This window comes from Trachypithecus francoisi, unplaced genomic scaffold (assembly GCF_009764315.1).
Source record: "Trachypithecus francoisi isolate TF-2019V2 unplaced genomic scaffold, Tfra_2.0 Lachesis_group2, whole genome shotgun sequence".
Taxonomy (NCBI): Eukaryota; Metazoa; Chordata; class Mammalia; order Primates; family Cercopithecidae; genus Trachypithecus; species Trachypithecus francoisi.
The window spans coordinates 165157486-165229574 of NW_022681465.1; the positions used below are offsets into that span (position 1 = coordinate 165157486).

At 40.5% G+C, this 72089-nt stretch overlaps 2 pseudogenes; both read left to right on the forward strand.

The window, feature by feature from the left end:
• LOC117065936 overlaps positions 1–1301 on the forward strand; it is a 2567-nt pseudogene extending 1266 nt beyond the window's left edge.
• Positions 1302–27630: 26329 nt separating this feature from the next.
• LOC117065937 lies at positions 27631–29035 on the forward strand (annotated as a pseudogene).
• The last annotated feature ends 43054 nt before the right edge of the window (positions 29036–72089 follow it).

A 72089-nucleotide genomic window follows, 5' to 3' on the forward strand; every position in this document is an offset into this window, starting at 1 on the left:
ACATTGTTACCAGCAGCAGTATATGCAGCCTCTGCCCTTGACTCATTATGAGCTGATGACAGATGCTTTTGGACATTAGTCCCTCGACCCTTTGAGGGGTGCTTAGGATAGGACACTACCCTTATTATATAGAGATTGTGATAGAGACCTTTATCCTGACTCCAATTGGGTGCCACCTCCAACCCCAATTGGAGAAGGCAGCACAGGGACTGCAGCTACTGCTGTGCCTGCTTACGAGCCACTGGATAGCCTGGATCACAGGCGGGATGGTTGGTCGTTGGACAAGGACAGAGGTGATTAAGATCTGCCCAGCAGCAGAAACCAGCCTGGTAAGCGAAAGCTGCCTGGGGAGAGCAGAGGATGGCACCTGGCTAGGTATCCTGAGAGTGACTGCCCACGAAAACATCACTGCGCTCCTTCTTACCACAGTCCAGAATTGAGCAGTAGCCAGGATCCTTACAACAGTGACAATGATCCATCTTCCCGTCTTCTCTTGGAAAGGTCCTCTCCAATCAGAGACAGATGAGGTAGTTTGGAGAAGAGCCAGAGTGACAAGTGAGACCATAAAAATTCTGCCTCAGCTGAATGGGGAGGAAGCACCATACAACTGCTCCCACTGATGGGAAAGCCCTCTGAAAAAAAGAAGACCACACTGATGGGAGTGCACCTAGCACCAACACTGCTTCCTGGAAGCTGAAGTCCCCTTTCCAGAAACAGGATGCAGGGACAGCCCCTGTGGCACAACCCATTCCAAACTCTGTTTGACCTGGGAGGGCATGCTTCTACTGAAGAACAGCAACTTTCCTTTCAACATTCCAACATGCAGCTGTTGCAGAGTGACCTCCAAGTGGCTAGCAGTCTTCTTGTGGAGGACCAAAGTGGCCCAGCTCAGGATCACTCAGTGTCTCCATGTGGACCAGCCCAAGTTAGATGAAGTAACTCGATGCATCAAAGTAGCAGGACCTAATGGTTTTGCCATTCTTCTGGTCGTGCCTGGAAGTTCTGACAGCCAATCCTTCTCTGCCTCAGACACTGCCACTTCTACTCAGAGACTGCTTAGGTGCCTTGTGTCCTATTTAAAGCAAAAGCAGGTACCCAGGGTGATCAGCCTTGGGAGGGGGGCACAACAAAGACAAGGAAAATACCAGGGTCCTTCATGCCTTCACACCTTGTGAGCTCTCCCAACAATTCCTGGATTCGCTGCCAAGGCACTGGCATCTGAAGAAGATTACCTGGTCATGATTATTGTCCATGCAAAACTAGTTGAACAGCAGATGAAGATGTGGAATTCAAAGCTCTAATGGACCTTTTTGAAGAGAAATTGTGGCTTATGTGGAATTTACGTGGGCCTCTGATGGAAAAAAGGTAATCTGTTTAGTATTTGTGCATTTTTTAAAAATGGCAGCTTAAAGTTTTGTATCATTGTGATGCCAATGCCAATGTTTGAAGTGGGGGGAACAATGACCTCTTTGCTTTGTGCTATGTACATAAGATTTCTAGAAGAGTAAAAAAAAAACCTTTTTTTATGGGTCACAGAGCTTAAGAGTAGCTGTCTCTCAAACATGTACTCACACTTGAGCTGCTTTTGTTTTATTCTAAATAAATAGTTTCTTTTGAAGAAAAAAAAAGTAGGCACATAGACCAATGGAACAGACTAGAGCACCCAAAATGAAGCCAAATACTCACAGCCAACTGATCTTTGACAAAGCAAACAAAAACATAAAGTGGGGAAAGGACACCCGATTCAACAAATGGTGCTGGGATAATTGACAAGCTACATGTAAGAGAATGAAACAGGTTCCTCATCTCTCACCTTATACAAAAATCAACTCAAGATGGATCAAGAACTTAAATCTGAGACCTGAAACCATAAAAATTCTAGACAATAACATCAGAAAAACACTTCTAAACGTTGGCTTAGGCAAAGATTTCATGACCAATAACCCAAAAGCAACTGCAACAAAAACAAAGATAAATAGGTGGGACTTAATCAAACTAAAGAGCTTTTGTATGGCAAAAGAAACAGTTAGCAGAATAAACAGACAACCTACAGAGTGGGAGAAAATCTTCACAATCTATACATCTGACAAAGGACTAATATCCAGAATCTACAAGGAACTCAAACAAATTAGCAAGAAAAAAACAATTCCATCAAAAAGTGGGCTAAGGACATGAATAGACAATTCTCAAAACAAGATATACAAATGGCCAACAAACATACGAAAAAGTGCTCAACGTCACTAATGATCAGTGAAATGCAAATCAAAACCACAATGCACTATCACCTTACTCCCACAAGAATGGCCATAATAAAAAAAATAACAGATGCTGGCGTGGATGCGGTGAAAAGGGAACACTTCTACACTGCTGGTGGGAATGTAAACTAGTACAACCACTATGGGAAACAGTGTGGAGAACAGTGTGGAGACCTTGTAGAACTACCTTTTGATCCAGCAATCCCACTACTGGTTATCTACCCAGAGGAAAAGAAGTCATTATTCGAAAAAGATACTTGCACACGCATGTTTAGAGCAGCACAATTCATAATTGCAAAAATATAGCCCAATGCGTATCAATCAACAAGTGGATAAAGAAACTGTGGTGTGTGTGTATGTGTATGTGTGTGTGTATATATATATATATAATGGAATACTACTCAGCCATAAAAAGGAATGAATTAATGGCATTCACAGCAACCTGGATGTGACTGGAGACTATTATTCTAAGTGAAGTAACTCAGGAATGGAAAAATCAAACATCATGTGTTCCCACTCGTAAGTGGGAGCTAAGCTATGAGGATGCAAAGGCATAAGAATAACACAATGGACTTTGGGGACTCAGGGGGAAAAGGGTGGGAAGGAGTGAGGGATAAAAGACTACAAATATGGTACAGTGTATACTGCTTGAATGATGAGTAATGGGTGCACCAAAATCTCAGAAATCACCACTAAATAACTTATTCATGTAACCAAACACTACTTGTTCCCCAAAAACATATTGAAATAAAAAATAAAGTATACTATTAACGTTTTTAATTGTATCATATTTGTAGCTGTTACATTGTGAATAGCACAAAAAAAATGGCAAATCATCTCCCAATATTTAAAAAGTATTATCCAATGCAGCAAGGAAGTCACATCATTGATAAACAAGTCAAGATTCAATGTCTTTGTCATTTTACTCTATCTGATATGTTAAATGAAAATATCAGTTGACATTCATGTGACAATTTATGTGACATTCATGTAACTTAATCAATTACAACCATAAATTGGTTATGGATAGAAAAGTTCAGCAAAAATCAAGCATTTTGTGAGAATATATGAATCATTTAGAATTTATAATAGAAAGAATTGTATATTTTATTATTATTTTTAAACTGCTTGCTAAACATCCTTTACATCAGTAAAATTTATACTATACATACATACGCACATATATGTATGCACATACATGTGTATTAAACATTTACCAAGCCAACGCCAGCTATACAACATCCCAATTCCACTTATTAAAAAACTTTATCACTCTAGTTTAAAGTGAACAACACAATAGAACGATTACCTAAGGTACCTGCTCAGAACTATAATGTAAGGAATAATATTTTAAGTTTGATCAGCTGAATTCCATTGATACATACTGTGCGGAATTTTTGCTAACTGTACTAATCTTTCTAAAGTAACCACAATCCTTCCTCTATTTTTGAAAATACTTATTTTTTAAAATGTATCTTTTCTTTACTGATTTGAGAAGCTGTCTTTATTGTATACTAAATTTCCAAGTGCACTTCTACCTTATTTCTCATTTTTCTATTTTTTGTCCCATTAGTCTGTCTGCCTATTTGTGTGTCAATACCAAATTATGTTAATTACAAAGGGTTTATGGTATATTTTAATTTTTGGTAAAAGAAACTCCTCCCACTTAGGCTGAGGCGGGCAGATCACGAGGTCAGGAGTTCAAGAGCATCCTGGCTAACACGGTGAAATCCCGTCTCTAGTAAAAATACAAAAACTTAGCCAGGCGTGGTGGCAGGCACCTGTAGTCCCAGCTATTTGGGAGGCTGAGGCAGGAGAATGGTATGAACCTGGGAGGCGGAGTATGCAGTGAGAGGAGATCATGCCACTGCACTCCAACCTGGGTGACAGAGCGAGACTCCGTTTCAAAACAAAAAAATTGATAAAATGATAGGATGAGTACTAGCTATAAATGAATACAATTATGATGAAAAGATTACAATGATGCTACGAATATTCTGTTAAAGCTTTCAATCAGATTCATTTACTTTATTTAGCAATGTTTTTAAACTTTTATTTTATATGTCTTTTATTTTTAAAGAGAATTGATTAGACATTTGGATGAAGAATAAACTCTCAAAATAATTGAAAAAAAAAAAAAGAAACTCCTCCCTCCTCCCACTCTCACTTGATTGCTCTTCTTTTTCAGAGTGTTTGATTATTCTTGCTTGATGTCCTTTCAGGTAAATTTTATAATCAACTTGTCTATTTGGGGGTTGTGGGGATGAAATCTGATTATCTTCTTATCGGGTATTTCACAAGTTTATAAATTAAAACAGGGAGAATGTTATTTTTTATGATGTTGAGTTTTTCTGTCCAAGAACAAGGTACATTTTTTCATTTGCGGCAATCAACTTTTGTAATTTTCAAGTGTATTTTTCTCATATAGGATTAGGATACTTATAATTGAGCTTATAACTTGGCACTTACTTTCTTTGTTATATCATAAATGAGAGGATCCTCTTCCATTATATTTTGTAATGGCTTTTGTTCATATTATGAAAGCAATTGATTTTTAAATGTTAATTTTGTAAGCTGCTACATTACTATTTGTTTTATTTGAGATAAGTTTTTATCAATTGTTTTGGATTTTCCAGATATTTAATCATGCCATCTGAAAATATCTCTTCACTTCCAATTACTGTATCCTCCAGTTGCGTTCTCTTATCTAATTACAATGGTCAATAGCTTCAAAATAATGTCATATAAGAGTAGAAATTGGTCCCTTTCTAGTACCTGACTTTAGTGGGAAAGTTTTCAGTGTCTCCTTATGCTAGGTTTGGGGCTGAATTATATTTATCATAGAGGAAGTGTAGTAGGCCAAATAATGGCCTCCAGTATCAGGTCCTATTTCCTAAAACCTGTAAATGTTACCTCATACGGCAAAGGCTTTGCAGACATGATTAAATTAAGGATTTTGAGATGGGAAGATTATCCTCGATTATGTGAAGGAGCCCAAAATGCAATCACATGAGAGGAAGACAGAGGGAGATTTTACATATGCAAAGAAGAAAAAGACAATGTGACCATGGTAGCATAGACTGGGTAGATGCAGCCACAAGCCAAGGAATGCCAAAAGGTGGAAGAGGCGAGAAACAGTTTCTGCCCTGGAGCCTCCAGAGGCAGTGCAGACTGGCCAACACCTTTGATTTGGCCCAATGAGACCCATTTTGAACTACTTTTTATTAAAAAAAAAAAAAAAAAAAAAAACCTCTGGTCTCCAAAACTATGAAAAACTAGATTTGTTATTTTAAACCACCAATTTTATGATAATTTGTTCCAGCAGCCTCAGGAAACTATGACAGGAAATATCCAATAGGTCTCTCTTTTTTTTTTTAAGTCTTTTTAACATAACTAACAACATTATTAAATGTCTCTTCTCCATCTATGGATACCATAGTAACTTTTTTCTCATCTTTATTAATATGATGAATTACATTGACTTATTTCCTTGGATTAAATCACCTTTATATTCCCCTAAGTAATGAGTAAGGTTTTTTTTAACATTCTGTTGGGTTTTCTTTGCTGATCTTTTAAGATGTTTGCATCAATGCCCATAAGTGAGATTTGTGTGGGATTTGGTTTTTGTGTTATTGGTGCAAACTGTCTCAAGTTTTGAGATCAATGTCATACTCAATTCATAAAGCAAATTCAGAAGTTTTATTTTCTATTCTCAGCAATAATGTAAGTAGTATTATGATGAGACGATTTTCCAGGTTTGACAGAATTCTCCTATGCAAACAACTGAGATTGGTGCTTTTTATTGTGGGGAAACTCATTAATTACTTTTTGATATTTATATTTCTTCTATGATATTGATCAGTATAGACTTTCTGTCTCTGTCAATTTTGAAAACATATTTATCTTTAAAAAGTATTCACTTCACTTTGATATTTATATAATATTTAATTTATATATAATACACAAAACATGCATTTACATATTATATATGTATTATTTTAGAGACAGGGTCTTGCTCTGTCACCCAGGCTAGAGTGCAGTGGCAAGGTCATAGCTCACTGTACCTTAAACCTTTAGGTTCAAGTGATCCTCCCATCTCTGCCTCCTTCGTAGCTAGGGCCACAGGCATGTGCCACCACACTCAGCTAATTTTTTTTTTTACTTTTTTTAGAAACAGGGTCTCGTTATGTTGCCCAGGTTGGTCTCAAACTCTTTCAAGTGGTTCTCCCACTTGGTGTTACACGCATGAGCCACTGTGCTCAGCCTAGTATTTGTCTTTGTTTTGCATAGATTTGGGCAAAATGGCCTTACTTCCCTTTTCATCCTTATTGCTCTCTCGTCATTTCTAATTTTATGTATTTGTCCTTTCTCTTTTTTTTCCTTCATTACATTAACTAATGAGTATCTACTCTGATTTTTTTAACAGCAACTTTGGGGTATTTGTTAATTCCACTGCTTTAATTTTATCTCATTAATTTCTGCTTTTGTCTTTATTAATTTTCCCGCTGCTTTATTTTGAAATACATTGTTCTTTTTCTAGCTGTTTGCATTTGGTATTTAACTCGTATTCTCATTTTTTAATTATTACTGCAATAGACACTTAATGCTATATTTTCCTGATAATTGCTTTAGTCATATCCCATAGCTCTAATATGTTTTCATTTTCATGATTTTCAAAACTTTGAATTTTATATTACATTTTCCTTTAAAACCCCAAATTCTTTAAGAACATGTTTTAAATTTTCAAATTTAAGAGCTCTTTTAATATGGTGTTATTAATTCATATTATATCAAGCTCAGAAAATGTGTTTTATTTCTTTTCTTTAGAATTTATTAAGTTTTTTTGTAATTTAAGATAAGGTCAATTTTTATGAATGTTTCACAAATACTTAAAGAGATTATGAAGTCTCTGCTTTCAGTGTTCAGGGTTCAATGCATCTATAGAATTATAGTCATGCACCACATGCATAACATTAGGTCCTAATGACATTTAGGTCAACAGTGGACAGCCTATTTGATAGTGGTCCCGTAAGATTATAATACTGTATTTTTATGGTGTCTTTTCTATGTTTACATACACAAATACTTACCATTATAATTGCCTACAGTATTCGGTACAATAACATGAACATGAACATGTTTGTAGCCTAGGAGCAATAGGCTATACCATATATCCTGAGTAAGTAGTAAGCTATACCATCTAGGTTTGTGTAAGTATACTCTATGATGCTTGCAACATGACAAAATTGCCTAACGATGTCTTTCTCAAGCTATATCCCTGTCATTAAATGGTGCATGGCTATGTATTATTTGTTGTTGTTTAGGTCTTCTATATTCTAATTTTTTTTCCGCTTGACTTCTCTTGTACGCTGATAGCACTTAGCAGCCTTTGCTTTTGATCAGTTTGCTTTTATTTGAAGTTCATGGCTCACCTTTTCCCCCATGAAATTATTACATTTATTATTCTCATATCTCCTGGCATAAAACATTACTATCATAAAGTCTGGTGACAATCTGGCTTTCCCCTTATTAATGACATTTTTTGGTCTTGGATGCCCAAAGAATTTATTTTCTCTCCTTTTAAAAATGAAGACCAGGCCGGGCGCGGTGGCTCAAGCCTGTAATCCCAGCACTTTGGGAGGCCGAGATGGGCGCATCACGAGGTCAGGAGATCGAGACCATCCTGGCTAACACGGTGAAACCCCATCTCTACTAAAAATACAAAAAACTAGCCGAGCGAGGTGGCGGGCGCCTGTAGTCCCAGCTACTCGGGAGGCTGAGGCAGGAGAATGGCGTGAACCCGGGAGGCGGAGCTTGCAGTGAGCTGAGATCTGGCCACTGCACTCCAGCCTGGGTGACAGAGCGAGACTCCGTCTCAAAAAAAAAAAAAAAAAAAAAAAGAAGACCAATCGTTTTACTAGACTATATCTTGGTTTTAACTGTTCTGAGTCACTTTTCCCAGGAACACAGTGGATCTTTTCAATATATGCTTTCAAATTGTTTTTTAGTTTGGAAAAGTTTTCTTCAATCATAGTGTTTAGTATATATTCTCTTTCATTGGCTTCTCCAGGGGCTCCTTTTGTTTGTATTTTGGATCTCCTTTGCCTACATTCTATGCTTATCTCTTTCTCTTATATCATTATTCTCTCCTTTTTCATGTCTTTTTTATTTACAAAAATTTCATCCTTTCTACCTTTTACTTAAGACATTATCAGTTGTATCCACTTGCCTTCTTTATTTCTATAATGATTTTTAAATGTTATTTCTAAGTCTTTACTGAGTCATCCCTCTTTTCAAGGCATTTTTTCTCAATGACCACATCTTTAGTGTCTCTCATTCTGCTTTATGTTGTTGTTTAAGTTTTGTAATTTTTTAAATTTCTGTATCTTCATTTTAAATATTAGGTAGAAATTTTAACTTATTTTCATCTTTATTGGCATTCTTTCACTGTCTGTAGAGAGGTTATTCTGCTCCTTATTCTTTTCTTTTTATAATTTTGTATAAGATGTGACTGTACCTCTAGCTAGCACTACCTTTGTGCTTTGTGCTCTAACTAGAATGAACTTTGTATCTTTGTGGCTACATGTTCTGAGATATACCTTCTTTGCTTTCTTCACTTTTATCTGGACCCTTTCTTTTTGTCCCTACTGTTTCTGTTCAGTTTGATTTACATTATACTTGCTTCAGTTTCTTCTAAGAGTGGAGTTTTGTTTTGAAAGGAAACTTCTATTTATTAATTTCTTTTTTCTTTTTTTTTTTTTTTGAGACAGAGTCTTGCTCTGTCACCCAGGCTGGAGTGCAGTGGCCGGATTTCAGCTCACTGCAAGCTCCACCTCCCGGGTTTATGCCATTCTCCTGCCTCAGCCTCCCGTGTAGCTGGGACTACAGGCGCCCGCCACCTCGCCCGGCTACTTTTTGTATTTTTTAGTAGAGACGGGGTTTCACCGTGTTCGCCAGGATGGTCTCGATCTCCTGACCTTGTGATCCACCCGTCTCGGCCTCCCAAAGTGCTGGGATTACAGGCTTGAGCCACCGCGCCCGGCCCTATTTATTAATTTCAAGAGTTTATAAACCCAGATAGCTCCAGAACAGTCAGACTTTATTGTAATTATAGCACGCTTGCATTTTCTTACAAACTGCACCTTGTAGAACATTACCCTCTCCTATCCCGTTTTAGCTTCTCTTCCCTTCTTGCCTCACTACACTTTCCAATGAGTACATCATGGCAATTTGAGGCTTTTCCTATTCATAGGACCATTAGAAACTCAGTTGCCTTTCCTCCACTTTGTCCTACTCAGATTCTGATACACAGGACTGGCATACGACAGTGATTTGTCCCCACTATTTAGAGGGTCATCACGATACCTTGTCATCTAGTTATATTTTAGATATCGCCATGAGTCCTTAGTTTAGATGTTACTGTTCCTCTGTCTATTTCTATGAGGCAATATGGAGAGAGTCAAAGTTATATGGCCATCTTCCCAGAATATCAACACAATTCTTACTGGAGAAACTTTAGGTGTATTCCTTTTAAGATTGGGAACACAACAGGCAAGTGCCTGGTTACCACTACTGCTTATTGTAACTCTAGAGGTCATGACCAATATATAAAGAAAATAAGTACAAAGTGTACAAATTGAAAGAAATAATACAAGATTTTGGGTAAACGTGATCATCTACCTATAAAAATCCACAAGAACGAATAAAATAATTACTATAACTATTCAGATAGTTCAGCATGGATGCCAGATAAACACTTAATGTAAAAATTTAAAACTTACAAAATCACAAAAGACATGTTAGAAAATTTGAAAGATAAACTACCACTCACAATTTAAAACTATAGTGTATCTAGGAATTAATTTAACCCGGACTACGCAAGACTACTATGGAGAAAAAATAAAACTACAATGAAGAATATAAAGATAACCTAACAAATAAAAAGACAATTCATATTCTTGGATGAGATGACTAAATATTATAAAGATGATCATTATCTCCAAACTGATCTACAAATTTCAATGCAATACCAATCAAAATGCCAGTTGCATTTTTTGAGGAATTGATAAATATAATTTTAAAATGTTATAGGAGAACAAATGTCCACAAATATTTAGATAAATGATGAAAAAGAAGACTTAAGAAAAAAACTTGCTATACAAGTATTTTTCCACAAGTACATCATCAGATATACAATGAAGCCATTGTTAAAAAAGAAAAGTGTGGTATGGACTTCAAGAACAGGCATATAGGCCAAAGCAACCAGATGGAATGCTCAGCATCAGACACAGATTTGCGCAGAGTCAGATCTAGAGAGAATCTTATTTTATTTCCAATTTAGGTGGCACCATAAATCAAATGGGAAAGAATTCATTATTTTGGAGTCAGTACTGGGAAAACTGAGTCAGTACATGAAGAAAAATACAGTGATTTTTGGACCAAAAGTGGTCACCAGGGGTATTAAAACTCTAAATGTAAAAATAAAACTATCAAGCTAATAGGAGAAAATGTAGGAAAATATCTTTGTAACTTATAAGAAAAAGAACTTTTTAAACAAAACCCAAAGATACAAACCAAAAGTAAAAAATGTATCAATTTGATTAAAGTAAAACTAAGAATCTCTAGTCAATGAACAAAATGATGAATAGAGTTAACAGACTAAAATTAGTGGAAGATATTTGCAAAATGTGAAATTAATGAGGGACCAATATACAGAATAGAAATTCTGCAAAGCAACTAGAAAAAGATAGGATCTCCAGAATAAAATGGGCAAAGGACATGGCTAAGTAATTTACAAGAAAGAAAACCAAAAGACTAAGAAGCACATGCAAATGTATTCTACTTAATGAGTACTCATAGAAATGCAAATTAAACAAAAATAAAGTCAGTTCTTCCCAACTTGATCTATAGATTCAATGCAATACCAATCAAAATCCCAGCAAGTTTGACAATCTGATTTTAAAGTTTACATAGAGAGGCAAAAGACCTAGAATAGCCAGCACAATATTGAAGAGAACAAAGTTGCTAGACTGACATTACCCAGCTTTAAGACTTACTGTTACAAATCTAACAGTAATCAAGACACTGTGGTACTGAAGAAAGAACAGACGGATCAATGAAACAGAATAGAGCCCAGAAATAGACCCTCATGAATATAGATAGTCAACTGATTTTTGACAAAGGAGCAAGGCATTCACTGGAGAAGAGATACTATCTTTCCACAAATGGTGCTGGAACAACTGGACATCACGCGCAAAAAAAAAAAAAAAAAAAAGAATCTAGACACAGATTTCTATACCCTTCACAAAAGTTAACACAAAATGGATCACAAACCTATATGTGAATGCAACAGTATAAAAACTCCTGAAATACAAGAGATACAACACCAAAGGCATAATTCATGAAATAAATAATTGCTAAACTGGACTTCATTAAAATTAAAAACTGCTCTGGGAAAGACACTGTCAAGAGAATACAAAGACAAGCCACAGACTAGGAGGAAGTATTTGCAAGACATATCTGATAAGGACCTGTTATCCAAAATATACAAAGAACTCTTAAAACTAAAATGAACTAAACAATAAAAAATAAGAAAATAAGTGGGAGATAAGGCCAAGATGGCCGATTAGAAGCAGCTGAGGTCCATGGCACTCATGGAGAGGAACGAAAGGGCCAAGTGAATACAGCACCTTCAACCCCTTCAACCAAAATATCCAGGTACCCACATTGGGACTAATCAGGGAAACAACCCACGGAGAACGAAGTAAAGCAGGGTGGGGCTATGGCACCAAGGGAACCCCCACCCCCAACCAAGGGAAGTGGTGAGTGATTATGTGACCCCCAGAAACCATGCTTCTCCCACGATCTTTGCAACCCACGGATCAGGACCCCTCATGTGCCCACCCTACTAGAGCCTTGAGTCCCGCACACAGAGCCATATGAAGTCTCAGCATAGCAGCTTCTCAAGCATGCACAGAGAGACCCAGGAGCTTTACATACTCTAGCCCTGGGATCGCTAGCAAGGGTATCTGCAGCTCAGACAAGGCAGCAGGTCATGCATACCCTTAGGAAGGGGGCTGAATCCAGAGAGCCAAGCAACATCAGTCTGCAGGCCCCATTTCCATGGCACCTCACAAGATAAAGACCCACTGGCTTGGAATTATAGCCAGTGACCAGCAATATGGTGGAGCCTGCCTGAGAAGGGATGGAGCCCCCAGGAGGAGGGGTGGGCTGCCATCTCTGCTGTTTGGCCAACTCAGCTGTTCCAGACTAAGAGCTTTGGAAAATCCAAACGGTCCAGACGACGAAGGGTCCCCACAAGCACAGTACAGCTGCTTTACCAGAATGTGGCCAGACTGTTTCTTGAAGCAGGACCCTGATGCATTCTTCCTCACTGGGCCCAACCTCCTAGCCAGGGATGCCAGCCACCCTGCCTGTATTCCATGAACAGAGTTCTGATCTCTAATTGAGATGCTGTGTGTGTGTGTGTGTGGGCGCGCGCACGCGCGCGTGTATATTTGGGAGGGGAGTGGGGACAGGCGGCCACCTTGGTTGTTTGAGGGACTCAGCCATTCCAGCCTGCATGCTTTGAAGAGTCCAAGCCAAAGGCAGCAGATGCTGTTCCCCAGCACAGCATGGCTATTTTGTCCAGGCATGACCAGACTACTTCTTTAAGCAGGACCCTAACCTATTCCTCCTCATAGGGCAGCTCCTCCCACCCAGGGCCTCCAGCCACCACCACCTGTGTTCTGTACAGTTCTAATGTCTCCCTGGATTGGAGTGCCCAGGGGAACAGGGCAGGTTGCCACCTTGGCTATTCAGGCATCTCAGCTTGTCCAGCCTGTGGGTCTTGGAGAGCCCAAACTGATCAGGGACTGAAGGGATCCCCAACACAGCACAGCTGCTCTACCCCGAAGTAGCCATACTGCTTCTTTAAGTGGGTCCTTAATCCTGTTCCTCCTGAAAAGGTGAGACCTCCCAACTGGGGTCCCCAGCCACCTCCTACAGGTGCCTTCCAGCTGGCAACAGGTCAGTACCCCCCTGGGATGGAGCTTCCAGGGAAAAGGGCAACCCGCCATCTTTGCTTTCGCACAGCCTTCACTGGTGATACCTCCTGGTATGGGAAAAACAGACGACCAGGGTCTGGAGCAGACCCCCAGCAAACTGCAGCAGCCCTATGGAAGAGTAGCCAGACTGTTAAAAGAAAAAACAAATGGAAAACAACAACAGTAGAACACACACAAAAACCCCATCCAAAGGTCAGCAACTTCAAAGGTAGATAAGCCCACAAAGATGAGAAAGAATCAGTGCAAAAACAATGAAAACTCAAAACACCAGTGCCCCTCTTTTCCCCCAAATGACCACAATACCTCTCCAGCAAGGACTCAGAACTGGGTTGAGGCTGAGATGACTGAAATGACAGCATTAGGCTTCAGAATGTGGATAAAAACAAACTTTGCTGAGCTAAAGGAGCACATTGCAACCTAGTGCAAAGAAGCTAAGAATCATGGTAAAACAATGCAGGAGCTGACAGTCAAAATAGCCAATTTAGGGAGGAATACAACCAACCTGATAGAGCTGAAAAACATACTACAAGAACTTCACAATGCAATTACAAGTATTAATAGCAGAATACACCAAGCAGAAGAAAGAATCTCAGAGTTTGAAGACTAACTTTCTGAAATAAGACAGGCAGACAAGGATAGAGAAAAAAGAATGAAAAGGAATGAACAAAACCTCCAATAAATATGGGATTATGTTAAAAGACCAAATCTATGACTACTTTGGGTACCTGAAAGAGACAGGGAGAATGGAATCAGTTTGGAAAACATATTTCATGATATCATCTAGGACAAATTCCCCAACCTAGAAGACAGGCCAACATTTAAATTCAGGAAATGCAGAGAACCCCAGTAAGATACTCCATAAGAAGACTATCCCCAAGACACATAATTGTCAGATTCTTCAATGTCAAAATGAAAGAAAAAATATTAAGGGCAGCCAGAGTCAGAGGCCACGTCACCTACAAAGGGAAGCCCATCAGACTAACAGCAGACCTCTCCATGGAAACCCTACAAGCCAGAAGAGATCGGAGGCTAATGTTCAACACTCTTAAAGAAAAGAATTTCCAGCCAAGAATTTCATATCTGGCCAAACTAAGTTTCATAAGGCAGGAGCAATAAGATTCTTTTCAAACAAGGAAATGTTGAGGGAATTCTTTACCACCTGACCTGCATTACAAGAGCTCCAAAAGGAAGCACTAAATACAGAAAGGAAAGACCATTACCAGCCACTACAAAAACACACTGAAGCACACAGACCAGTGACACTACGAAGCAACCACATAAACAAATCTGCAAAATAACCAGCTAACATCATGACAGGATCAAATCCACACATAACAATACTAGCCTTAAATGGACTAAATGCCCCCATTAAAAGACACAGAGTGGCAAGTTGGATAAAGAACCAAGATCCATTGGCATGCTGTCTTCAAGAGACCCATTTCACATGCAAAGACATACATATGCTCAAAATAAAGTGGTAGAGAAGTGTACCAAGCAAATGCAAAACAGAAAAAGGCAGGAGTTGCAATCCTAGTTTCTGACAAAACAGACTTTAAACCAACAAAGATCAAAAAAGACAAAGAAGAGCATTACATAATGGTGAACAGTTCAATTCAACAAGAAGAGCTAACTATCCTAAATATGTATGCACCCAATACAGGAGCACAAAGATTCATAAAGCAAGTTCTTACAGACCTTCAAAGAGACAGACTCCAATGCAAAAACAGTGGGAGGCTTTATCACCCACTGACTATATGAGACAGATCATCAAGGCAGAAAATTAACAAAGATATTCAGGGTCTGAACTCAGCTTGGGATCAAGTGGACCTGATAGATATCTACACAACTCTCCACCCCAAAACAACAGAATATACATTCTTCTTATTGCCACATAACACTTACTCTAAAATTGATCACATAATCAGAAGTTAAACACTCCTCAGCAAATGCAAAATAACTAAAATTATAACAAACAGCCTCTTGGATCACAGCACAATCAAATTAGAACTCAAGATTAAGAAATTCACTAAAATCCATAAAACTACATGGAAATTGAACAACCTGCTCCTGAATAACTTTTGAGTAAATAACAAAATTAGGGCAGAAATCAAGAAGTTCTTTGAAACTAATGAGAATAAAGATACAACATACCAGAATCTCAGATGCAGCTAAAGCAGTGTTAAGAGGAAAATTTATAGCACTAAAATGCCCACATTGAAGAGCTAGGAACACCTCAAGTTAAGCTAACACCACAACTAAAAGAACTAGAGAATCAGCTGGATGCAGTGGCTCACACCTGTAATCCCAGCACTTTGGGAGGTCAAAGCAGGTGGATCACAAGGTCAGGAGATCGAGACCATCCTAGTCAACATGGTGAAACTCCGTCTTTACTAAAAATACAAAAATTAGCTGGGTGTTCCACGCCTGTAATCGCAGCTACTCAGGAGGTTGAGGCAGGAGAATGGCTTGAACTCAGGAAGCAGAGATTGCAGTGAACTGAGATCATGCCACTGCACTCCAGCCTGGCAACAGAACGAGACTCCATTTTAGAGGACAAGGTGGGCAAATCACCTGAGGTGAGGAGTTCAAGACCAGCCTGACTAACATGGAGAAACCCCATCTCTACTAAAAATAAAAATAAAAAAAATAGCCAGGTGTGGTGGCACATGCCTGTAATCCCAGCTACTCTGGAGGCTGAGGCAGAAGAATCACTTGAACCCAGGGGGTGGAGGTTGCAGTGAGCCAAGATTGCGCCATTGCACTCCAGCCTGGGCAACAAGAGTGAAACTCCATCTCAAAAAAAACAAAAACAAAAACAAAAAAAACTAGAGATTCAAGAGCAAATAAACCCCAAAGCTAGCAAAAGACAAGATCAGAGCTAAACTGAAGGAGATAGAGACATGAAAAACCCTTCAAAAATTCAAAAAATCCAGGAGCTGGTTTTTTTAAAAAATTAATAAAATAGAAAGACCAGTAGCTAGACTAATAAAGAAAAAAACAGAGAAGATTCAAATAAATATATTCAGAAATGACAAGGGGGATATCACCACTGATCCCACAGAAATACACGCAACCATCAACACTGTAAGCACCTCTATGCACAGAAACTAGAAAATACAGAAGAAATGGATACATTCCTGGACATATACACTCTCCCAAGACTGAAAGAGGAAGAAATTGAATCCCTGAATAGACAAATAATGAGTTCTGAAATTGAGTCAGTAAAAAATAGCCTACTAGCCAACCAAAAACAAAGCCCAAGACCAGAAGGATTCACAGCTAAATTCTACTCAAGGTACAAAGAAGAGCTGGTACCATTCCTACTGAAACTATTCTAAAAAATTTAAAAGGAGGGACTCCTCCCTAACATATTCCATGACACCAGCATCATCCTGATACCAAAACCTGGTATAGATACAACAAAAAAAGAATACTTCTGGCCAATATCCTTGATGAATATCAACGCAAAAATCCTCAAAAAATATTGGCTAACCAAATCCCGCAGCACATCAAAAAGCTTATCCACCACGATCAAGTAGACTTCATCCCTGGGATCAAGGCTGATTCAACATATGCAAATCAATAAATATGATTCATCACATAAACAGAACTAAAGATAAAAATCACATGATTATCTCAACAGAAGCAGAAAAGGCCTTTGATAAAATCCAACATTGCTTCACGTTAAAAACTCTCAATAATCTAGGTATTGAAGGAACATACTTCAAAGTAACAAGGGTCATCTGTAACAAACCCACAGCCAATATCATATTGAAAGGGAAAAATTTGGAAGCATTCTCCTTGAAAACTGGTGCAAGACAAGGTTGCCCTCCCGCACCCCTCCTATTCAACGTAATTTGGAAGTTCTGGCCATAGCAATCAGGCAAGAGAAAGAAATAAAGTGTATTCAAATAGGAAGAGAGAAAGTCAAACTATTGTTTTGAAGATGACATGATTCTTCATCTAGAAAACCCCACTGTCTCAACCCAAAAGATTCTTTTTTTTTTTTTTTTTTTGAGATGGAGTCTTGCTCTGTCACCCAGGCTGAAGTGCAGTGGCACTATTTTATCTCACTGCAACCTCCACCTCCCATGTTTAAATGATTATCCTGCCTCAGCCTCCCAATTAGCTGGGATTACAGGCACACACCATCACGCCTGGCTAATTTTTGTATTTTTAGTAGACACAGAGTTTCACTATGTTAGCCAGACTGGTCTCAAACTCTGGACCCCAGATGATCTGCCCACCTCGGCCTCCCAAAGTGCTGGGATTATAGGCATGAGCCACCATGCCTGGCCTCAGCCCAAAAGCTTCTTAAGCTGATAAGCAACTTCAGCAAAGTCTCAGGATACAAAATCAATGCACGAAAATCGCTAGCATTCCTACACACCAACAATGAGCAAGCAGAGAGCCAAATCATGAATAAAGTCCAATGTACAACTGCCACAAAAAGAATAAAATATATAGGAATATGGCTAACAAGGGAAATGAAGAACCTCTTCAAGGAGAACTACAAAACACTGCTCAAATAAATCAGGGATGACACAAACAAATGGGAAAACATTCGATGCTTATGGATAGGAAGAATAAAAAAAGTACAAATCTGGAGGCATCATGCTCACTGAATTCAAACTATGCTACATAGCTACAGTAACCAAAACAGCATGGTACTAGTACAAGAACAGACACATTGAGCAATGGAACAGAATAGAACCCAGAAATAAGACCACACACCTACAACCATCTGATCTTTGACAAATCTGACAAAAGTGATAGGAAAAGATTCCCTCTTTAATAAATGATGCTGGGAGAACTGGCTAGCCATATGCAGAAAATTGAAACTGGACCCCTTCCTTACACCACATACAAAAATCAACTCAAGATGGATTAAAGACTTAAATGTAAAACCCAAAACCATAAAAAACCTAGAAGAAAACCTAGGCAATACCATTTAGGACATAAGCACGGGCAAAGATTTCATGACAAAGACACCAAAAGCAATTGCAACAAAAGCAAAAATTGACAAATGTGATTTAATTAAACTTAAGAGCTTCGGCACAGCAAAAGAAACTACCAACAGACTAAACACACTACCTACAGAATGGGAGAAAATGTTTATAATCTGTGCATCTGACAAAGGTCTAATATCCAACATCTATAGGGAAGTTAAACAAATTTACAAGAAAAAACAAGACTTTATTAAAAAGTGAACAAAGGACATGAACAGGCACTTCTCAAAAGATGACATGCATGTGGCCAACAAACATGTGTAAAAAAGCCCACTATCACTTATCATTAAAGAAATGCAAATGGAAACCACAATAAGATACCATCTCACACCAGTCAGAATGGCTACTATTAAAAAGTCAAAAAACAACAGATGCTGGTAAGGTAATGGAGAAAAAGAAACACCTTTATACTGTTGGTATGAGTGTAAATTAGTTCAACCATTGTGGAAGACAGTGTGGCAATTCCTTAAAGACCTAGAGGCAGAAATATCACTCGACCACACAATCCCATTACCGGTTATATACCAAAATGAATATAAATCATTTTATTTTAAAGATATGTGCACATATATATTCACTGCAGCACTATTCGCAATAGCAAAGACATGGAATCAACCTAAAAGGCCATTAATGATAGACTGAATAAAGAAAATGTAGTATATATACACCATGGAATACTATGCAGCCATAAAAAGGAATGAGATCATGTCCTTTGCAGGGACATGGATGGAGCTGAAGGCCATTATCCTTAGCAAACTAACACAGGAGCACTAAAACAAATACCATGTGTTCTCACTTATAAGTGGGAACTGAATCACGAAAACACATAGAGGAGAACAATACACACTGGAGCCTATTGGAAGGTGGGCAGTGGGAGGAGGGAGAGGATCAGGAAGAATAACTAATGGATGCTGTGCTTAATACCTGGGTGATGGGATGATCTGTATGGCAAACCACCATGGCATACATTTACCTATGTAACAAACCTGCACATGCTACACATGTACCCCTGAACTTAAAATAAAAGTTGGAAATTTTAAAAAAAGAAAGAAGATAAGCAATAAGAAGCAATAAGAAAGCTAAACAGTAAGAAAATAACCAGCCAGGCACAGTGGCTCACACCTGTAATCCCAGCACTTTGGAAGGCCAAAGTGGGAGGACCGCCTAAGTCCAGAAGGTCAAGGCTGCAGTGACCCATGATCATGCCACTGCACTCCAGTCTGCAAGACAGAGCAAGTTCCTGTCTCAAAACACAAAAAAGAAAGAAAGAAACTAACCAACTTGATTTAAAAATGAGGCTGGGTGGAGTGGCTCATGCCTGTAATCCCAGCACTTTGGGAAGCTGAGGTGGGCAGGTCACTTGAGGTCTGGAGTTTGATACCAGCCTGGCCAACATGGTGAAACCTTATCTCTACTAAAAATACAAAAATGAGCAGGACATGGTGGATTGCACCTGTAGTCCCAGCTACTCTTGAGGCTGAGTTGGGACAATCACCTGAACCCAGAAGACAGAGGTAGCAATGAGCCATGACTATACCACTGCACTTCAGCCTAGGCAACAGAGTGAGACTCTGTCTCAAAAATAAATTAATTAATTAATTAAAAATAAAAATGGGCAAAAGACCTGCACAGACACCTCACCAAAGAACATACACAGATGGCAAATGATCATAGGAAAATATATTTCACATCATACTTCATTAAGGAAACACAAATTCAAACAATATTGAGATACCACTATGCTCCCATAAAAATGGCCAAAATTCAGAAGACTGACAATATCAAATGCTGGTGAAGATGGAAGAACAGGAACTGCCATTGAGAACGCAAAATAGTATAGCCACTTTGGATGACAATTTGGCTGTTTCTTAAGAAACTAAATATATTCTTACCATACAATGCAGCAATCATGTTTCTTGTTATTTATCCAAATGAATTGAAAATTTATAGCCACAAAAAAACCCATACACATATGTTTATAGTGTATAATTGTTCATAATTGCCAAATATTGTTCATAATTGCCAAAACTAAGAAGCAAACATGACATCCTTCAGTAGGTAAATGGATAAATAAACTGTGATAGATCTGTTATGATTTGGATATTGTTTGTTTGTCCCCATCAAAATTCATGTTGAAATTTGATCCCCAATGTGGTGGTTTTGGGAGGTGGGGCCTAGTGGAAGGTGTCTGGGTCATGGGGAAAATTCCTCATCAATGACTTAGTGCCATTCCCACAGTAGGGAGTGAGTTCTCATTCTGGTGAGACTGGGCTACTTCTTCAGGAATATATTAGTTCCCTCAAGAGTGGGTTGTTACAAAATTAGGAAGCCCCTTGATTCTCTCTCTTTGCATGTGCCCCCTTCCTCTTTGAACTTTTCCACCATGTTATGATGTGACATGGAAGTCCTCACCAGAAGCCAGGTTAGTGCCCTTGAACTTCTCAGCCTGAAGAACTGTGAGCTAAATAAACCTCTTTTCTTTATACATTCTCAGTTATTCTGTTTTACCAACACAAAATGGATGAAGACAACATCTAACTAAAGGAATATTATTCAACACTAGAAAGAAATTAGCTATCAAGCCATGAAAGTTAATGGAGGAACCTCAAACTCATATTACTGAGTGAAAGAAGCCAATCCGAAAAGGCTGTGTACTGTATGATTCCAACCATACAATATTTTGGAAAAAACAAAACTATGAAAACAGCAAAAAGATCAGTGGTTGCTAGAGGACAAGGAGGAAGAAAGGGGTGAATTGGCCAACCACAGAGAATTTTTTTTTTCTTTCTGAGATGGAGTTCCACTCTTGTTGCCCAGGCTACAGTGCAAAGACGCAATCTCTGCATCAGTTCACTGCAACCTCCACCTCTCAGGTTCAAGCGATTCTCCTGCCTCAGCCTCCCCAGTAGCTGGGATTACAGGCATGTGCCATCACACCCAGCTAATTTTGTGTTTTTAGTAGAGACACGGTTTCTCCGTGTTGGTCAGGTTGGTCTCAAACTCCTGACCTCAGGTGACCCACTGGCCTCAACCTCCCAAAGTGCTGGGATTACAGGTGCGAGCCACCATGCCTGTGCCTGTCTCCATAGAGAATTTTTACAGCAGTGAAACTATTGTGTATGATGCTATAATGGTGAATACTGGTCATCATACATTTGTCAAAACTTATGGAACATGCAACACCAAGAGAAAACCCTAATGAAAACTGCTGTCTTTAGGTAATAATGATGTGTAGATGTAGGTTCATCAGTTGTAACAAATGTACTACTCTGGTGCCAGATGTTGATTATGGAAGAGAGTGGTGAAGCATGGGGGAAAGCTATGAGAACTTTCTGTACCTTCTGCTCCATTTTACTGTGAATCTAAAACTGCTCTAAAAATTAAGTCTACTTAAAAAAACAAAGACAAAACAAATCAGGCATCACTTTACTCCTGTAATATGTGCAGATACTAGGAAGCTTGGAAATGCCAAGTGTTGGTGGAGAGGTGGGGATATCATGCACTTCTGGAGGGCATGGAAATCGGCCCACATTCTGTATCACAATTTGGTACCTCTATAGCACCATTTGGTCAGATTGGGTGTGCACATAACTAGGACCCATTCCTTAGTACCTGTCCCAAATATAGTCTCTCACATTTCGAAAGGGACATCTGAGAAAATATACATTTCAATGTTGCTTGTAGGGACAGAGAGTCAGGGTCCATCTGGGTGTTCATAACCTGGCGTAGAGGAAGTGAAGGTGGATAGGTGAAGTATGATTGTTGCAGAAGTTAAAAAGCTACAGATCTGATGTGCATATAGCAACATGTATGATATTAAAAACAGTAAAAAAGAAATACATAGGAGATACAGAACACAGTACTGTTAAAAGAAAATTTAAAATATATGGACACCAAAGAATACATACAAATAAAAATCCTCACTAAATACATTGGAATAGCTTCTTATGTGGGAGGAGGAAAATAGAAGTGAGGAATGTCCATAGAAGTTTTAATAGAGTTTAAAAAAAAAAACCTAAATAGCAGCTTTGTGTGGACTAGCAGTAATAACATACCATAAACTGAGGAGTGTGACTAATCTAAATCTCTATATGTGAGATACAACTATTAGTTGATTGGTAGCCAGATATACATGACAGACAGATATAATACATAGAGATTATAGATTAGATAGATATGATTGATTAATAGATAGAGATAAAGAAATCATTCTCTCTTCCATTATGGCCATTGAAATACCAACACTACCACCACCAAACCCAGGGAGTTCTATTCTCAATCCATTTGACCTTGTTCTTGTTATGTAACTGTGAAACTCTTATTCAAAAAAAATACTAAGGCTTCTTATTCAGGACATAAGTACCATGCACCCAACCTTCTAGATTCTAAGACATCCTAGAGGGAAAGAACAGCATGTGCAAATGTATGGTGGCATAGAGGACACATTTGGAGAACTACATTGAGCACGTTTAGAATCCCGTTATAACTGCAATTTAGAGTGAGAAACGAGAGCTCTAGGAGATGAAGCCACAGAGATAGACAAGGTTAGATCAGTTCACAGATCGTAGGTGAGGCTAAGGAGTTTAAATTTGGACCTGAGGTAAATGGGGAGTCATCAAAGAATATTAAGCAAAGAAGAGAGTGACCTGATTAGATTTGTATTTAGAAAGATTACTCTGATTGTAACATGGAGAAAGAGGGGATAGGAGGACGAAACCAGTTAGAAGGATGTTGCAGTTGTCCATGCTAGGGCATTCATGAATTTAACAAGGGACCTTGGTAGCCTGACTGTGTTAGTAGATTAGACATAAAATTGTAAGGGCAAAGCACTAGACAAAATGATTTCCACAGGTCCCCCACAGCTCCACGATTTTCAAATTCCATTTATGTTATACTCAATCAAAGACAGGAGTGATGAGGCATAAGCAGAGAAATTTTCAAATTTGTGATCAATACGCAGAACCCATGCTCAGCAGATAGAGGCATTAAAGGCTATGCATGATGCTGATTGCCTAGATAATTCTGTGTGATCAAGCACACTTTACAATTAATAATAAACTTTTGCAGTTCAGGTGAGATCTGCTGTTTTTTAAAGTTTTGGTATTTGAAATTTCATGGCAAAACTCTGTCAAATTTAATGCTGAATATTCTAAATAGGGGCAGAAGTACTTTAATTTCACAAGAGTCACTTCTGTGTCTCCCACCCTAAATAAGATTGGATTTGATAGGAAAATCTAGGGCACTGCCATGACAATTACGAGGCTTAGTCTTAGTTCCACTTGGGCTTTATATAACTGCAATCAGACAAAAAGCAGAGGGCTGTGAGGAGCAGAGCGGGTGCTCACCTCTGCTTCTCGTTATTAGGGCATTCGGGCTCCAACAGTAACCCAACATGACAGTAAGCCACTGGTTCTCAACCCTGGCTCTATGTTAGAATCACCTGAAGATCTTTTTTAAAAAAAATCACTGGTGCCTACGCCCTGCCCCTAGAATTTTGTATTTAATTGGTCTAGAGTGAGAAGGCTTTAAAACTTCCCAGGTGATTTTAATGTGCAACCAGAGTTAAGAACCACCGCTAGGTAATTATCACAGCAATTCTTAAGTTGCTGCCCAGAAAGAGCTGGAGGCTGGCAACATTCTCAAAGTGGCTGCCAGTCTGGATTCTTGCATGTTTTAATTATTTCATAGGTTGGGCAAAAACATGGATTTATCACATTAAAAACAAATCTGTTGTTGGGAGAAAACACCTGCAAACCATACAGCTGATATGGGGCTAATACCCAAAATATTTAAGGAATTCATAAAGCTCGATAGCAAAGAAACCTTAAATACTCAGTTTAAAAATGGTCAAAGGACCTAAACAGATACTTTTCAAAAGAAGATATACAAATGAACAACAGGTATATTTTTCAAAATCCTCAACATCACTAATCACTCAGGAAATGCAGATCAAAACCATAATGAGATATAATCTCACTCCAGTTAGAATGGCTATTATCAAACAGATGAAAATAACAAGTGTTGACAAGAATGTAGATAAAAGGGAACCCTTGTACACCGTTGGTGGGAATATAAATTGGTACCACCATTATGGAAAACAGCATGGAGTCTCCTCCAAAACTCTAATTTATGGAGTTTCCTCCAAAAATTAAAAATAAAACTACCATATGGATCCAGCAATCCAACTTCTGGTTATTGTATCCAAAAGAAATGAAATCATGGTCTTGAAGAGATATGTGCACTTCCATGTTCACTGCAGCATCATTCACAATAGCCAAGACATGGAAACAATCTGAATGTCTATCAACAAGTGAATAAAGAAGATGTGGTGCAGGCTGGGTGCAGTGGCTCACGCCTGTAATCCCAGCACTTTGGGAGGCTGACGCAGGTGGATCACAAGGTCAGGAGATCAAGACCATCCTGGCTAACATGATGAAACCCTGTCTCTACTAAAAATACAAAAAATTAGCCGGGCGTGGTGGCGGGCACCTGTAGTCCCAACTACATGGGAGGCTGAGGCAGGAGAATGGCATGAACCCAGCAGGCAGAGCGTGCAGTGAGCCAAGATCGCACCACTGCCCTCCAGCCTGGGCGACAGAGCAAGACTCCATCTCAAAAAAAAAGAAAAGAAAGAAAAAGAAAATGTGGTGCATATACACAACAGAATATTCAGTCATGAAAAAGAAAATTCTGCCATTTGTGACAACATAAATGAACCTAGAGGACATTATGCTAAGCAAAATAAACCAGACACAGAAAGATATATACAGCATAGACTCACTTATATGTTTGATATGGTTTGGATCTCTGTCCCTGCCCAAATCTTATGTTGAACTGTAATCCCCAATGTTGGCGGTGGAGCCTGGTGGGAGGTGACTGGATCTTGGGCGTAGATCCTTCAAGAATAGTTTAGCACCATCCCCTTGATGCTGTTCTAATAGTGAGTTCTTGTGAGATCTGGTTGTTTAAAAGTGTGTAGCACCTCCCCACTCTCTGTCCTGTGCCTGCACCTGCTTTGCCTTTTGCCATGAGTAAAAGCTTTCCGAGGCCTCCCCGAAAGCAGAAGCTGCTATGATTCCTGTACAGCCTGCAGAACCATGAGCCAATTAAACCACTTTTCTTTATAAATTACCTAGTCTCAGGTATTTCTTTATGGCAGTGTGAGATCAGCCTAATACAATATGGAATCTAAACTAGTTAAACTCATAGAAACAGAGAGTAGAATGGTAGTTACCCAGGGAGATGTTTGTCAAAGGGTACAATCTTTCAGCTATAAGTTGAATAAATTCTGGGGATCTCATGTACAGTCTGGTGACTACAGTTAGTAATACTACATTGTTTACTGGAAATTTGCTAAGAGATTGCAAGTATTCTTACCACAAATACACACATGAAGTCATAACTGTTAGGGTGATGGATGTGTTAATTAACTCCATTATAGTAATCATTTCACAATGTGTATATATCTCAAGTTATCACATTCACATCTTGTAATATATGTAGATAAATTTTATTTTTTATTTTACCTCAATAAAGCTGGGGGGTGGATAAAATAGATGAAATAAGACAACAAATCAGTTATATCATTGGTGACCCATCTACATCCTGGTTGGGTTTTGTTGTTGTTATTTTTATTGTTGTTGTTGTTTTAATGAGGCAAGGGAAAGTAGGAAGAAAAGGAAGGTAGAAAGGAAATGCAGAGATCCCACTGAGATGGGGTTTCTATACATGAGTTTGAGGACCTCTGAGCTCAAGAAGCAACTGGGTCCAGGGCAAGAATACAGCAGTTGTGCAGGATACCACATGCTTCCCATCATGTGTTAAGGATACTTTGAGCTCTATCCAAACCATAGTCTTCTATGTTGTAACACAAAATTGTCAGATTTTTTTTAAAAGATCATGGGTCACAGCATTGCCAAGTAACCTTCTGAGGTCTCCTGATATTTACATAAGTAGGATCTCATTTATGGTATATTTTCTTTTTCTAAGATTATAAAAAAGGATAATTATTATTAGAAGCTGTATTAGTTTCCTAGGACTTTGATAACAAAATGCTACAAACTGGGTGACTTAGCAAAACAGAAAGGTATCACCTCACAGTTCTCGACATCAAAAGTCTGAAATAAAGATGTCAGCAGGTCCAAGCTCCTTCTGAAAGCTGCAGGGAAGTCCTTCACAGCTTCTGGTGTTTGCTGGCAATCTTTGATGTTCTTGGCTTGTAGCAGCATAATTCCACCCTCTGCCTTCATTATCACATTGCATTCTCAATGTGTATCTCCGTGTCTTCATATGGCTGTCTTCTCATAAAGACACCAGTCATATTGGATTAAGGGCCTGCCCTACTCCAGTATGACCTCATCCTAATTATATTTGCAACAGCCTTATTGCCAAATAAGTTCACATTCTGAGGTGTTATGGGTTAGGTCTTCAACATATCTTTTGGGAGGGCACAGTTCAACCCATCACAACATCTGACTAGATTATTTAGGGTTTTTAAAATATACAAAATCTAAATTTTTTACAGAATTAATTCATTAACCTCTGTAGGCTAAGGTAACTTTTTATAAAGCTATTTCACGCCCAATGCTGTTTGCAAAAGACTCAAAGGCAAAGTGAATCCCTATGTTAATAAAAGAAATCCTTAGCTAAAATACTATATCCTTGAGACTACTTTTCTATAATTTATATTCTTTTCATTTAAAGCAAAAGAGAAAATGGGGGGATTTTTCTTTCATCCAGTCCAAAATGTCAGAAACTTCTTTTCTGGTTACTTTTCACCAAATTGTAGTTGAGAGTTCATCTTAAAACTTTGAGTCTTGTTGTTAGAGAGAAGAATGTCTTTAGGGAATATGAAAAAGTCTCCATCTGAATTAGTGTGAAACATTAGAACCTAAAAAGACAGACCCCAAAAAACTGTAATTTTTTAAAGTTTTTTTGTTTTTGTAATTCTTATGACAATGTGAACCAGAAAGACCTTGAGGACATAAAATATTATTCCTCAAGGTTTTTTTATTGGAAATATGACCCACATTGTTTTCTATGCTAACGAATGAAATTCTATCCTTCAATCTATTGAACTAAAAAGGGTATTCCTATCAAGGATCTAAGGTCACAAAACCAAAGAGAAAGAAGTTTAGAGTTGTTTCTCCTTTCGTATACACTTATACTAAAAATATTTAAGATTAAAGATATAAATAAGTAGGTAAATATCCAAAGTCCAAATGTTATTTTACTTTGCCACAACTACTCTAACAGAATAATAGGTTTAAAGCACAACAGAAGCGCTGCTCGGGCTCCAGCATGGTGACGGCGGTGCGCACTGTGGGTTGTCTCCCTGTGCTGTGCAGCGGGACGGCGGGTCATTTACTGGGGAGGTAGCTTTCCCTAAACACCTTACCAACAGCTTCCATTTTGGCACGGAAGACCTCTCTCAGCAATGGCCCTTTTCATCAATGGGAACCAGAGACACCCGTCCTTAGGCCAGCTTGAGCCATGCGCTGCAGACACAATGCTGTTATTTCTTCCCCCAGTCACCTGATGCACCCAGTATAGAGCATACAGTTTATTCACTATATTGACTGCAGTTGAGCTGTGGAAAGGTACTTTGGCAGGGACTGGTGCTGGAGCAAGAAAAGGAAGAGGCAAAAGAACTAAAAAGAAGAAAGGAAAGCATCTGAACAGGGGTCTGATCATTGGTGAAGGGCGTTACTGCTTTCTGTGGCCTGATCTGAATGTCCCTCTTATGAAAAATGGAGCAGTGCAGACCATTGCCCAAAGAAGGAAGAGCGGGAGAAGATGGAGGCAGACATGATCCAGCAGAGAGAAGAGTGGGGCCTAAAGAGGAAGATGAAGGTTAAACGGGAGCCAGAATGGAGTGGAAACTCATGGAGAGGCATCAGTCTTGGCCTGCCTGACCCTGGTCCCAGTGGAGAAACACATGAGGATTTTGATACCAGGATACTTGAGGTAAGAAATGTTTTCAATATGACAGCAGAAAGAGGGAAGAAAGAAATCGGTCCATGTCCTGGTGGCTGTGGGGAACGGAAAAGGAGCTGCAGGTTTTGCTGTTGGGAAAACCACTGAACGGGTGGATGCTTTTAAGAAAGCAAAGAACAGAGCAGTTCACTATCTGCATTATATAGAACAATATGAAGACCATACAATATCCCATGATATTTCATTAAGATTTAAAAGGACACAGATCAAGATGAAGAAACAACCCAAAGGTTATGGCCTCTACTGCCACAGGGCCATCATCACCATCACCATCTGCAGGCTCACTGGCATCAACGACATGTATGCCAAGGTCTCTGGGTCCGTCAGTAGGCTCAGCCTCACCTGGGGCCTCTTCCGTGGGCTCTCCAGACAGAAAACCCATCAACAGCTGGCTGTTAAGAAGGGCCTTCATGTTGTAGAAATCCAGAAATGTGGCCCTCTGCCCATCCTGGTTGCCTTCTCCCAGGGGGCCTTGAGTAAGGATCCGGAGACAAATGATGAGGTTCCAGACATCAAACTGGACTGGGGAGACATGAAGACTGCCCAGGGAGAGAAGCGCTCTGTGCAGCCTGGTTTAAAGAGAGCCGCCACGTAACCTCCCTGGCCTTGTGCAGCCAGTGCCTGTGCTGCCCCGCACCTAGGAAAGACTCAGTCCCTCACGGCTTGGGGTGTTGCCTTGGTTTTTTTTGTTTTGTTTTGTTTTTAGGAAAGTTTAATCTTTAAACTGTTTAGAAATGAATAATTATAGCTTTCGTTTATTGAGCACATGGTATATGCCAATGTGTTAGGACCTTTACATAAGTAGTCAATACAAGACTACTTTAAATATTCATCCAAAATAGCAAAAGTAAATGAATTAGGGAGACAGGGCTAATAGTCTGACCCAATCAGTAATAATATGCGCAACAATAATTGCTATAATTATTAGAGCTAATATATATTAACTCATTTGTCCAAAGTAAATGTGATTAACTTCATTTTACAGAGCAGTTAAGTAACTTGACTACCTTGAGGAGCTGCCAAACTGTTTTCCACAGTGGAAACAGAAGCTTGTAGGCTACTATTGGGATTGTTAAATGGTGACTAATTTTACACCATTGTAATTTTGACTTGTATTTCCCTGATGGATGATGATGTTGAACATCTTTTCATATGCTTATTGGCTATTTATATATGTTTTTTGTAGAAATGTCTATTCAGAGCTTTTGCCCATTTAAAAAGTTTTTTTTTTTTTTTTTTTTGGTCATTATTGAGTTCCTTATAGTTTCTAGGTATAAGCCCCCTATCAGACACATGCTTTACAAAAGTTTTTACTCATTCTGTGGAATACATATGCTTGTTAAATTTCTTTGCATACTTTTTCTGCCCCACCCACGTCCTCTTTCTGGGGCATTGATGACAAATGTTAAATCTTTTATTATTATACCGTGAGTCTCTGAGGCTCTGTTTATTTTTTTTTTTTTCAGTCTGTTTTCTCTCTGTTGCTTAGTTTAGGTAATTTCTGTTGTTTTATCTTCAGAATAACTGGGTATTTTCTCTTTTGTTTCCATTCTGCTCTTGAACCATCCATGCAGTACTTTAACTTTGGCTATCATCGTATATTTCAGTTAAAATTTCCATTTGATTTCTTTTTTATGTCTCCCGTTTCTTTGCTGAGGTTTCCTATTTGCTGAGACTTTTTTTTAATGGCTTCAAGAGTGTTTACAATTACTCACTGAAGCATTTTTATGGTGGCTGCTTTAAAATCCTTGTCATCAGTTGGGTGTGGTGGCTCATGCCTATAATCCCAGCATTTTGTGTGACTGAGGCAGGAGGATTGCTTCAGCCCAGAAGTTTGAGACCAGCCTGGGCAAGAAAGTGAGACCTCATCTCTACAAAAAATATAAGTAAATTTAAAAGTTAGCCAGGGTAATGGTGGTGTGCACCTGTAGTCCCAGCTACATAGGTGGCTGAAGTGGGAGGATCGTTTGATCACAGGAGGTTGAGGCTACAGTAAGGCTTGTTCATACCACTCCAGCCTGGGCGGCAGAGTAAGACCTTGTCTCCAAAAAAAAAAAAAAAAAATTCTTGTTATAAAGTTTCAATATCTGTGTCATCTTAGTGTTGACATCCCTTGATGTTTTTTCTCATTCAAGTTTACAATTGCCTGGTTCTTGTTACAATGAGTGACTTTGGTTGTATCCTGGACATCTTCACTGTTATGTTATGAAACTCTGGGAGTTATTTAAATCTCTCAGCATGCTTCCTTTGACGGTGCTGGTGTGGGGCACTGCCTCGTTACTGCCTGGTGAGGATGGAGATCCAGGATCCCTAATGTGGCTCTACCCGAGACCTCCACTGATGCCTTTCTGCTGGAAGTAGGCAGAGCACCCTAATGACACCATAGGATACGGAGAAGGCCATGTTAGGCTGGATGATGAAAGTTCTCAGCCTGTGACATTATCTGGTGAGAGTGGGGCTCCTTTTTTTTTTTTTTTAACCCCCTGTGGTATTTTGCTAGAGTAAGGTAGTTATTTCCTAAAAGTTACCTGTCTTGTTAGTTTACCTTCTTTCCTTAAATATCTAACAAATATCAAGACAATGAACTTTAAGCAACAAAGGACAATGATCCTTTGGAGAGGGGAAACAAAATTATCTGTACTTACTATCTGGAGAAAGTCTATGGCTCCAGGAAGTGTTACCCCATCAGGACCTGGTGATCTCCTGGAGTTGAGGTGCAGCTGGGCAGTCGAGGTGGCTAGAGTTCACAAGGGAGAATGCCTTTGAGGAGAGAGCTGCACAGCAGGAGAACTAATATCTGCAGAGAGTTTTCATCAAATATTCAGTTCCACACTAACAGTGTCTGTCTGTGAAGAAACTCACCCAAAAGAATTAGAGGGAACAGTGTTTGGAGCTGAAAATAGTGCCTGTTTTCAATAGTCACAGTGGAAAACCTTGTAATCTAGGTGGCATTGGAAGAGAACTAAGATTCCCTACTAGTAGAAAAATTAACTCTATATAAAAACTACCCCTGGTCCCAACTCACAAAGCTTAAAAGCAAGACCAAACTGGAACACAACTATTTCCAAGTAACTTAATTGTGTTCCAGAATGCTTAAGAATACAGGAATACAAAAAGTATACCCAATAAAGTAAAATATACAATACTTGGCATCTAATAAATCACTAGGTATGCAAAGAAGCATGAAAATGAAGCTCATAATGAAGGGAAAAATCAGTTAATCAAAACTGACCCAGGAATGGCACAATGACAATCAGTAGACAAGGACATTAAAGCAAGTATTATGACTGTATTCCATATGTTCAAAAAGCTAGAGAGAAAAACATACTAAGTAGAGGCATGGAAGATACAAAACACCAGCTGCACCTCTAGAGATGAAAACTACAATATCTGATGAAAAACACTGGATGGGGTTAACTGCAGATTGGGCATCTCAGAAGATTATATGAAAGAATTTGAAGACAGCAACTTAAAAATAAACAGGAAAAAGATTAAAGAAGAGATGGTAGGAGAAATTAGGCATTAGAGAACTATGGGACAACTTCGGTAGTCAAATATATAGTAATTGGAGTCCCTGGAGAAAGGAGGTATAAAAAAAATTTGAAGAAATAATAGCTGAATTGATGACAACTACTGAGACCCAAGAGATACAATGAACTGTATCAATCAAATTTCAACTAGCAATAAAGAAGAAATTCTAGAAGTGAGGAAGAGAGAGAAAGAGAAGATAGATTAGGTACACACGAACAAAGGTAAAGAGGATAGCAGCTCTCTTGCTGGAAACAATGCAAGGTAAGAGACAGGGAACCATATCTTTAAAGTATGGAAAGAGAGACATTACCAACCTGGAATTCTTTGCCTAATGAAAATATCTTTCAAAAATGAAGGCAAAATGGAGAGTTTTCCAGACATACAATCTGAAAGAATTAATCAGCAAACCTGCCTTACAAAAGTTGTTAAAGGACGTTCTTCAAGCAGAAGAAAGACAGTAACAGATGAAAACCTGCTTCTATGCAAAGAAATGAACACTAGAAATGATAACTAGGTAGGTTATCATTATATGCATAAAGAATTTCATATGTCCTTTTATTTAGATATATTTAAAACCCAATTGACTATTTAAAGCAAAAATAATAATAACATATTGTGGTTTTCAACATGTAGAAGTAAAATATATGATAATAGCCCAAAGGTGGAGAGGGGAGAAATGGAAATATGTAGTCATGTGGTTCTTACATATTTGAAGTCATGTAGTATCATATGAAGGTAGATTGGTTTAGATGTGCACTAAAAATTCACCCTAAAGGGATCACTGAAGTAACACAGTTATAGCCATTAAGCCAACAAAGAGGATAAAAATGCAATCTTAAAACTTTTTATTATTAAGTTTTAAGACTGCATTCTAAAAGAAGGCAGAAAAAGGAAAAAGGGAACAAGGAACAGGTAAAATAAATAGAAAACAAGACACCAAGATAGTAGATTTAAACCCAGCCATATTCATAATCACCTAAAGTGTAAATGGTCTAAATGTGTCCATTATAACCAGTTGGTTGATGGTGGTGTTGCTTTCAACTGTGTCCTTACGAATGTTCCTGCTGCTAGATCTGTCCATTTCTGAGAGGGCTACTGATGTCTCTAACCTATAATAGTGCATTCATGTATTTCTCCTTGCAGTTTTTGCCTCATGTATTTTTTGATGCTCTACTGTTCATTAAAGATTGTTATCCAACTAGGCAAAAAAAAAAAAAAAAAGCACAACCAGACAAACCAGAAAAATATAGAGTATCAGAGTCCTCACTTCCAGGGAAGAGCTCTAAGGCATTTCTTGGGCACCAGGAGACAATGTCCTCCTTATTCACATCGCCTCAGCCCTAGATGGGTATGGTCATGTTTGTACCTTACAGTGACAGGTTGCAAATGATAGAAATTCAACTCACACTGTCACAAGAAAAGAAGGAAAGGCTTGTAACTCTTTAAACATATTGCTAATTAAATATGTCTGGACAAAATGACTAAATAATGTCCCAGGATTCAATGCTCTCATGCCTTCTTTTCCCTCCGTTTTCTTTGGTGTTGGCTTGGCTCTCCACATGGAGACCCCTGGCAGGCTTACACCATTCAGCTTCAAGTCCAAAAGGAAGGGAGCACATTTCTGTAGTTCTAAGAGAAACCTCTGCAACTGGTGTATGTTCCATTCTTGAACGGTGGCCGAACAGATGGAAGCCCTTATTGGACAGATCTAAAGTCAGTACCTACCCATTGAAGAAGTGAGGAAGTCAGGTCAGCATCACCTGAATTCCAAAAGCTGAGTGAGAGAGGAGCTGTGACCCACATAAATCATGAGCTATTACCAGGGACTTGGAAACTGGACAGGCAAAACAACCAATGTCCACTTCAAATGAGGGTAAAGAATCTAGGAAAAGAGGTCTATGTGGGGAAATGAACTGGACCCTAGGTCTCCTCTTCCTAAAGCTGTGATTAAAACATATAGTTAAGTTTTACTTTTTCTGTGTCCCTCCGAAGTAGTGTATCAAATGAGAACTACTCAAATGCTACGACGTGGGTGAAACTTGAAAACATTATACTAAATGAAAGAAGCCAGACAAATGGTCACATATTGCGTGAATACATTTATATGACTACCCAGAAAAAAAGTCAATCTATAGAGACAGAAAGCAGATTAGTGGCTGTCAGGAACCAGGATGAGAGGAGACTGGAAGAATAACTACTTAATGAGTACAGGGTTTTCTTTTGGGGTGATGAAAATGCTTTGAAACCTGACATAGGTGGTGGTTACACAACATCATGAATGTACTAAATGCCACTGAATTGTACATTTTTAAATGGTTAATTTTATGTTACGTTAGTTTTACCTCAATTTTCAAAAAATGACTCTAGTCAGTAGGCAAGACTTTAACTGGGGTAGAAATGCTCACCTAGGCCGGGCGCGGTGGCTCAAGCCTGTAATCCCAGCACTTTGGGAGGCCGAGACGGGCGGATCATGAGGTCAGGAGATCGAGACCATCCTGGCTAACACGGTGAAACCCCGTCTCTACTAAAAAAATACAAAAAACTAGCCGGGCGAGGTGGCGGGCGCCTGTACTACCAGCTACTCCGGAGGCTGAGGCAGGAGAATGGCGGGAACCCGGGAGGCGGAGCTTGCAGTGAGCTGAGATCCGGCCACTGCACTCCAGCCCCGGCGATAGAGCGAGACTCCGTCTCAAAAAAAAGAAAAAAGAAAAAAAAAAAAAGAAATGCTCATCTTTCTTTCCAAATACCTGTTTAAATGTTGATGGAGGCTCAATCACCTCTTTAACTTGTGTTACCTGGCCTGTGAAGCATTTAATCTGCACTCTCGAGGAAGTGGCCTTCCCCTCCTTGTCGGCCTTCTAGAAGCCCCCGACCATAAAGTTGTAGGTGATTTTATAGTACATGGCCTCTGATCACTCACTCTCGCCTCACCCTCCTGCCTTCACCAAATAGGCTCCTGGTGTGCTTTGGCTTAGGGCATCTTCTACTTCCTCATTTTCTGCATTCTGCTAAGATGGTTCTGTTTTCAGTGCATAAGAGTGTAGCTAACACCATATTGATCAATTCCAGTTTTGCATTTTGTAAATTCCAGCTGAGTCCCAACATATAAGCCTCGCAAAAACCTGTCCAGAAATATTTCCAGCAGAGAGGCCAAGCCATTTGAAGGATGGCCCTGGTGGGTTTTGCTAAAGGTTGTATTTCTTCCAAGTGTCAGATCAGATTTTTAGACTGAATTTTCTAAAGTCTGCACAGATACCGGAAAAACTGGTTTGGAACCACAGGAAGCCACAAGAGTTTTAGGAAGATTGTATAAATTTGTATCTGAATCCTGCCTATGAAACTTCAACAGTTCAAACAAAGACAAGAGTAATTGTTTAAGACATATTTTAGGGAGGAAAATAAATTGGTATAGTGCATATGAATCCCAATGAATGAATTCAGGGGTGCTGAAAATAAAATTTCATTATTCTTTAACAAAACTCTTCTTCTATTCAGAAGGCCTATTCCTCCCAGATGGCAGGAAGCTCTTCTCTTCCTAAAGACTTTCACCCTTTCAAGGTCAATGTCATGCCAAGTTTTGGGAAGGGAGGTATCTGGTTTTTGTATGCAGCCCATGCAGGCATGGCTAAGACATTCCCCAATCACATCAGCTGACCCTATCTCCTACTTCCATGCGGTCATCATAATCACTTTGCTGGTTCTCTGCTCAATTAAGACATGGGAACTTATGAGAGCCTACAAAGCTGTCCACACTCTGTAGGTCTTGACTCTGTGCAGACATTCTCTCTTTGCAGTCTTTCAACCTCCCCAGGACTCTGCTTTCTAAGTTATAGGACCCCTTTGGTCTCAAACCACTCCCTTTCTTAGGAGTTTCTACCACCTACCTAGGACTCTGCTCCAAAAGCAGTGCTCATTCCTCTCTCTGGAATGCACCAAGCACTATTCTCACATCAACTTCCCTTATCTCTACCCTGTGACTCTGCAGGCACACACATATACCCCCAGCTATGAGAATCTTATAGTGGGGAGACCAGAATCACCTAGAGGCTTGAATGGGTGAAAGGACAAGGAAGGGAATAAGGGGAAGGAAGTGAACATCTTAAAATTAATTCTGATTGCATTGTCACTTTGAAGATTGCAGACTAGAATGCCAATTAACACCTCCCAACACACACACTCGCACATACCCATAAAAGCAGGGGGTGAATTCTGGACAAAAGAATGCAACTGGTTTGGTCCGGGCGCAGTGGCTCATGCCTGTAATCCCAGGACTTTGGGAGGCCAAAACGGGTGGATCACGAGGTCAGGAGATCGAGACCATCCTGACTAACACGGTGAAACGCTGTCTCTACTAAAAATACAAAAATTAGCCGGGCGTGTTGGCGAGCACCTGTAGTCCCAGCGACTCGGGAGGCTGAGGCAGGAGAATGGTGTGAACTTGGGAGGCGGAGCTTGCAGTGAGCTGAGATCTCACCACTGCACTCCAGCCTGAGGGACAGAGCGAGACTCTGTCTCAAAACAAACAAACAAACAAAAAAGAAAGCAACTGGTTTCAAGACATTTATACCGATTCTTTCCTTTCATTTGGTGCTGGGGCACTGGTGTCCTCCTGAGCCATCTCCTTGAGTTAGCTTCCCTGTTTGCAGGCCCTATCTAATCAAGGAGATGCTTTGGAAAGGAAACCTAACATGATTGAGTGCCCTATCTCAGAAAGCACTCAAAATAATGGCTATGACTTGTAATTATCTGTAAGACAATCCAGTACACATCTCTATTTAAAGAGCTCTGGTCCAATGAACATTTTTGCCCATACACATGGAAAGGTGTTCAACACTCTGTATCATCATTTTGAGAAGTAAGCTATATTGCTATGTACTATTATTAAATATGTGTGTGTTCGTATATGGGGGAGGGCAGCATTTGCTCCCCAACTGGACATTAAGCTCCCAGGACTTGGACCCTGTTTCACATTCTGTTGTTTGTCTCATTATTTTATTCTGTGTGCATAACATAGTGTTCTGCTTATAGAAGGTGCCTTAAGAAATACTTGCAAAAGAAGATGGATGAATGAAAATCAAATACCCTTAAGGCTAAAGAGATTTTGAAAATCTATAGTCTTTTTTGAAAACTTCAAATGGGCAATAATAAAGCCAACTCAAATAAATGAGAACTTATTCAATTTTTTTAAACCTCCAGCAAAAAGTTTCTAAATCTATTTTCATAAAATAGTATTATATGGCATTTGACAACTCTATCTAAGACTTCATCACCACATCCTACCTGAATATACCAGAGAAAATAACATACTGGACCGCAGTCTAAAAGATCTGGATGGGCCTGGTTCTGTGGTTCACAGGATTTGACCTTGGCATCATCATTTACCCTCTATGGATTTCACTTACTTCATCTATAAAAGTATTGGGGTTGACTATAGCACCTCTAAGCTCACTTTCATCTCCAATTTTTTTTTAATCCTTGTTATTTGTGTGTCAGGATAAGAATGAGTGAGACTGTTTCAATATAGCAACTGTGGCATTTCTTCTCTTGCTTTACTGCTTTAAAAACACTTAGAATATAAGTGTTTCTCTTATTCTTCTGGGAGGACTTGAAGATTAACAGCCTCTCTTGCCACCCCAGGAAGGAGGGATTAGATAATTGACCTGATAAATAATCCAGGGTCTATTTTTAAAGAGTAAGAGAAAAGATGTTTGGAAGAGAAGGAGCATCTGTGATGAATACGCAAAGAAAGAGGGGGATTTCCTCCAGACTAAGAACAAATCAGGGTCTTTGACCTGGGTTAGGGAGAGAGGGGTTGGTAAAGGAGCCTCTAACCCTACCCTGTGGAATTTACCCAAGAACTGAAAGCTAACTACGAGTTCAAAGAAGCTCATGGCTCATTACCCACCAAGTGCCCAGCCTTGAGTTAGGCATGAACCTCCCTAACCTTTGCCAGAACCCTCTCCGCTAGCTCCTGTTGGTTGTCCCAAGAGGACTCCACTTTGACTGCAGCCAGCACCTCTGACGGAGTGCCCAGTGGAATGATGCCTATCAGTGCTAGACTTTGTTCAGTCCCAGCCTAAGTACCCCATGGGAGAAGCCCACACACAATGCACAGGACACACATAAACACAAGAAATTTGGGGCACCAGGGCATCTAGTGGGAAGAAGGTGAAGAAAACTGAGATCTCCTGAGCCAAGGCAACTGAGGCTCCTCCCCAAAGGGGAGGATCCAGATTTTGTGGGCCCAAAACATACACAATTTGGGTCCCTCTTTAAGAAATCAACACAACATTACACATACAGAAATAGGTAAGAATGGAAATATACATTCAGCATAAGAAGCCATAACAAATTGCACGTTTTTAAAAGCTAACAAAGACTACAAACACCACAAAATCCAGAAAAATAAGAGAATATGTTTTGTGCATTAACTTCTTGACACTACTGTCTCATACTTATTTTCCACATTCAATGGTGATATATTATTTGATCGCCTCTTCTTATGAATGATTTTATAACATTTTCTATAGAGAAAATAGAAAGATAAGTCAGTCTTTCCTCTAGTATAGTTGATCAAAATATTTTTTGACAGTTGGGATGAATAAAACATGACTTCACACATGGACATCATTACTGTTTTGTAGCATTGCCATAGGTTTGTGCCTCCAAATACAGAAAGTCTAATAAATTCTATTTTGTGTAAGTCCCACAAAAAAAGGAAAAAAAACTATATATGTTGGTGTGTTTATAATTGCATATACTGCATCATAAAAGATACTCCTAAGACTCAAGAACTTCCATTTTAACTAGGCATCAATGAGAAACTCATCCTCCACTTAAAATTTTAAACATAAAGTACACCAAAAAACTGAAAGCCATGACTCAAAGAGATATATGGACACACCCATGTCTATAGCAGCATCTTTGTAACAGCTAGGAAGTGGAAGCAAGCCAAAGTGTCCATCAACAGACGAATGAATAAAGAAAATGTGGGATATACATATAATAGAATATTATTCAGCCGTAAAAAGGAAGGAAATGCTGGCACTTGAGATACCATGGCTGAACCTTCATGACATTATGCCAAATGAAATATGCTTGTCACAAAGAAAGACACATATTATATGATTCCATTTATGTGAGGTTCCTAGAGTAATCAAATTCACAGAGACAAAAAGTAAAATGGTGGTTGTCACGGACAGGAAGAAAGGGGAACGGAAAACCTCCATTCTACTTCTTGTCTCTATAAATCTGATTACTGTAGGAATCTCACATAAATGCAATCATATAAATATCTGTCTTTTTGTGGCAAGCATATTTAATAGGTACAGAGTATCAGTTTCATAAGATGAAAAGAGTTCTGTGGATAGATGGTAATGATGGTTGCACAATAGTGTAAATGCAATTAATGCCACTACACTGTACACTTAAAATTGGTTAAGACGACAAATTTTAATGTGTGTTTTACCGCATTTTTAAAATAAAAAATATTGCACATCAGATCACTGAAAGAACATTTCAGAGGAACATCTGGATCTGTACATTTCAAACCTCGTCCTCTGTTACTGCTCAGATACTTCAGGCACGGGATGCTGTAGGGCAGTGCTTCTGGACCCACACCTTCAGGTCATGATGCCACAGTGGACAAAAGAAGCTTCCGGGAATACCTTTCCTCACCAAATGGCTGGGAACAGTTTCACTAAAGAAGCAGTTGTGATGCTCATAACTGTAGTCCACTAAATGCAAACTAAAGGCATTCTTAGCTCAATTTCCTCTTACTTGGATCCCAGAGATGCCCCTACTTGTTCTGCCCCCACCCAACACAAGGGAAGTATGACACAGATAAAGTCGGGCTGGACAGAAGCAGTGATCAAAACTGATAATGATGAAAATGTGTTAATTATAATACGAATTTTACAAAAATAGAAGAACCTGTGAACATATGTCTAGCATGTTTCCTGGGATGTTGGAAGGGGCCATGCAGATGCAGGGCCGTGAAGGGTCAGCTGCATTGATTTCTCAGTAAATCCTACTCTGAAAGTCCATTCCACTGTAAAATCCTTTCTATTTCAGGAGCACTCCCACTTGTTTTGTTCTCACATGATATGTGAACTACCAGGTCAAAATTCTTTGTACAATAATCTTTTCGGATAGACATTCTATATCACTTTTTATATTCTATCAAAATATTCCTAGTCTTTTTAACTTGTGTTTGTAGTTACTGTTTTTCAAATATTTTATTGTGCCTGCATCTGCATGATCTATCATGCATTGTGAACTACTTGAAAACAAGAGATAGTCCTATCATGAAACTCAGTAGAATACTACAGGCAATCACATGTTCCATAAATGTATTTGGACAAGGTAATGCTTGTGTGTGGTGTGTGAGGAGTGTGTGTGTAGCAGGGATCTGTTCTCAAAGCTTAACAAGTTGTCCAAATCCATCCTCAGTTGTGGGATCCAGAGCCAGATACAGAACACTGGCCAGGGTTTTTTAATTTTGCTTTTTATTTTATAAAAATAAAAAGGTGGCCGGGCGCGGTGGCTCAAGCCTGTAATCCCAGCACTTTGGGAGGCCGAGACGGGTGGATCACGAGGTCGGGAGATCGAGACCATCCTGTCTAACACGGTGAAACCCCGTCTCTACTAAAAAATACAAAAAATTAGCCGGGCGAGATGGCGAGCGCCTGTAGTCCCAGCTACTCGGGAGGCTGAGGCAGGAGAATGGCGTAAACCCGGGAGGCGGAGCTTGCAGTGAGCCGAGATCGCGCCATTGCACTCCAGCCTGGGTGACAGAGCGAGACTCCGTCTCAAAAAAAAAATAAATAAATAAAAATAAAAAATAAAAAGGTTTTATTTTAGTTTGGGTTTTTATTTTATTTTGCTTTTGTGTTTACTACACAAGTGTATATACATCTGTATCAGTTAGAAATTGAGTTCAACTATGAGTAATAGAGACCTAAAAAAAGAGTGACTTAACTAAGATAGATTTCTTTCTTTGTCATGTGGTAAGTCCAATGGTGAGCAGTTCAGGGCTGGCATAAGAGCTCCACACTGTCACCAGGAATCCAGGCTCCTTTCAGCTCTCTGTTTCAAAGTACTGGCCCTTATCCTCACACTTACAAGATCGTCGCTGGAGCATCAGCCCTTTGCAGGCCATCACATCTGCATTCTTGGCAGAAAGAAGGAGAAAAGAGGTGGGGAGGCAAGGAACATGCCTCTTGGGGGCCTGTTTCCTTTTTAGGAGTATTCCTGGAAGTTCTGCTAAACTACTTCTGCCTATATTTTATTAGCCACCCCTAGCTGCAAGAAGCGAGAGGGGGGATAATTTGGAAATGTGGTCCTTCACTGGATACATGTCTACCTAGAATGAAAATTGAGACTTTGACACCACAGAGGAGGATAGGTACTGCTGCAACATCCCGGGCTGCTCTGGCCCTAAGCAGACTATAGAGAGAGCACGGGCTGCCTCTTGCATCTCCATTCTCCCTCCACTCCACTTAGAAGCCATCCTGCTTCAAAATAGAGCCAGACACTGAGCAATGAAGCAATAAATTATGAGAAATTTTAAACGCTCCCTTTCTGTATTAGGCCATTCTCACATTGCTACAAAGATATACCTGGCCGGGTGTGGTGGCTCACACCTATAATCCCAGCACTTTGGGAGGCCGAGGCCAAGGGAGGCGGATCACCTGAGGTCAGGAGTTCGAGACCAACCTGGCCAACATGGTGAAACCCCATCTGTACTAAATACAAAAATTAGCTGGGCATGATGGCAGATGCCTGTAATCCCAGCTACTCGGGAGACTTAGGCATGAGAATCACTTGAACCTAGGGGGTAGAGGTTGCATTGAGCTGACATGGGTGCCACTGCACTCCAGCCTGGGTGACAAGCGCAAGACTCTGTCTCAAAAAAAAAAAAAAAAAAGATATACCTGAGACTGGGTAATTTATAAAGAAAAAAGGTTTAATTGACTTTTGGTTCCATAGGGTGTACAGGAAGCATGATGCCGGCATCTACCCGGCTTCTGGGGAGGCCTTAGGAAACATAATCATGGCAGAAAGTGAAGGGGGAGCAGGCACGTCATATGGCTAGAGCAACAAGAAAGACAGAGAGAGAGAGAGAAGGTGCTATACACTCATAAAACAATCAGATCTTGTGAGAACTCTATCACCATCATGAGGACAGTACCAACAGGGTACCACTCATGAGAAATCCACCATTCGACATGAAATTTGGTGGGGACACAGATTCAAACCATATTACTTTCCCAGGAATTTGTGTTTTAACCAGGAGCAAAGCCTTGAACTAGAGAAAGGAAGTCATTTTCATATATATTCAAGTATCAATAAGTAAGATATGTGTGATTGGGTCTGGTGGGAGGGAAAGGTTTTCTCTTGTCAGATCCTACAGATGATGTTTCTGTTTTGCTGCTTCTTTTTCTCTTTTAATGTGCCTGTTTTCATTTCAGTGTGTCTCTGAGCACTAATGGTGAATGTTACCCACTATGAATCCTACCGTTTTTTCTTTTTATTTGCACAAGGCTAGTCATTCTCCTGATTATAACTATGTAGTGCATATTTTCTCCCCCAAATGGCTGAAAGTCTTTCTAACATTAATACTAATTGTTTCTTGGTGCTCACAGGTTTTATTGGAGGCTTAGCATTCACACAGCAGTTGAGGAGGCATGGTGACAAAGTGCTTTTCATTTTGTGTTGTGGTTACTCAATAACAAGCCTGCTTCAGCACACACTTACGCAGTACATGAGAGATGGTGGGTGACTTTGTATTCCACTAAGTCTGTCAAGTGGGCATTAAGCAGAAAATGAGGTTTAGTTTCCCACGCTGCAGTAAAACATACACTTTAAAAAAGAATACAATTGCCTTTGAATTACTGTTGCTTCATTTTGTGTACTATGGGGTCTTCAGGCAAATATTTCTGCAGTCTTTTAGAAAGGATGGAAATAACTGACATTTGTAGAGCCTGCATTTATTGTCAGAGCCTAATTTCTTTACTCTCAGATGCTAGCAAGCAAGGAACTGAGTTTCACAGTTTTGAGATGGCCTTTGGGACATAGCTTTTGATCTCCCTTACCTCTAGAATGGCTACCGGCAGTTTTAATAATGTCCTAAATCACAGGTTTCCAGAAGTAATAGCAAACTTACCATTACCTGATCTTTTTCTACCCAAAAATAATGCGATTCCCTTTGAAGCAAATAGCTCTCTACCAGGGCAAGTCAGCAAGGAAATGCTCATTACAGAATGGAGAGGGATGTCAGAGGGTAAGGATAATTCTTTTCCACCATATTTCATTCTTTCCTCTGTTCTTATTCCATGGCAGCCCGACTCAATATACTACTCTAGACCAACAAATGCACTTATGTTTCTTTGGGCCATCAATAAATCAATCACCGAACCTCACAGTAGACAGAAAACATAAAAGATTATTAAGACCAACAAGCCAGATCTGTACTAGTGGCCTTAGAAAGGGGTAAATTTAATCTTCTAGAAGGAGCAAAAGGATCAGGAGTTCAGGTTCCCAGGTACAACAGGCAGCCAGGGTCATAGTTAACAGGACCTGGCTGCAGCCCACCTCCCATCCTACCTTCTGAACATTTAAACACTCAGGCCATTACAATGCTCAAACATCTCCCACCTTAAAAAAAGAAAAAGAAATGAAATGATCTCTTAGATTCCAATCACTCAAGCCCAATAGCTTTCAAACCTTTCTCACCCCAAAATTTCCTTACAGCATCCCATAGTCATTGTCACCACTTCCTCACCTCCCATATAATCCTCAACCTATTGATACCCAGTCTATTCCCATCAGTGCTCTCCAAGTACCCTCATCCTCATCTCCAATTAAATCCTATTGACAAACCCAATGAACATTTTTCAGTCATTTAATTACAAGCTGTAGCATTTGGCATGTTGAATCCTTTTACTCTTTTGAGTGCCGTGACACTGGACTCCCCTGGCTTCCTCACGCCTCCCTCTGGTTTGCTCTGATGCCTTCCCACGCTCCTTTTCCAGGTGTCCATCTTGGTTCCTGCACTCCTTTCTCTCTATACCTCCCTGAGTTAGCTGACTCCTCTCCTGGTTTCCAACTACTACTTTTGTGGTGATGCTTCTTTAATGTGCACCTCACCCAGATTTCTACCCCAGCTTGACTCAGATATCACTTTTCTAAAAAAAAAAAAAAAAAAACGCACTTCCATTGAGTGCTTAAATATATGGTTTTCTCTCAAACCATCTTCCTTCCCTGCCCCATTTTTCATCTAATGTTTCTACCATCCACTCTTTCACCCAAGCTAGAAAGCCTAGAGGATCCTCTCTACTCTTCATCAACCTGACATTTAATCTACATATTTCTTGATTCATATCTTCTCTTTATTCCTGAGATTATGTCTTTAGTTCATAACTCTGTCACCTCTTGCCTAAACAACTGCCACATCTCTGAACTGATTGCCATACTTGCATATTTTCCTGCCAGGGTGCTTTATCTGAGATGAACATTTAAGCAACAGGGTAACATCCAAGATGCTTATTGTGGCACAAAGACTCTCAGTGCTTTAATCCCAACTTTTTTAATCCAGTCTCACCATTCCTTTCTATCTGTTATGTCCTTCATGCTCCAGGAAAATGGAGCTGCTGGCAGTATCCAGGACTTACTGTTGTGGTCTTCATTTATGTGCCGGGTGCTCTGCTTGGAACACTCTACCCACCTCCTTCTTTCCTTCCTTTTTCATCTAGTTTGATAGCACTCAGGCTTTAGAAATGATCAGGGGAAAGCTCCTCCAGGAAACTATTGCTGACACTCAAGGTGGGTTAGTTGCATTTCCTGGGTGTCCTCATAATGTCTGCATATTTCTACCCCAGAACTATCTCCATTCTACCTGTTATTTCCTTTTAAAAAAATTTGTTTGTGCACACAGGTGAATTCACTGTGAAACTAATGAAGATTTGGGGTCTTCACTTGCATAGTCCCTTTCCAAGGCTCTTAGCTAAATATACATAATTTTGCATTCTTTTTCTAATGAGGGCCCCAAATTTGTACAAGCCACAGGTCCCTCAAAATTCGAATCCATCCCTTTTGGGGGTCTATTTATCTTCTAGTCAGTAAATTCTATAAAGGCAGAGCCTAAGTCTTATTTATCTTTGTATCAACTACACACATGAGGCACTTAATAGCTGGTTGTTGAATGAATGAAGGACCCAAAAGTCTAATGCAAGATTGGAAATGAAGGAAAAAACCAACAATGGGTGCAAGCTGTGGCAAATGCGGAAGCAGAAGTCCACAGCATGCGGTAACCCAAGAACCGCCAAGAGGAGGACATTATGCAGGATGCCAGGGTCAGAGCAAGGCAGTGAATAAGACCTCACACAGGGAGCAAAGGTCAGAAGCCAGGCAGGCAAACACAGGCCTGGAATGTGCAGATACTGGTGGGCAGCACAGAGGAGTAGGTCGAAGTCCATGCCAATGGCCAGGAACTAGAGGAGCAAGACAAAGCTAGCAGGAACCCGGAAACAAAACAGCAACGACAAGCAAGCACTTCCTGCATCGTTTATGGTTCTTCTATAGTTCTTCAGCTACACAAACCATCCTGGGATAGCCACGGTGATGGCAGGGCAGGGATTCATAACACCCAGCCAAGTGATGGGGCATGAAGGGGACAAAGGATTCTGACTACCAATGTGTTTCCCACTTGGAGTGCTGTCCAGGGAATATCTACGTCCAAACCTGAGCACCTACTTAAAATTAAATTATGAAAACACTGCTGAGTTCACAAAGCCCTTTAAAAAAAAAGAATAAATAAAAATTCTGTTATCTATTCTGTTTTGAGGTATTCCTTTAAAGATTTGCTTTCAATGATGTGACAATAAATGGTTATGTTGTAGTAAGAAATCAGGACTGCAGTTATGTAAAAGAGGCAAAAATTGTTTCATTAAAATGCATGGAGAGAGAAGCAATGGATTATAGTATAGATCATGCTAGAGATGAGCAGATTACTGAGCACCAGGCACACAAGGGAGACAGATTAATGAAAAATAAATAAAGGAGCTTCAGAAAAACAGCATGAAGCTGAACACTGGTCTGCTGCATATCATAAAAACATAAGCCCAAAGGTGAGTGGAAAATCATTTCATTTGGAATGCTGAGTTGAAAGTTAATGTGATTTGCTTCTTTTCCTATTCTCCATTGCATTTGTTTATCTTTTAGATAATTAAACATAATTTTTAATAATAGGAAACATCAACATAGTGGAACATCTAATGCAAGCTGCTTACCCTGGAAAAATGTCAAGGGCATGGTACAGTTTTCTGAATGGTATGGATAGTCACTGAAACTTGTAAACTAAAAAACCAACCCTTCTTGTCATGACTTCATTATGTGTTTTTCCTGAAGGTCTTCATGGTTGTTACTTTGAAGGGGAGGCCACTTAAAGTATTAGGAGGAGAACAAAATTTGGAGTCAGATGATGCAGGGTTCAGAAGCCAATGCTATTTAACATTCATAGTGTGTGATTAAAACAAATTACCAAGTGTCTTTGAGTTTCAATTTTTGGCAGGGAAAAAAATGACACCTGTCTTAATTAACTCAGAGTTTTCATTGCATCTCAAATGATATCAGGAAAAATAGTTTTTAAGAAGCTGTACAAACATAAATTGTAAACTATATGTAACAAATTCTATCCGGTTTCAGCTGAGTGTGAGTTTCACGCTAATTGAAGAATAAGAAAGCACACAGCAACCACCTGAAAATTATACCCACTATTTATGTGCCGATACTGACAGTGTAAGACAGATAGTGACTATTTTTAAAAATGGTATTAGTTTCTGATTATTTACTTAATCATTTTTAAATTAGGCTTATAATTTCTATAATGTGTAAGGTTAAACAAGTCACCTCTTTTGGATTTAATAAGTTACATTATTTTTGATAATTATATATGCTTCTGAACATTTATATGCCTAATCAGAGGCTTAAAAGTTTTAAGGCAGGTAAAAATAGCTGAATTATATGCAAAAGCTCTGAAAAAAATGTAAGAAAACTGCTAGCAACTATAAGATGGAAATAAAACTCTGTGAAAACAAACAATGAAAAATAAGAATGATGCTGTGACAATTCCCTATATTGGAACAGCCCTCCATGATTCATGGACCTCTTTCCCTGAGGGGAAACTTACAAGAAGGAGGTTAATGGGAAGAACCACCCCTGTCATTGCTGCATTTGTCCTTGGGGCCACAGCTAGTAATCACCATGTCCCTTCTCCACTCTCATTCTAACTTTCCCTCACTCTCAGCTATCACCTCTATAGGTCTAGGTGGCTTATCTGAAGGTAAGACCCAAATATTTATTCCTGAGGGGTCTGAGCCACTGGTAATCATACTCTTCTCAGGCCAGAGCAGTTGCACGTATTTGTTTACATTTATAATTGGGTAAGGAAGTACCAAGAGGTGTCTAAGTATATAGTCTGGGTTCCACATGTTTTTCTCCCTTCCCCCACTGTATAAAAGCAGCCCTACCTCCATCTGTTGGTTAGGGACAATTACTCCTGCCAAAATAGCGACTTATGCTTTGCCTCCTGGTTTCTAAACACAGAGAGTCCAAAGGGCCAAGAACAATGATAGCTTGTAGTTCAATGGGATCCTTGCTGTGTCCCCTGACAAGAGTATGCCCCCTTTGTGGACTACGACCTCTAACCCTGCAAAGCTCAGAGTTGTACGGATGAAAAGTAATGTTTCCCAAGGCAAGTACTGAGTGCGATGGTAACTGGGAAGATTTCTGCTTCAACTCCTTGTGATATGGTTTGGCTGTGTCCCCACTCAAATCTCATCTTGAATTGTAGCTTCCATAATCCCCACATATTGTGGGTGTCGTGGGAAGGACCCGGTGGGAGGTAATTGAATCATGGAGGTGGGTTCTCATGATAGTGAATAAATCTATGAGATCTGATGGTTTTCTAAAGGGCAGTTCCTCTGCACACACGCTCTTGCCTGCTGCCATATAAGACATGCCTTTGCTCCTCCTTCACCTTCCACCATGATTGTGAGTCCTCCCCAGTCATGTGGAACTGTGAGTCCATTAAACCTCTTTTTCTTCATAAATTACCCAGTCTCTGGTTTTTCTTCATAACAGTATGAGAATGGACTAATATAGTAAATTGGTACCAGGTGCTGCTATAAGGATACCTGAAAATGTGGAAGCAACTTTGGAACTGAGTAACAGACAGAGGTTGGAACAGTTTGAAGGGCTCAGAAGAAGACAGGAAAACATGGGAACATTTGGAACTTCTGAGCTTGGACAGTTCAGAAGACAAGAAGATGTGGGGAAGTTTGGAACCTCTTGGAGACTTGTTGAATGGCTTTAGCTTTGGCCAAAATCTGATACGATATAGACAATAAAGTCCAGGTTGAGGTGGTCTCAGATGGAGATGAGTAACTTGTTGGGAACTGGAGTAAAGGTCACTCTTGCTATGCAAAGAAACTGGTGGCATTTTGCCACTGCCCTAGAGATCTGTGGAACTTTGAACTCCACAGAGATGATTTACAGTGTCTGGCAGAAGAAATTTCTAGTGGCAAAGCATTCAAGAGGAAGCAGAGCATAAAAGTTGGAAAAATTTGGAGCCTGACGATGCCATAGAAAAGAAAACCCCATTTTCTGTAAAGAAATTCAAGCCAACTGCAGAAATTTGCATAAGTAACAAGGAGTCAAAGGTTAATCACCAAGACAATGGGGAAAATATCTCCAGGACATGTCACAGACCTTCACAGCAGTCCTTCCATCACAGGCCCCAAGGCCTAGGAGAGAAAAATGGTTTCCTGCACCAGGTGCAGGTCCCCACTGCTGTGTACAGCTTCAGGACTTGGTACCCTGCAACCCAGCTGCTCCAGCTGTGACATAAAGGGGTCAAGTTACAGCTCAGGCCATTGTTCCAGAGGGTGCAAGCTCCAAGCCTTGGCAGCTTTCACATGGTATTGGTCCTGTGGGTGCACAGAAGACAAGAATTGAGGTTTGGGAATCTCTGCCTAGATTTCAGATCATATATGGAAATGCCTGTACGTCCAGGCAGAAGTTTGCTGCAGGGACAGAGTCTTCATGGAGAACTTCTGCTAGGGCAGTGCAGAAGGGAAATGTGGGTTTGGAGACCTCACACAGAGTCCCCACTGGGTCACTGCCTAGTGGAGCTATAAGAAACTGGCCACCATCCTGCAGACTACAGCATGGTAGATCCACCGACAGCTTGCACTGTGCACCTGGAAAAGCCACAGACACTCAACGCCAGTCGTAAAAGCAGCCAGAAGGGAGGCTATACCCTTCAAAGTCACAGGGGCAGAGCTGCCTGAGACCATGGGAGCTGACCTCTTGCATCAGCATGACCTGGATGTGAGACATGGAGTCAAAGGAGATCATTTCGGAACTTTAAGGTTTAATGACTGCTCTACTGGATTTCAGATTTACATGGGGCCTGTAACCTCTTTGTTTTGGCCAATTTATTCCATTTGGAAAGGGTGTATTTACCCAATGCCTGTATCTCCATTGTACCTAGGAAGTAATTAACTTGCTTTTTGATTTTACAGTCTCATAAGCAGAAGAGATTTGCCTTGTCTCAGATGAGACTTTGGACTTCGACTTTTGAGTTAATGCTGGAATTAGCTAATACTTTGGGGGACTGTTGGAAGGGCATGATTGTGTTTTGAAAAGTGAACACATGAGATTTGGGAGGGGTCAGAGGCAAAATGATATGGTTTGGCTGTGTTCCTATCCAAATCTCATCTTGAACTGTAGCTCCCATAATCTCCATGTGTCATGAGAGGGACATGTTGGGAGGTAACTGAATCACTGGGGTGGGTTTTTCCCATGCTGTTCCCATGACAGGGAATAAGTCTCAAGAGATATGACAGTTTTAAAAAGGGCAGTTCTCCACACACATTCTTGCCTGCCACCATGTAAGTCATGCCTTTGCTGCTCCTTCACCTTCCACCATGATTGTAAGGCCTCCTCAGCCAGGTGGAACTGTGAGTCCACTAAGCCTCTTTTTCTTCATAAATTACCTAGTCTTGGGTACTTCTTCACAGCAGTATGAGAATGGACTAATACACCTTGGTTTCAGGATCCATGTATTCCTGCTATTGGGGATATGGCATCAGATGAAGTTGTCTAATTTGGTGCAAATAATACTTCTGGAACTCTGACATTTCTTCCTCACAAAATATTGCCTCCAAAGCAGAACTTCATGTGGCCCTTCAGTTTCTAAGCTCTACAAAACCAATTCCTTCTACATAGTGCAATTTTTGATATTTTCTTTGGATCCCAGTGTCATAGGCCCATACCTTCAATTCCTTTACTGTGAGAGTGGTCCCTGGACAGATGCTATGTTGTATAGAATTCCATGCCTGTGGAGCAGGCATTGTAGAAGCCCCTGGATAGTGTTGCTGGCTAAGACCCTGAGGGAAGGAAAAACAAACCCATACCAGGAACAGGCAGAATAAATATCTGATCTGGAGAAGACAAACCACTAATAGCTCCAGGATAGAAGGGGTCCAGTGTAGCAAATTTGCCCCAAATAGCTGGTCTTCTTGAGGAATGGTGTCATATCGGGTGTTCAGCATTCATCTATGTTCTGGCACTTTGGGCATTCAAATAATGTAGTGGCTAGGTAAGCCTTGGTAACTGGAAGCCCCACTTTTGGGCCCATGTGTAGCCTATTTCTCTGCCACCATAGTCATTCCACTCATGTGCCCATTGAGCCACTTCCATGATGGTCAACGATGGCATTCATTGGTTGAGTAATTTTGTCTATTTGGTTATTCAGGACTTTTCTGTGGTGAGTGCTTTCTGGTGTGCATTAATGTGTGATATAAAGTCTTCACATCTGAGGCCCATCCCATATGTCCATCCACATGCCTCTACCCCAGGCTTCTTTGTCTCTAATCTCCCAGTTGTTTGTCTTTTATGCCCCTGACTAGCTGTGGCCACTCTTCTTCCACATGTAGTGAATGACTGGATGTGGAGGATGTCCATTTATTGCTGTCTTTCAAAGCCACCCTTTTGAGTGGATATAATGCAGGCACTGTTTTTTTGTTTGTTTGTTTGTTCGTTGCTTGCACTAATTTAATTTATTGAGCTGGCCCATTTGTAAACCAAGTTTAAGGCTTTTCATCCTCTTTGAGATGACCATATAAGACCCTCTCATATGACCATAAATGTGAGCTGGGACAGGGATGCTGGTGCAATTATGATAGGTAAGAGCAGATCTGGGCCACCTGCTCATACAGCTGATTCTTGCCCTTTTAGTTCTGCATGGGCTGAATCTTAGGTGCACAATTTCCATCTTAAGATGCATTGTTGCTGGCTCCCTGTGACTTCACAATGCATGGCCACTTGGTATCATATAGTCAAGCATCCTGTTTCAATCAGGACACTGTAATATGCCAATGTCTTAGTTCATTTCATGCTGCTATAACAGAATATCTGAGATTGGGTAATTTATAAAGAACAGAGATTTATTTCTTACAGTTTGAGAGGCTGGGGAGTCCAAAGCTGAGGGGACTACAACTGGCAAGGACCTTCTTGCTGTATCCCATGGTGGAAAGTGCAAGGGCAAAAGAGCAAAGACTTGTGCAAGAGAGCGAAAGGTGCTGAACTCATCCTTTTGTAAAAACCCACTCCTGCAAAGTAAACCTACTCCTGATATAATGACATTATGAGGGCATAGCCCTCATGACCATCACCTCATAAAGGCTCCACCTCTCAATGCTGTTGCACTGGGGACTAGGTTTCTAATGCGTAAACTTTAGAGATACATTCAAACCACAGAAGCCAGAAACATTCTCAAAATAACTATGTAATTTTCTACTGAGACGGCATAGCCTTGCTACAGAATTCCAGGGCCCTTCATCGTGATTCTCCCTCTGGGTCTTGCCATAAATCCCATGCTGAATATTTTCCTACCACCAACACCTCTAACTCCAGTGGCCATACCATATGGCCCTAGCAGTAGAGCTGCCTGTATCACAGCCTGGATTCGCTAGCCCAATACATGGGCCAGAGCAGGAGTCCTATGAAATGTGCTGCCTCTGGAACTCATTTGAATGCTATGCTTCTTTCTTTATTGTAGAGGATATACAATGCAATCACTTGTCTTTTACTTTAGAGGGGATATGCTGGCATACCCCTGACCATCAGACTTCTAAAAACCTTTACTGAAATTGTAGTCCCTGAATCTTCATAAGGATTATTTTCCTATCTCTGAAAAATATGTTCTTAACAAAGGTTTCCAACATACTAGCAACCTATTGCTTGTCCTGCCAAATCAACATGAAGTCATCAATATAGGGTCAATGTAACAATCTGCAGGATGGTCAGGTGGTTCAGATGTCTTCAGATTATACTATGATAAAGAGTAGGAGACTTAACATAGCCCTGGGTCAAAACTCTAGATAAATAATGTCCATTCCACAATCTGAACTATTTCTGATCCCCTTTTCTGGTTGCAATAGACAATATTTCACCAAGTCAACGGCCATATGCCATGTAGCTGTGGATTTATTAATCTCCTCCAGTCATAAAAACATGACCAAAGCAACAGCAGCAATTGGGACCACTATTTGATTGAATCTGTGCTAGTCTGCAGTCTTTCTGCAGGATCCATCCAGGTTGAGCAGGACCCAGAATGGTGAATTAAATAGAGATGACTGAGAGTATCACCCCTGCAGTATTTAGGTCTTTAATGGTGGTACTAATCTCCACCCTTCCCCAGAACGTGAAATCAGTTTTGCTTTACACTCTTGGCCACGGAGGGGTGGGAGTTTTAAAGGCTTCTACTTAACCTTTCCCAGCATGATAGTGCTTATCCCATAGCCAAGGATCTGATGTGGGAGTTATTCCAGTGGTAAGTATATCAGTTCCGATAATGTACTCAGACACCAGAGAAATAACCACTGAGCATGACTGCAGACCCATAAGCCAGCTGGAAGCCAGACATTAACCAGGACTATATTTTCTGTCTCACTTGCCCCCACTCTAACGAAGGGGACTACAATGATGCTTTGGAGCTCCGGGTGTCAATTTACACCTTGTATACATAGACCTCAAAATGTCTATGTATTCCTCTTTCCCCAGTGTACAGTCACCCAAGTAAATGGTCATGGCTCTTTTTTTTTTTTTTTTTTTTTTTTTTTTGAGACGGAGTCTCGTTCTGTCGCCCAGGCTGGAGTCCAGTGGCCGGATCTCAGCTCACTGCAAGCTCCGCCTCCCGGGTTTACGTCATTCTCCTGCCTCAGCCTCCGGAGTAGCTGGGACTACAGGCGCCCGCCACCTCGCCCGGCTAGTTTTTTGTATTTTTTAATAGAGACGGGGTTTCACCGTGTTAGCCAGGAGGGTCTCGATCTCCTGACCTCGTGATCCGCCCGCCTTGGCCTCCCAAAGTTCTGGGATTACAGGCTTGAGCCACTGCGCCCGGCCGGCTCTTTTTGAAGAAGGACTAGAAGAGACATCGCAGCATATTCTGGCTGCAGTATTGCAAGGTCCTTCTTCCTGGAGGTCCAGCCACTCTTCAGTCAGTGAGCTCTAGTTTTGAAAACTGGCTAAGATCCAAGAACAGAGTAAGAACTTTTTTATTGGAGAATCACCTTCATGCTCCTGCTGTTCTATTCTTATCTTCTGATTAAAGATGTTCAGCAGCACCTTTATTTTCTGCCTGTCCATACTGTCCCTAAAGATGCCCTGCTTTATTAACTGTCTTCACAACTGAATGTATGTCAAGCCCCCTCAACTGTGCCTCTAACCTTGCTAATCATTTTAGTTATTATGACCTCCCAGCTTCAGGCAGTTAGATACCAACATCTGACCTCTCTTGAAGTCGGAGAAGGGATTATTCTCATGGTTGTTAATGAGCCCGGCCCTGGGACCCACCTGCCCTACCATCTACCCTGACCTGCAGTGGAGGCTCTCCACTGGGTTTAGCAAAGCTGGTGCCATCTCACTGGCACATTCCTGATGGCCATGGTGAGTGGTGTGCCCTCTAGACCCTCCCATGGAACATAATTCTCCAGGAGGTCTTATGGTCTCACGTAATATATTCATTCCATCTAGCCCATTTTCCTAAGGCTTTTTATTTCTTCCTCTACTAGCTGTCGGAAAAACTCAGCTATTCTCACTTTTCTTCTCACGGGCCATTGCTTCCTTCAGATTTCGGGAGTCACCCCAGCAGCAATTCCGCCCCATCTGCTAGGATCCTTGCCAGGGTGTTAAATTTCATGTCCTGAGAAAGTGCCCCCAAGTCAATGAATTCTGGTTTAAACAATCTTTTGCCTGGTCCCCTTAATGAAGGCCCCTCAGAATCCAATCCCAGTGATGTTCCTCTGAATCCTGCTGGTACAGGACAGGCAATATTTGCAGTTCCTTCAGGGTATAATCTCTTTCCTCCATTATCAGGCCTCGTATATCTCCAGCCAGGTTATGCTTGGATTTAACCCAAGCTGTGAATCTAATAGCCAGGAAAGGAGATGGGGGCAAGTGCTAGAGAGGGGTGGGCTACCCCTGTAGGCTCTGAAGATTCAAGGTTTCTGCAGAGCCACAATTCTTAAGGACATCCATGCAGATGTCTCTATACCACATTTCAGGGTCCCAGATTTTCCTAGTCAAAGACCTGAAATTAACATAACAGACATGCCTTTGCTGAACATTTAAATGCATCCCAAACTCTGAAATTTCATTGCATTCTGAGTCTGCCTCCTAGCTGTGTCCAATCTCCCACTGCAGGGGAAAAGGACCTCTTTGTAAACTACCAAGTCTTCTGGCACTAAGATTTAGCCTTTAGCTGTTTGTTAACTACCTCAGTTTCTCTTCAATTGTCCCTCACTCCCAAAGGCATCATTACCACCAGCTAACCTTGCTGTTCTTGTAGACATCATTCCCTCATATCTTTCAAATACCTGAATCATCACACTGATAAAAGTGTTTCTCTCCACCAGCACATTTTCCCCAAATAATCACAGGAGAAATCTTCAGCAACTGGACCACCTTGTGCCAGGGATTATCTATGCCCCACGTTCCATTCAGGGTGAGATCCTTCTTACCAACCAGGCAGTAAGTGAGCCAGTCCCCACTTAGATCACTATTTTCTTAGACCACTTTTGTGACTATTTTCTTGGACCAATTCTGGTACTACCTGTGTTAATTCAGGTGCTCCAAGAAACAGACACCAAGACAGGATGAGATATGCAAGAGATTTATTAGAGACATGCCTGTGAAGGAGCAGGAACACCTTGACAGATCTGAAGGTACAGCCACAGCTTCTAGAAGCTGCAAGCCAATTCTGCTCCCACAGCAAGTTCTCTCAAAGGGAGATCTGAGCAGTGCTTCTCCATGGCACCACACACATGCAACAAAACACATATAATGGCATATTTGAGCAGGAGACTTAGCTATGAATGAGTCCTATTAATGCCTATTATGCACTCATGTATATTAATGGACATCAGAACTAATCACTACCTTGGAATAATTCATATTGTGTTCATGCAGGGCTAGATAAATAAAATATGCAAATATTAATAAAAATTATGGACTTCTCAGAATGGCATATGCCACACCAAGTTATAGCTATTATTAAGAGTCAGTAAGGTTGGCAATAGCGAGAGTTGCCTTTTCTGATGAAGGAATTCTAGATTAGTTGGCAATAAATGTGCAAGAAATGCTTCAATCAAATATAGAAGAATCTCAGATCTGTACATTTTTTCTCAGGTCTTCAAACATTGTTTACCATGCCTATGTTAGAGGTATGTTATATTTATTCCAAGATACTTATTGTGAGAGGGTCATAAAATAGCAATTTACTAAAGATACACACACAATGCTTTATCCTGTCTTTTAAATTTCTAATAGATCTTTTTCTTTCTCATTTAATACCTTCTTTTTCTGCACCTGAAAGAATCTGAAAGCAGTTATAATATGGTTCTGGAAGAAGGTAATTACAGATGTGATGTGAAGATTGTATCTTCATAGCAATAACCTGAAATGAGATGAGTTATCCATATTATCTGATCAATATAGGCAGACACTATGGCTAATTCAAGCTCCAATGAGTTTCGGTGTTATTCTTTTTTAAGCAAAAATATCTGGATTAAGAGCCTTTTATTGTGTCTAATAAACCAGATAATCTACCTTAATTGTGTTGCTTTTACGTAATCCACATTGATCTCTACTTTTTCCAAAGTCCTTGAGAATTTAATATCCACAACTTTCTTTCAACACACATTTATTTGTTCTAATAATGATTTATAATAGCAATACTACCTTTTACTACCACCTTATATGTCCCAGAGACTATGTTCAGACTTGAATGTAAAAAAATTAAGAGGAACCTTGTTCTTGAGGACTCACAAACTAAACAGTAAGACAAATGTGTAAAGCCATAACTAAGGGTTTTATAGAGATATGAACAAAGTACTCTGAGGATACACAATAGGCACATGAATGAATACTCTCCCATATGTTCTTTTCTTGAATAGCATATTGTCAGATATTCAAAAAGAAATCTCATATTTTTTCCAACACCTGTAGTAAACACACTAACATATGTTGAACATTTATAGTAGGCATTATAATACATTTTCTCTTTTTCAGTCATTCCACCAATATTGTCAGGTTTAATCGCTGTTGATCATCGCTATCAGTAATATATATAATGATCTAGAGAAAGAATGAAAAGGCCAGGTTTGGTGGTTCATGCCTGTAATCCCAGCACTTTGGGAAGCCAAGGCAGGAGGACTGCTTGAGCCCAGGAGTTCAAGACCAGTCTAGGCAACATAGTGAGATCCCATCTCTACAAAAAATAAAAAATTAGCCATACGTGGTGGTGCACATCTGTAGTCCTAGCTACTCAGGAGGCTGAGGCAGGAGGATTGCTTGAGGAGTGAGGTTGAAGCTGCAGTAAGCCATGATTGTGCCACTGCACTCCAGCCTGGATGACAGAGCAAGACCCCATCTTAAAAAAAAAAAAAAAGAAAGAAAAAAGAAAAGAAAAAAGAACCCAAGAGTAAATTTACTTCTTAGAGAAAAAATACAAAAGAGCATTCAGTATGACTGAAATCTATGCAGTGTAGGATCTGAGAGTCAAAGCAGAATGCCTCAGGGAGAGTTGGCCCTATCTTATTCCAAATACTGATTCATTCATTCTTTAAAAAAAAAAAATCAACTTTTATTTTAGATATGAGAGTTAAAGGTGCAGGTTTGTTACATGGGTATATTGCACCCAGGTAGTGAACACAGTACCCAATTGGGAGTTTTTTAACCCATGCCTCCTCCTTTCTCCCTCCTGCCTCCAGTAGTCTGCAGTGTGTATTGTTCCAATGTTTAAGTCCATGTGTGCTCAATGTTTAGCTCCTACATATAAGTGAGAACATGGACTATTTGGTTTTCTCTTCCTACATTAGTTCACTTAGGATTATGGCTTCCAACTGCCTCCATGTTGCAGCAAAGGACATGATTTCGTTCTTCCTGTGGCTTCATAGTATTCCATAGTGTATATATACCACATTTTCTTTAACCAATCCACCGTTATGAGGCACCTAGTTTGATCCCATGTCTTTGCTATTGTGAATAGCGCAGCAATGAGTATACAAGTACATTATGTCTTTTTGGTAGAATTATTTATTTTCTTTTGTATATATATTCAGTCATGGGATTGCTGTGTTAAATGGTAGTTCTAAGTTCTTTGAGAAACCTCCAAATTGCTTTCCACAGTGGCTGAACAATTTACATTCCCACCAACAGTGTATAAGTGGTTCCTTTTCTCCTCAGTCTCTGTTGTTTTTTGACTTTTTAATAATAGTCATTCTGACTGGTATGAGATGGTATCTCAATGTGGCTTTGAGATGCAATCCTTTGATGATTAGCAATGTGGAGCATTTTTTCATACATTTGTTGGCCCACTTATAGGTCTTCTTTTGAGGCGTGTCTGTTCATGTCCTTTGCCCATTTTTAATGGGGTTATTTGTGTTTTGTTTGTTGATTTAAGTCCCTTATAGATTCCTGGATATTAGACCTTTGTTGGATATATAGTTTGAAAATATTTTCTCACATTCTGTAGGTTGTCTGTTTACTCTGTTGACAATTTTTTGTTTGTTTGTTTTCTGTGCAGAAGCTCTTTAGTTTAATTAGGTCCCATTTGTCAATTTTGGGTTTTTGTTGCAATTGCTTTTGGGGACTTAGACATAAATTCTTTGTGAAGGTTGATGTCAAGAAGGGTATTTCCTCCGGTATCTTCTAGAATTTTTATAGTTTGAGGTCTTACACTTAAATTATTATGCATTTTGAGTTAATTTTTGTATATAATGAAAGGTAAGAGTGTAGTTTCATCCTTCTGCATATAGCTAGCTAGTTATTCCAGCACCATTTATTGAATAGGGAGTCCTTTCCCCACTGCTTGTTTTGGTCAACCTTGTTGAAGATTAGATGGTTGTAAGCATGTGGCTTTATTTCTGGGTTCTCTATTCTGTTCCATTGGTCTGTGTGTCTACTTTTATACCAGTACCATGCTGTTTTGGTTGCTATAGCCTTATTGCATAGTTTGAAATCAGGCAGTGTGATACCTCCAGTTTTGCTCTTTTTGCTTAGGATTGCTTTAGCTATGTGGGCTCTTTTTTGGTTCCATATGAATTTTAGTTTTTTTTTTTTTTTTTTTTTTTTTTTGAGACGGAGTCTCGCTCTGCCGTCCAGGCTGGAGTGCTGTGGCCAGATCTCAGCTCACTGCAAGCTCCGCCTCCCGGGTTCACGCCATTCTCCTGCCTCAGCCTCCCGAGTAGCTGGGACTCGCCCGGCTAATTTTTTTGTATTTTTTAGTAGAGACGGGGTTTCACCGTGTTAGCCAGGATGGTCTCGATCTCCTGACCTCGTGATCCGCCCGTCTCGGCCTCCCAAAGTGCTGGGATTACAGGCTTGAGCCACCGCGCCCGGCCTTCCATATGAATTTTAGAATTGTTTTTTCTAATTCCGTGAAGAATGATGTTGGTAATTTAACAATAGTAGCATTGAATCTGTTCTGGGCAGTATGTTTTGGGCAGTATGGCCATTTTAATGATATTGATTCTTCCAATCCATGAGCATGGAATGTTTTTTCATTTATTTGTGTCATCTCTGATTTCTTTCAGCAGTGTTTTGTAGAGATTTTTCGTCTCCTTGGTTAGCTGTATTCCTATTTCATTTTCTTTGTGGCTACTGTAAATGAGTTTATGTTCTTGATTTGATTATTAGCCAGGACATTATTGGTATACAGAAATGTTACTAATTTTTATATATTAATTTTGTATCCTGAAACCTTACTAAAATAGCTTACGGTTCTAGTAGCTTTTTGGTGGAGTCTTTAAAGTTTTCTAGGTGTAGAATTATATTGTGAGAGAAGAAAGATAGTTTCACTTATTCTTTTCCTATTTGGATGCCTCTTATTTCTTTATCTTACCTGATTGTTCTGGCTAGGACTTCCCATTCATTCATTTTTTAAAAACATTGATTGAGTGCTTCATCTGTGCCAGGCACTGACAGGCACTGAGGACACAACCTGATGAACAAAGCTGACAAAGACCCTTCCCTCAAGAGGCTTTTATTTTGGTAGGGCAGATAGGCAATAAACAAGTAAATAAATTAAATATATACTATGTCAGAGGGCAACAAATATTGCAGAGAAAAAGAAAGCAGAGATAGAAGACAGAGAGTGCTGGGGGCTAGAAGGATTCGACTTTTAACTAGGTTGGCGGGGGCAAGCCTCCCTAAAAAGATGACAGTAGCCAAAGGCATGGTCAAAGGAATGAACTAGACAAATATCTCAGACAAGAGTGTTCCAGGCAGATGGAATAAAAGGCCCTTAGAAAGGAGAGTACCCGGGGTATTGGGGGAACACTGAGGGGGTCCATGTGGCAGGAGCAGAACACTGGAGGAGGTTAGGGAGAGATGCAACCAAAGGAGTAATGGGAATCCAGGATGTGCTGGGCCCCAGAAACCCTTGTAAAAATGTCAGCTTTTACACTGAGAGAGATGGGGACAAGCAGAGGATTTGAAGTGGAGGAGTGACATCATTCGACTCACTTTTAAAAGGTTAACTGTGGCTACTGTGTGAAGAGAATGACAGAAGAATAGGGCAGAAGCGTGGTAATGGGGAGGAAGAGTAAAACATGGTCAGTTCCACATAGATTTTGAAGGTGAAACCAACTGGATATAAGATGGGAACAAAAAAATAAAAAGGAGCCAATTATGTTATTTGTGATTTTAGCCTGCCCAGTTAGAAGACTGAAGTTGCCGTTTACTGACCTGGAAAAGTCTACAGAAGGAGCAGTTTCAGGGAGGAGGATTAAGAGTTGTGCTTTGGGCTGGGCGTGGTGGCTCATGCCTGTGATCCCAGCACTTTGAGAGGCCAAGGTGGGCAGATTGCTTGAGTCCAGGAGTTAGAGACCAGCCTGGGCAACATGGCGAAACCCCTATCTCTACTAAAAGTACAAAAATTAGCTGGACATGGTGGAACATGCCTGTAACCCCAGCTACTTGGGAGGCTGAGGCATGAGAATCGCTTGAACCTAGGAGTCAGAGTTTGCAGTAAGCTGAGATCATGCTACTGTACTCCAGCCTGAGCAACAGACTCTGTCTGAAAAAGAAAGAAGGGAAGGGAAGGGAGGGGAGGGGGAGGGGAAGGGGGGAGGGGAGGGGGAGGGGGAGGAGAAGGGGGAGGAGAAGGGGGAGGAGAAGGGGGAGGAAAAGGGGAGGGGGAGGGGGAGGGAAGGAAAGGGAAAAGAAGAGAAGGGAAGGGAAAAGAAGAGAAGGGAAGGGATAAGAAGAGAAGGGAAGGGAAAAGAAGAGGAAAGAAAGAAGTTGTGCTTTGTACATAATATTTGATAGTATATTAGGATCCAAATGGAGATGTCAGGTGGTCAGTTGCCTATACAAGTCAGTAGTTTGGAGACATGATGGAGCTGGAGACATATTTTGGAATCATCAGTCTGTAGATGTGTTTGAGTCATGGAAATGGAAGTAAGCATAAAGGGAGAAAAGTTCTAGGCCATGAAGAAGAGCATGATCCAGCAAAGGATATTGAGGAAGATCAGCCAAGTTAGGTAGTAGAAAAAAAAACAAGTAAGTGCCCTGAAAGACACATGGAAAACAGTTCAAGAAGGATATAATGTCAGTTGTGTCAAATACTGCTGAGAAGTCATGTCAGATATGGAACAAATAGAAAACTCAAATGGATCTAGCAACCTGGAGATCATGGTGACCTTGACAAGAAAAATTTCAGCAAATCTGGCATCAGCTGACAGTCGAGATGAAGAGGAGATGTTGGGGATCCCTCGATAAGCATGTTGACCTTTTATATTATCTTCCCCTGATCTTCTGATTTCCTTTTTAACCTGAGCCCAAGAATTTAATAAGCAGGAAGGACGCAAAATTGAAGAGGATACCCTGAAATTAAATTAGCCCATAGTTTACAAAGTATCTCTGTAAGATAATAAAATCTGTTTTGATACAATCAATTCCCTAAACAGCATAGACCTCAATAGACCACAATCTATATTTTCTGATCCAAAAGTCTCATAAAAATTTTTTCTGAGTAGTGAACTTGGTCACAGAACTTTAGATTTACATTTACATGTGTATTGAAAATAGTAAACTTACTTAAAGTCATAGATGTTCTGGAAAATGTGACACATCCTCTTGCTTTTAGGCAAGATTATATCTGAACCTTTGTTAATATTTAACAATTAATACTGGTCTTAACAGCATTTAACCTAATAGCTACTGTGTTAAAATAAAATAATACATTCAATAATAAATAAATAAATAAAATAATAATAATACATTGAACACTGTTTTTTCATCAATATATCGAGGAAAACTCACTCGCCCATCACATTATGATGGCCTTTTAAACACCATTCATCTATCTTTGGGGTGAAACCATGATCATATCTATAATTTATCTCCATTAGTCCTTGTTTTTAGTCCAACCATCATTTTTACCTCTCTTGTCTAATCTTGTCAAATCCAATGGGCTACAGAATTCTGGGGAAAGTCTGGCCCAATTTCACAGAATTTAATTATTCTACAGTTCTTACAAGTTCAGTTTCTCCTTTTAGAAAAATACATTGCTTTTTCTTCTATTCCTCTTAAAATTAGCACTGCCCTAGAGGAATGCTGCCTTTCAAGATGTCCTTCTTTGCAAACATACTATTTTCCATTTATACTTAGAATTTTCATGTTTGTGTTCCTCTTCTGTAATCTACTTTCCAGAATTTCCTTTCCTCCCTCCTATAATTAGTGCCACAAACCACTGGTAAAAGACCAACCTTATCAGAGAGAAGAAGGCCACAGGAGCATACTGTGCATCCTTGAAGGAAAATATTTCAGCACATGAGTTTACATAGTCAAATAAGAAGTTGCATCCCACATTAGAAGAAAAAAATATGATTAGAAGCATGCTTTCTTTACAAGCATTCATTTATTCAACAGTTATTCAAAGAACAGCTACTATATGCAGGATATGTGGACCCTGGGGAATACAGAGATGACTCAGGCACAAATCCTGCCTTAAAGGAATTTATAGTCTAAAGGGGAGAAAGTAGGGCAGATCTTGTTAAAGTGCAGTGGAGTACAGATTAGGGAGAGAGTCTTTCCAACCAGAAACCTAAAGGAGTGCAGTGGAGAGGTGGCATTTGAATGGCTGTTGAAGAATAAGTGGGGCCTGGAGTGGGGTTTGAAGGCTATAATGACGAGGAGGGAATTTCCAGAGGAGAGAGATGTGTGAACATAGGAGAGCATCCAAAAGGGAAATGAATCCGTGCGGGAAACCAAGAGTTAGTAGTGTACATGAAGGGGAGTGGGAGAAGATAAAGTGGAAAAGACAGGCTAGAGCCAAGCCTTGCAATGCTGAGAACACCAGGAGGAAGAATTCAGGCTTTGTTTCTTAGACAGTGAGAATCCCCCAGGGGATTTCTGAGCAAAGAAAAAGCAAGATGAGAGCATTCACGTATAGGCTGAGTTGGAATGAGGCAATACTGGAAAGGAAGGCCAATTACAGGGTTTTTGTAATAATAGGCTGGGCCTTGATGAAGTACTAGGATAGTAGGGCAGTAGAATTAGAGAGAAGAAGGAAGATGTCAAAGGTGTTTCATAGACAGAATTGATAGAACTTGGCAGCTGATTGACTAGGGAAGGTGTAGGGAAGAAAGGAGTCAGAGTTAATCCTGAGAGTTTGAGACTGACTGATTGGGATAAAGAAATGCAGATCCCAGGAAGGAATAATGGGGAGGGAAAATGCATGAGGGAAAATAGCTGGTGACTGTTGGGAAAATAATGTAGTCTTTTCAGAAAGAATTCAAAGCTGGAGGTACAAACAAATGTGGAAATCATCTGCACAGATGTGACAACCAAAGTCACGACTTTGGATGAGATTTTTAATTGAGAAAGAGCCACAATTACTGTCTTTACATCACAAAGTCAAATGGTGTTTTGCTAATTATCCACTTAATTTGATGAATGTAGACAGCCAATATCAGATCATTACAGCCTAGATACTTTGCAGACTGAATGGCCCATTTTTGCAGTTCACATCAATCAAATTAAACAAATCATTGTCAAATGTGCCCTTGGCTTTGTGCTGTGTCACTACAGCGGGTGGGTACATGCATAAATTGAAATTGAAAGCCTGCTTCAAGACCCTCAAGTGCCGGTGCCAGATCTCTATACCTCGGGGAATGTCAACTCACACCTGAATATAATACCTTACACCAAGGTCCCACTGTCCAGTTCACAGAGCAATTTCATGAACACTATATTCTTTAAAGGCAAGGATAACACAATAGTTAGGCCTATCTCCATTTTATAGATGCAGAAACCTGAGGCTCAGAGAGGTCTCCAATCACCTAGGATCATATGACTAGTAACAGACAGAGGCAGAACTAGCAATCAAGGCTTCAGACTATTAGTAAATGGCAGGGAGGAGTATTTGTTTATTTTACTAAATGACACCGTCTGGCCTTTAAAAAAAATGAATGTTATACTCAATACTAATTAGCACAGCTGAATGGAAGAGGAGGTTTTCTGTGCCCATAGTCCACTTATTTTCCTTAATGGCCACTTCTTTTGTCTTCTCCGTGTTATTTCACTGGAACTGATTGAGTGAATGGTATGTGTGTACACACACACACCTTCCTCATTAATCTCAACTTAGTATGCCAACTTAGAAGGAAAGCTATATCGCTAATGACACTTACTGTCAAAACCAGAGGCCCTATTCCTAGGTGTACTTTTTATAGTTCTTTGGCTGCAAGCAACCAATACCAGCGACCTCATGTCCATGTATCACATTACACAAGACAAATCTGAAATTTGATGTAACTTTCACACCCTCAAGGACATAACTTCTAAACCCAAAACCATCATGTTGAATTGTAGGCTTTAAAATGAAGGCCACTGCACTACATAGGGAAAAAAAAAATCAGTCCAAATAAGAATGGGAGTATATTTCCCAGGTAGGATGGTAAGAGGAGCAAGAGAATGATGAAAATCACTTTCTACCTTGCTCTGTGTTTACAGGGGTTTACAATAATTCTTCAAATTCTGCTAGATCCTAACATGTGAAGTTCATGATACCATATTCAGGATCAAATTAAAAAAAAAAAAAACAATCAGAGAAAACCATTCTAATATACCTTCACTTCAGTATGTTCTATCCTTCCACCAAAGGTTGAAAAGGAGAACCCGTAAGACAAGTCTGAATTGTAACAAGGGGTCTTGGCAAGGCAGACACTGAGCCTTAATTGCTTCTGGGAAGTAGATGGAGGAAAGAGCCTATCTCTCATTCACCATTTAGACCCACTTATTGTCACTGGAATTGAAGAACGTCCCAAAGGAAAAGAAAATCTTGTAACATTATACTATTGGAATTCAGACACAGACCACCAGGTCTGACAGCTGGGGTGGCCATAATGGAAGTCAGACCACAAAAAGGAGCAACCCGGCTTCTGAGAGAACATTTCAGCTAAAGCATAAGTTGATAGATGTCACAATCCAAGTTGTTTTAGATTTTCATGCAGGAACTTCAGAGTTGGTGACAAGAATTGGTGAGACATCTCTTAAACTGTTCATGTATATGGAGGGTACAAAATCACCTGAAAGGATAGGACTTAAAGAAAGGGGTTTTGGTTGGAGAGAACCATGCTATGCATCCCAGGCTTCCTCCCTGTTCCCTCCTCCCTGCAGTATGGCAGGTGGGCAGTACCTGCCCCTTGTCTCAAGCCTAGCAGTGGTCAGGATTTCAACAGACTGCAGTTTAGGGAGCATATAGGGTAGTGTCTCACTCTCGCTTGAAAATTTAAATGAGCTAATGAATATGTCAAAGAATGAGTGGCTGTACTGCCAGCCTATACTCTTAGAGTTTGTCAGGGAGAAAAATGGGTGAGGGTTTCCTATGTGCAGATGTGAGCCCCATAACAAAGATTAATGTGGGTCTCCGTCAGTCCTGTCCAAAGAGGCTTCCCAGAGGGGTAAACAGGTCCTCATGGAAAGAAGCTAAAGGTATTGCCAGATATCTGGAGGCTGCAGAAGCAATCAGCCTTAGTAGAGGTTTCACCGGAATCAAGTGAGTTTCGGGCAATTGCCCTCAGTGATCTCCAAAGGACCAAAGTTCTGATGAGATGATCAAACCTAAACACCTGCCAGGCCTACCAACCACAAACCCATCTAAAGAGTTTCAGTCAAGTGAGAATTTTTCTGCTCCCCTTTTAACTCTCCTCCTTTGCCTCTCCTATTCCAACCCTTGAGGGTGGGGGCTAGTAAGGGAGGAAGGAGAGAGGCAAACACTGACTCCACCTCCCCTCCTCTACTTCTAGGGACCCCCTTCCTGTGGCAGAGCTTAACTGGAGAAGGGGAGATTTTATTTTAAATCAAGTTTGGAGTATTGATATTTTATGATTGGACTTGCTGAACAAAGATTGTGCTTGGCAACCTAAAATTTTTACCCAGGGGTTGGGAAGGCAAAATAAAATTGCTTCATGATTACACCCATGAGCCCTGCTTTTTCCCCATGTCTATCACACACACTTGTCTTCCTATTTATCCATTTGCCTCTAGTGATTTGTGTGGGTCTGAGGAGCCTCCTTAGACTGGGAAAAAGAAAACCCAGAAATTTACTGAGATTCAGACATATGCAGCCACATGGGACATATACAGGTGGGTGAAAGTCAGATTGCAAGGGGGTAGACTGTCATCCAGACATCAGTTGAGGTCCTCTGACCTTCTGAGAATTACATGAAATTGGCTGACACCCACCCCATTCTATGGTTGATAAAAACCCAGTCTCCTCCTAAGTATTTCTCTGAATCCCCCCAAAGGCCCCTACCCATCCCATGGCTGCTCCATTTGCTCTGTACTCTAGCTACTCAGATTTGGAACGAAGACTCTTTCCTTTGATTTTCCAGAAACACTACTCACCACTCACACCAGGCCTCACTGCAGGCGATTACCTTTCAACACAGAGCAAGCAGCCTGAAAAGGCAATGCAAACATCCTTGTCTTTGAACATTCCCTGGCCACCGGTGATGTCCAACTTGTGGTGTTCCCCACTGACTGACAGTCTTCCACTATGTGGCTTAACCCCTCATTCCTCCCACGCCCTTGTCTGCTCTTCTCTGCTTTTCTCCCTTGGAAAATCCTTGTTTACTTTTTATGCTGATTGGTTTAGCTATCTCTTTGTTTCAATGCCTCCTTCCAAATCATGCCCTGGGGGCCTCATCTTTGCTAAATAAAAGGCTACTTACTCCAGAGAGAAATTATGCTGTTTCCTTACAGGCTGAAGCTGCCGCAGTCACTCGTGGTTTTAAATAGTAATTGCTTTATCTCTGCCATAAGATCCTGCAACAGAGCTTGAAGTTGGGGGGGGGGGGGGGGTAATTATGGTTACAGGATGTGGCAGGTTCCAGAATTCACTGCCACCCAAGGAGATTGACAGCATGTGTTTGTCCTGAGGAAAAGGAGGTTCTGTGCGTTACCTGAAAATATATTAAAATGCTGTAACTCTTTGAGCTCTGGTAAACTCATTATGGGTCCTTTGGCTTTTCCTGCATCCCACCCTTCCACCTGTACCACACTCACACAACACACACACACACACCCTCTCTCGCTCTCTCTCTCTAGAACTCTCTCTCTCTAAGAACTTGAGAGAACGAGAGAGAGAGAGAGAGAAAAGAAACTTTCTCTTCATTTGGCAGCATCAGATGTGGTAGTCATCAGGTTCCCTGACCTTGAGGCAAAACAGAGATATTTCTGATTCTTCAGGAGTGCTTTACCAGCACCTGTGCATACATAACAAAGACAAGGAGAGAATGTTCTAGCACTTCATTGTCTCTTGGAATTACTGGACCTGGCTACTGTAGAGCTCTGGCCCTGCCATCTGTAGCTGAGAGAGCTCTGTCAGCAACCACTGTGGGCTCAGACAACTTTGCCGTCACTTTCCCAACTGAGTGCAAAAAAACATAGAAAAGAAAAATCCTCCATCTTCACAAAAGCAACAATGGGGATAGTAAGGCTTGAGGTGCAGCGTTTTGACTCCATTTTAAAATGACATGTGTGGGAATCTCCATCTTCCTTAGAAGCAGCGGCGGCACCAACAGCTGTGCTGATAGGAGCAGCGTGGCAAGCTGCATGCAAAAGGACGTAGAGCTACACATCTGGGCTGAGCAAACTGATGAGGAATAATTGTGGACCTAAGCGAGCACCCGTCGGAGGGGGCTCCATAAAAGATTAGGCTTCCTTGAATCAACAAGAAGCTAGTCAAAAGGGGGTTTGCTCGCTGCTATTGACTTTCAGGGTTTCATATATGACTGCATTTGCAATCAGCAGCTGCTAAATCCGGAGACACTTGGATTACATGAGTATAAACAGCTTTTGTCTCTAAGTCTATGAAATTCACAGAAATACAAGGCTGCACTGCTGTAGAATTATTCTGTGACTTTAACCCATTCTATTGGCAATGTTTCCAGAATGCTACTAGATAAATTTCCACACAACCTATTGGAAGAAGAACAGGCAATAATGTCTGAACACCACCTATAAGTAATATGTTAAGTGCTTTACCTGTCTTATCTCATTAAATCCCTATCATTGCCCTAAGAGGCAAATGTTATTTATCCCCATCTTAGGGATATGAAAAGAGGCTCAGAGATTTAAATAATTTAAGGTCAGGCAACTAATTAACATTATAACTACTTAATTGAAGATATGAAAATCAATACAAAGCTAGGACAATCCAAAGACTCTAGGACACACCTCTGATGCCCTTCGTCTTAAGGTGAGCTCCTCACCACTGGCTCCTGGTCCCTACTACTCACCCTGGCAAGGGAGCATGGGTCACAGTGCTTTCCTTCAGAGCTCTCATGCACCAAATTCCCTAGAAGCAGAATTTGAGATGAGGATTCATGAACAAGTGATTTAGTGAGAAAGACCTCCCAGACGTCACTGATGAGGAAGTGAGGGAGGCAGAACTGGGGAGGGCAGGGAATCAAGCGAAGTTGTGACCTCAGGTAAAGACCCACTCAGTGACTTCACCTGATCCCACAGGGGAGCTCCGGGATAGGGCATAAGTGACACCTCAGAGTTGCCCAACCAGAGGCTCTCTAGGAAACAAAGCCATAGGCACTGGCCACTGAAAGCAAATTTCACCAAACTCACTGACACACACAGTCAAAAGGGATCTGAGGAGCCTGGCCAGAACAACAACATTATTCACTGCACCCATTCAACAGCAGAGCTGGCTTGCAACCAGCTGCAATCCTTGAAAGCCATCCCATGAGAGCAGAATTAGAGGGAGTGCTTCCATAGTTTGGGCTTCAGACTGACTGTGTATACCCAGGAAGAACAGAAAGACTTAGGTTCACCTTTTTGTTTATTGAAGCCAGTCTGTGATTGGGGAGCCCAGCATTTTCAGGTTTCTAGAAGGTGAATGAGTATGTAGTCAAAGAAGCAGCTTGATGCCACCAAAGGAGCTCTGGTTTTTTAACCCAAACATGAGGTGTGCTTCCCCACACATCCCCCACTGCCTGGCTCTGTGATCCTGAGCAAATCATTTAACTCATGTGAGCCTCAAGTCCCTTAGCAGGAAAAGGAAGAAAATTGTCTTCCTTAAAGTTTACTGGAATAACCAAATGAGGTGATGCCTACAAAAGTTCTTTGTAAATGGTCAGCATTATATAAATATAAGTTAGTAGTAGGATTAGGTTGTAGTTGGATTAAACAGAAAGAACTGTATTTCCATTCAAATGGGTTGCATGTGGTTAGATATGAATGAACATGGTTTGGATATCAATTTGAGGGAAATGCAGTGTTTTATTATTCACACGCCCATTCCCGAACATCTCTATCCAAGCCATCGTCCAGCTGAGGATTAGATGGATTTGAAAAGACAGCAGCCTTGAGCTTCAGGAAATCCAGCTCCCAATGACACAATCCTCATACTCCCTCTGAAGGCTTGGGCCTCACGGTCTGCTCCACCCTGGATGGGGCCCACACCTCACACCTCTCACACATTCTATAGCCCTCGCTCTCCAGCTTTCCCTACACAATCTGCACTGAACTCTGCAGCACCCCAAGAGAATATAACATGATAAGCACATTCTCATGAAGGCCAAATGACATAATGGAATAAACGTTCCCTGCTACAGGGCACAGCTTTAACCCAAGGGAATAGCTCTCAAATATCAGTGGAAAGCTGGCTGCTGAGTGTGGTGGGCAGATTAAAGCACCCAGGGCAATACTCTAGAAATCACACCAGAGACATCTTTTGGGTGAAATAAAGCTAGCATTGTTTGTGAGAAGAATGTTCCTCTTCAGAGCAATTTCCAAGTGTAGAACACAAAAGGCCTCAATTAACACAGAATATTTCCTTCTCAACTATCTCTTGGGCAAGTGAATAAAGAAAGAATAGACTTTGGGATCAAAACAACCTGAGTTTTACTCATGGCTTCAGCATTTACTAGTTTTGTGACCTTGAGCTATCTGAACCTCAGTGTTTTCATCCGTGAAATGGAGGTACCTCCTCATGAGGTTACTGTAAAAATAAAGTGCATGTAAACTGCTTGACAGACATACAACTGCATAGCAGATATTTGAGAAATGTTATCAATAAAGTCAGTAATAATATGTAAAGGAATTAATTCAGTGCCTATGACGTCATCAGACATTTTTATCATTATTATGCTCCTCACGGAGGATTTCAGTGGTTTGTACTTGGTGGGTGTGCAGTAAATACTTGTTAAATTAATGAACACACTAATGGTTGCAGCCAGCAAGCTTGCTAACCCATAAAGGAAAGAGAACACCTCTGAACTTTCTTTCTGAAGAATCTCTTTCATCCTAAACATCTTGAAAACAGTCCCTGTGCCTCTGCTCTGGTTCCATGTGCCACACCATCATCATGGCAGGTCCTCTCTCCTCAGCCAGAGATGAGCAGGGCCCCTGAACAATTGTCAGTACACACAGCCCTCACAGGCAGGGGCTGGACTTGAGGCCATCAGCATCAGCAGGGCTGCACATCACCAACCACTTCATTTGGGATCAGGACAGAAAGTGTTCTGATGTGGGTTTGTGCTGATTTACCTAGCTCCACAGCTAAACATCAGAAGTGGGAAGCTGGGTACAGTGGCTCACGCCTGTAATCACAGCACTTTGGGAGGCTGAGACAGGCAGATCACCTGAGGTCAGGAGTTCGAGACCAACCTGGCCAACATGGTGAAAACCCATCTCTACTAAAAATATAAAAATTAGGCAGGTATGTTGGTGCACACCTGTCTTCCCAACTGCTTGGGAGGCTGAGGCAGGAGAATCACTTGAACCCGGGAGACTGAGGTTGCAGTGAGCCAAGATTGTGCCACTGCACTCCTGCCTGGGTGACACAGCGAGACTTCATCTCAAATAAAGAAAGAAAGAAAGAAGTGGGCACATCACAAGTATTGGTGTTTATGTCTGGGACGACACCTACATTGACTTTATGCAAAACATGGAGTCATTAGATATCCAGACACTTCTCCATGTCAATGGAAAAAGCACAGAAATATAGGACATCAGCAGTAGCACAGTGAGATATTCTCACTCTTTTTACAGCCAGCTCCACAGCTGGTGGACATCCCTTTTTTGTAGATTTTGAAGGGAAAGAAGAAGGTGGGGCAGCCAATCCCAGAGAAACCACTGTCTCCTTAAGTCAGGCCTGAAAATAATCAGAGGGAAGAATCCAGACAGGAATAAGGGGTGTTAAGGCAGGGCTGGCTGACGGCTCATAAGGAGACTGGGTTGGCAGCATCCTATAGGACACAGAGGAAAGAGTCATACTGCCTAGAGTCAGGTTTCAAATAGATATCATGGAATAGGGCTAAGAAGTCCTGGAAATGACAGCCTCTTCAGGTAGAAAGGGAAGAGATCATATTTACTGATTACCTACATGACAATAACAACTGGTATTAATTGAGAACATATGCCAGGCTCTATGCAAAAATCATCCCCTTTATCTGCATAATAAGTATGTAAAAGGTACTACTTAAGTTTGCTAAGGCTGCCATAACAAAACACCACAGACCGGGTGTCATAAACAACAGATGTGTGCTTTCTCACAGTTTTGGAGACAGGAAGTCCACGACCAGGGTGCTGGCAGGATTGGTTTTTTTCTCTCCTCTCTCCTTGAGCTCTCTCCTTGGCTTGTAGATGGCTGCCCTTTCTCTGCCTCTTCACTTGGTGGGATCAAATGCACTGTGAACATGCATCCCTGATGTTGCTTGTGTGTCCAAATTTCCTCTTTTTATAAGGACAGCAGTCAGATTGGATTAGGGCCCAACCTAAAGGCCTCACTGCAACTTAATACACCTCTGTAAAAGGCCCTATCTCCAACTGCAGTCATTCTGAGGTACAGGGACTAAGGCTTCAATATATGAATTTCGGAGGGATGCAATTCACCCCTAGCAGGTACTATGATTCTCTTTTTGCTGATAAGCGTTTTAAGGTCTGTGGTGAGTAAATGGTGAAGGCAGGATTTGAATTCAGGTCTACTGTCTCCACCAAGTGACACTGCCTCTAAAAGCTGATGAGCAGTACAAAGAAATGAAGCTAAGAGCAACGTACATATCAGTATTTATAAGCTACTGACATGTCTAGGTTTTGGTATGCAGTTTACTTGGAAGCCAGCTTTGAAATGCATACTA